This window comes from Osmerus eperlanus, chromosome 4 (genome assembly GCF_963692335.1).
Source record: "Osmerus eperlanus chromosome 4, fOsmEpe2.1, whole genome shotgun sequence".
NCBI lineage: Eukaryota > Metazoa > Chordata > Actinopteri > Osmeriformes > Osmeridae > Osmerus > Osmerus eperlanus.
Window position 1 is genome coordinate 5,769,091 of NC_085021.1, and position 62,846 is coordinate 5,831,936.

Sequence of the window (62,846 nt, forward strand, 5' to 3'; positions counted from 1 at the left end):
GGAGCTGGAAACCTACAGGTAGGTGGCTGGGAAAATAATGTGTACGCCTATCAACTCGCTACGACGCTGCCCACTGTCCGATTAGTTTCAATTGAGCTGTGAGGCTGGGGAAAAGTGGACATCATTCGTGTCAATAGAGCAATAAACCTAGGTTGCTGGGAAACAGTGCACACAGTGTACGCCTATCAACTCGCCATGATGTTGCCCGCCAGAACCGTGGCATGGGTTGTCCCAACTGTGCGACCGCACAAGGCCTCGCGTCACTGGTGGCCTCGCGCCTGCCTGGTTTGCAACCACAAAGGTTTTTTTCTTTTTTCTACTTTCAATATTTTTGTATTCCCGTTTTTTAACAACAACAAATAATTACACTCAAGGACGTTACATCAATACACGTATTTACATGAGCTTTTACGCAAGAGCAAAATACACAAAAAACCTGACTATAACCTTTCTCGTTGGCCCTACTATGGAATTATTTGAAGATAGCTTGCGCGTGAACACGAATCTAACTACAAATGCCAACGCCTTGATGTCCAGTACAGTCTAAATCAAATTCGTCCAGACATAAAACGGTTTGCAGACACAGCTGCCAGAATCTATGTTTAGATTTAGGTGTCTTATTTAAATCATGGATCATTTTATTTAGGTTTGAAATAAAACATATAGGCTAACCCTTGTTTCATAGTGGGAGCCAATTCTCCTTGAACAATGCATTCCCCAAGGGCCTCACTGGGATTATAATAAAGTCCTTAATGTAATCCCAGAAAGCTTGATACAATTCAAATATATATATTCTTTTTTTTGAGAAAGCAAAATAACCCTTTCCAGATCCAGAGCGAAATGGCTTGAATTTGTCAACAACAAAAAATTATGTGGGTGGAGGAGGACAATAGGCCACCTGCAATCTCTAGGATCGATGGTTTATATTCAAATTAATCTTAAGTTTTTAAATAAATGAATAGACAATCGCACATTTGCTGCGCTAATGACCCGTCGGAGGGTAGGCCTGGGTAGGCACAGGCCTACCCACTTTGTTCTAAGGCCTACCCGAAAACGAAAATATCTCCGAAAACTTATGCACCGGGTGCACATCGCAAAGTAAATAAGTAAAACAAAATGAAAAGATGCCTATCCATATTTTTCTAGGCCTAGACAAAAATATTTTTCTGGCTACGCCCCTGACATGAACCACATTTAAAACACATGAATTGCTGTTGAAGAAATGTCATTATCAAGTAAAAGCGTCTGCTAAATGAACTAGAGAGGGTACAATTTCTGGGGAAATTGTAGGGTGTGCTTGCTTGCATCGGTTGCACAGGGGTCCGTTTTTGAATGTCATTTTTACAACTGATATTTCTGTATATTTTATATAAAAATGCATACTTATTATTTATAAAGATTACATAGATTTAAAAGCATATATTTGTTGCTGCTCATTTACAACTCAAAATACGAGTGAAGTGTAGAATGAAATAGATGTCTTCTCATTTCCCCTGCAAGAGGCAGCCTCATCGTTGAATCAAAACGAATACATTTGGCAGACCGGTGTAAAAATTGACCTAATCTCTATGACTTAAACGTCATTTTAAGTTTTTCCCTTCTCGTGATATTTTCAGGCATGTAGCCTACTCATTGCATTCATTCATGAATAAAGAACCCCCTTTGAAGATTATTCTACGACGTTACCCGGCAGTAGAAGATGGAATCGCGATTCAAACAGTACCATCTGCTAACTGAATATGCCCCCAAAATAAGCTTGACATTTATTTAGTGGAAAATCGCTCATTCATAAAAAGCTCACTGGTAGCGATCATTGTCAGTAACAACGCAAAATGCGATATAGCCCTGTGTGGAGAAGCTGCCCCGGTAAATTCTACTACTACGGTACAGTACTAGACTACTGCTGTGTTCGTCTTGGTAGCGATTGCGTTGGTTGAATTCGATTTAACGTTCTCGCCGAAGTCTTGAGCACACCCAATAAAGGTAATGCACAGAGTCGATGAAGTCAAGGAAGCTTTATTACTTGCTGGCGGCTGCAAGGAGACAAATAGCAATGGAGGTCCAAAGTTGTCTCAAAGCCAGTCTCCTTGCAAACCATTTACAGAGCACAGTTTTCAATTGTCATTGGTCCTCATGAAGACATACAGTCATCATAAAGACATGCAGTTGTCCTATGTCTCCTCTCATTGGCTAACTCCCTTGCATAGATATTGCGCGTATGTGTGTGCGTCTTTACGACATCAAGCCTGGTTGAAACACAATAGCAGCTGAATCTCTAGTCCTGGTGTCATAAAAGCTCCTATTTCCTTTACAAAAACAAACCCCCCAACATCCTGTAGTCTTGGGCAACACAGTCACAAATGCTCACCCTTCCCCCCACACAAGGTTTGTACGTTTACGTAAGCCTAGAGTTAACTTAGGGGTAGTTCCTCTCTGCACAAAAGGAATGTTGAACACAATATCATTTTATACAGAATGAAGGGTGACATTTTCACCTTTTCTGACAATTGTACATGCATCCTAAAATTCAATTACATTGACCAATTACATTGGTCACCATAGGAGTGGTCACCTAAAGTACAAGTGGTCATCTGAAAGGTCATCTGTGGCTCTCTCTACCTCTCTCTCTTTTTCTCACCCTGTCTCTGTAGCTCTGTTTGATGACAATAATGTCCTATTCTCAAGTGTGAATTTTGTGAGCAGATCACGTTTTGTGAAGATTCCAAAAAAGGTCAAGTGGTTCCGGTTTATTTTCTGTGCTATGTGCCAGTCTGTGCGTGCGTGTGCAATAAAACTTACTGCAACTGGATCAACTGCTCCAAAAATACAAGTTATCAAACAGAGTGGCTCACACACCATAAATCAAGAGAGGGTTGTCTCTTAATCGCAAGGTTGGCGGTTCGATCCCCGACTCCTCCTCGGTCATGTGCCGAAGTATCCTTGAGCAAGACTCTGAACCCCATGTTGCTCGCGATGAGCTGGCCGGCGCCATGCATGGTAGCTCGCTGCCGTAGGTATGTGCGAGTATGAATATGAATGGGTGAATGAGGCAAACATTGTAAAGCGCTTTGAGTGCCGCTAAGGTAGAAAAGTGCTATATAAATGCAGTCCATTTACCAATCTAATTCAGTCAAGACACTCAAGTGATTGATTTCACCATTTATTCATACACATGACAAATGGTTTAACATTGGCGGAATGGATGTACATGGGGAAGCACTCCCTGCCTTCACTGCAGCATGCATGACATGAGGCAGGGAGCAACGAGTTAAATCCCCCACGGGGAGAACAGATAGACCACAAGGGGGAGAAGGGGATGGTGGTGGGTGGCAGCAGCGCAGAACACAAGGGTAATCGAGGACGCGTGTGCGTGCATGTGTGCGACTTTATAGCGCCGCCTATCAAGCTTAGCCTATGGGCTGAGAACACGGCGATGGGTGATGTGGCGCGCGCTGCATGAGTTCCATGCCTAAACTAGCTACGCCCATTAATTACAAAAGAAGGCTCTTTTTAAATTGGGGAACAATAACAACTATTCTGAAAAAACTCAAGTAGCATTTTCAAAATAAACAGTTTGGTCATGTGTATGTAAAAGTTTTACATACACATGCCTGATATTGTTTAAGGTAACTTTTACACTGATGTAAGGTGGTTGTGTACAATTACTCTAACAAATGCTAATCAGCCTCTCTGTGTGGCTGCAGTCCTGACATGGTGATGTCACAACCTTTTACACAAACAGCTTAACGATTACAAAGGAGATATAAACGAAATTCCAGAATTTTTTATTGGAATATACAAAAAAATTGCAGAAGAGGGAAGTAGCTACAGTTGTTGTTGTAGTGACAGGTTCTCTTTCTCTGCCAGCCAGTTGAGTAAGCAGGTGGCGCCCTCTACTGGTGAATATCCTTCACGCAGCCGAAGCAGAAAGCCTTGGAGAGAACTGCAGAGATCCCCCTGAAGAAGGCTTTGATGGACTTCTTCTTCTTCTTCTCCTGTCCTCTGGCAATGGAGGACTCGCCAAGGTCTGGACCTGGACAGGAAACACCATCACACAATAGGGTATGACATCACACAGAACTTCAGCACTGTGACCTCTCACTTAAAAATAGTGTGTGTGTGTGTGCGTATCTGTATGCAGTGTGTGTTTGTGAGTGTGTGTGTGCAAGTATGTGTGTGTGTGAAATGGTGGGAGAGCCAACTAAAGTGGGAAAGCCTAAATGAGCAAATGTGCAGTCAGGATCTTACGTTCAGCGCTAAGGGGAGACACTTTGTTTGTCTTGAATATTCTGCTTGTCTTTTTTCCCTTGGCAGCCACATGCTGTCCATCCTTAAGGAAAGTCTTCTCTTTCTTCTGGGTTTGGAAGTGAGAGCAAAGACACACAGATTCATTGAGATTGTCACATGTCGTCCCTTCTTATCGCTGACTCAGCACAGGTCAGTTCTACCTAGTGCCAGTGTGTGGTGTTGTTTTCAGCTTACCAGTGTGAACCATCTCTGGAGGATGGGGGTGTCGGTCTTTCCGAATGGCCCCAAATGATGTCCCTCTGGACTAGGGGCCCGAGCCATGGAGCCCATGGAGGTGAAGGAACTGGTTGAAGATTTGGTGGACGAAGAAGAGGAGAAAACAGAGGTGGAGGAAGAGGACGAGTAGCAGGACCTGGAAGTGGAGGAGGACGAGAGGCAGGAGGCGAGTCTGCTGGCCTTTTCCAAGCCAACAGACTCCATCTCAAGTCCTTCATCCAAGCTTGTGTTGCTTAAGAAGGGGCTGGAATTTCCACCGGCCTTTTCTAAGCCAGCAGAGTCCATCTCAAGTCCTTCATCCAAGCTTGTGTTTGTGATGAAGGTGGTGGAATTTCTACCGGCCTTTTCCAAGCCAGCAGAGTCCTCTGCGCTCTCCTTCTCCTCACAACCTGTTTCCAAATCATGACTCTCACCCGACACGGCAGAAGGCCGCCAAACCTCGGCGTGATGGCAGATCACCTTGGCGACGTTCTCGGCCATGCAGACGATGCCTGCCCCTCCCTGGAGGGCGGAGTGGACCTGGGCCCTGTTTCTATCGGAACAGAGCATCAGCTCAGCGTAGGTCGCCTCAAAAATGGCGTCCAGGGCATCGGCGCCACCGAAGAACGGGTTCTGGGGTTCATGCTCCAGGACGAGGCCAATCCTAGCCTGGTTCCAGAGAAACCGGCTCACGTCTTGGAGGAGGACAGCCTCTATCTCCGAGTTGGTGGGGGTGAAGCAGGAACGAAGGGGCCCCTGGAGGGCCAGGCGTCCCACCAACCTGTGCAGCAGGTCATGCAGGGTCTGGTGGTGCAGGGCGCTGGGCCGGGGGGGTATCAGGACCTTCTCCTGGATCAGAACTTCCCCAGGCTGTAGGGAGGGTATCTCAGAGTGGCTCGCAGGTAGGGAGGGATGATCCTGGACCTCCTCAGGGAGGCCTGGAGCTCCATCATCTTCATCCTTCTCTTCTTCCTTGATAAATGCACCCTTGGCAATTGTCTGGCAATCTGACCCTTCTTCCTCTTCGTGGAAATCATCAGGGTAGTCAGCATTTTCGTTGTCATCCATCTCAGGCTGGCCTACTTCCTGGTTGATGAGACCTGACTCTGGGTCGAGACTTCCTGTTGTCACTTCCTGGCTTATGTCTTCAGAGGAGGAGCTGGCTAGGATACCGACCTTGGCCATGGCCTCAGCATCAAGGCCTGGCACAAGAAAACACACTTTTAACTGCACTATTACAGCTATTAACTATACTTTTCTCATAACATATTTTGGCTATTAACTACAATATTATTATTATAGTTATTTACTTGACCTACACTGTCATTCAGCAGAACTCAATACTTACAAATCTGTCTTACAATAGCATGTCTTAAAATAGTATAGTTACCATTTTTTTTATCTAAAAGGTAAAAAAATGTATCTACCTTTGCTAACAACGACCATGTTTTCTTGTGGGTCGTTGCAGGTCTTGTAGAGGTCACTTCCCGCCTGGGTAGTCAACACCTCACAAATGGCCTCCAGCGCCCACCTCTGGTCCTGGCTGCAGGAGGGCTTTAACCTGCTCTGCGATCTCCTACTACCCACAACCCCATGCCTGGGGCCCGGCGTCATCCCACGGGACCAGTCCAGGGAGGGACAGTCACTGCTGTCACTGCTGCTGTCACTGCTGCTGTCACTGCCGTCCGAGGATGCATCGCTGCAGGAGTCGGCCCGGTGGTCGTGCGTGAGGTCTTCTTCGCCCAGCAGGTTCCCCATCAGGCTCTTGAAGGCCGTCTGGAAGAAATTGTACAGCAGAGGGGTGAAGAGCTCCTGGTCCAGGCGCTCCTTGTCCTCCAGGTTCTGGAAGTTGGGCTCGGAGCGGCAGTGGGGTGTCGAGGGGAGTCGTCCCATCCGGGTGTCCAGGAGAAGCTGATAAATGCGTCCAATCAACTGCTCGGAGAAGTGGTGGATCCTCACCTGGAACATCCTGGTGCACATGGTGTGGGATGCCAGCAGGCGGCCCAGGTCGTACTCCGCCTGGTCGAACGATTTGACGGAGGAGCCTCCGTCGCATTTGTCGTCCTGATTGTCGGGGGAGGATCTGGAGGCCGAGTGGGCCATCCGCACGATGGCGTCCAGCATGTTTTCAGCGGTGAGGCTGAGGTCTTGGCAGCTGGCAGCACTGCTAGCCTCGCTCCAGGCGCTAGTGCTCCTGGAGGAGGGAGGGGCGGTCTCCTCCTTCTTCTGAGGATCCTCCTCCTCCTGCTCTTCCTTGCTAGCAGAGCTGCACTCCACTGGTCGCTCCTGCTGCGTGTCAAGAGGGACGCATTCCTGATTCCTGCTGCTCCTCCCACTGCTGATGCTGGCCCCCGTGCTCCTCCTCAGGGCATCCAGCTCCATGGCAACGTCTCCTAGCAGGCTCTGGCTAACACACTTCACCACCATGGTGAAGGTCTTACTTCCAGGCTGCAGGAAGTCTGCCACCTCCACTTGCCCAGTCAGCTGCTGGGCTGCGTGGAAGTTCTTCAGGACGTTGTGGATTACGTTGCAGGCTGTGGCCACGCTCTGGAGCAGGGAGGCCTCGTAGGCCTCTTGGGGCTGGTCCAGGGAAGAGCCTCCTTCTGTGGGCTCCATCTCCTGGAGGAAGCCCCCCACCATCCTCACCAGGTCCAGCTTCTCCTCCGTGGGGACCACGCCCGGGCTCTGGAACAGGGCGTGGCAGGCCAGGATTCCAGAGAGGCTCTCCTTCAGGGAGCAGAGGGTCGGTGACGTCACGCGGCTGGGCGGAGCCATCGCCTTCTCCATCTCTTCCGCCTCCGCCACGCTACCAATGAGGAAGGAGGCCATCTCCATCCTCTCCCTCGTGTCGGCAGACAACGGGGACCGTGGGGACACCAGCTCGTTGATGGCGTCAGTGTGGCTGTTGGCGAGGACCTGAATCTTCTCCTTGGCGTCCTGCCAGGCGTTGCATATCAGGTCCTCGGAGATGCTGGTCACACGGCAGTCCGACAGCAAGCAGCAGGGGCGGTGGAGTGCAAACTTCTCCAGCACCTCTCCCATGACAGACTCGTAGAGCTCCTCCGCACAGGCTGACAGCTTGTCCTCTGCATCGTGCTCTTGTTTATCCCTCACCGCCTGCACCTTCAGCAGGATCTCTGCCACAGTGAGGGATGCCGTGGCGAGGACGTCCTTCTCCGTGGGCCTATCAGAGTCCAACATCGGAGGCCTGCCACCCAGCATCCTGCTCTGGGACCTGGATCCCTGCCCTCCTAGCAGCAGATGGTGCAACCTCTCTGAGATAATTCTCAGAACGCCCTGGGGAACGTAGGGCTGGGCGGAGCCCGGAGAAGAGGCCTGGTCCTGGGGAGAATCAGCAGGGTTGAAACATACCATCCCAGTCAGAGAGCCAGTGACAACAGGCCTGGCGGTGGACAGCAGCCCTGCAGAAGAGGACCTGTCACTCTGGGAGTCACAGCTGCTGTAGGAGATGGTGGCGGACAGCGGGCGGCCATCTTGGTCTTTGCGGATGTGGAGGACCTGGTAAAGGGCCATGGCGGGCAGGACCACCTCGTTGGTCACCTTGAGAACCCACTCCATGACCTCCTCCGAGCGCTCCTGCAGCTCAGCTACGCTCTTGTTCTGAGAGGGAGGGAGGGAGAATATGGCAATACAGATACATGTGGTGATTGTCAGACTGAGTAAAGGGAATTAACGTAAACATTTTATTTACCTTCCTCAACAGGACCCTGTTGATGATTTTCCAATGACTGTAACGACAACAAGAACTGACATTTGACATCACTTCACAGTACAATGACAACTGACGACGCATCGTAACATTATGCTGAACAGGACACTAGTCTAAAGGGGACGTTTGGAGGAGCACTGACGGGTGTGACATCATGGCCTCCAACACAGAACGCTCGTCCTCGGTCTCCTCCGATGACAGAAGACTGGGCATGGTCTCCCAGGTCACGGGGTCATTCAAGGTTGGAGGTGGAGAAGAACCTGGAGACTGCGCCTCAGGTCGGCATGGAGACGGAGGTGGAGACGGAGGTGGAGACAGAGGTGGAGACGCAGGTGGAGACGCAGGTGGAGATGCAGGTGGAGAGGAGTACGCACTCTCCCTTCCATCTGGTGTGGCTCTGCAGCCCAGGGGCCCGGGTGTTTCAGAGGCCGATGCTCTGATTGGTTCCACTGGGCGAGAGTAACTTTTGATTGCTGGAAGAACACCTACAGGAAGAGGAGAGTGACAATGTGATTGGTGGATCCCTTCTCTTGACAGCAAGGGATCATTTCATCAGGAATAGTCTACATTTGATACATTAATGAACAAAGACTCACAGTAGCTGGTCTGGGGGACGGGAAGCATCTTCGCACATGCACCACCAGTCACCTGCAGGCAAGAAAAATACTTAGCAAGGCACAGTAACAGAGCCAGTATCAGAGATACAGGAAAGGTGGAGGAAGATAGAGAGGAGAAGAGGAGCCTGGCTGGAGTCTGTAGTACCCAGGGAGGTGGATTAGGGCCTTCTACTCACCACCCTGCCTAGTCCTGCCAGCTCGTCATCCAGGGCTGAAGGATAAGCCGCTCCAGCGTCCTCCACAACCCTCCAGGACTCTGCCAGAGGCCCCTTGTTGCCCCCTGTGTCCTTCTCAGCTCCTGCAGCCTTCCTGGCAGCCTTGCTCTTGCGGCTGGGCTCTGGGCATCGAGGAGGCTTTGGCACCAAGTTCTGACATGATTATATTGTTATTATTACACTTCGACATTAACATACTGTATTTGGGATTATGCTGATATTAAATAGTAAAATACAGACCTTGGCTCTACCCACTGAAATACTGTTAGACTTATGCACTTCTGAACCTTTGTTATCTACTGTTCTTACTAAATGCAAAACTATTTGTATGTTGCTTTTGATCAGTGTGTCAGACATGAACATAGTGTCCAATGTGTTGAGTCTCTACAGGTATGTGTTCCTACCTGGAGGGGGTTCTGATCTTCTGAGAACAGCAGCTTCCTGTCTGAGAACAGCAGCTTCCTGTCTGAGAACAGCAGGGCAGGAAGCTTCAGTCCCAGCTCTGGCCAGCAGGGCGCAAGGGGCAACTGGAGGGTAGCGAGACGAGCAGGCTAGACACGCACACACACACACACACACACACACAAACACACGCAGACGTATGAAAACATACATACACGCACACACAAGAGTGAGAAGGGTTAGGGTTAGCGGGAAAATACAGCGAGTGTCTTGAACAGAGATTATTTTATTTTTCGAAAAAGAAACATGACTTTTACATATGAAATGGATATACATATGATGACTATGAAAAAGGTCTACAGTATTAATCACGTTAGGTAGGCTATGTGTGAAACACAACTGTCAAACGCAAAAGTACCTTACTGATACAATAACTAAGTATTTTTGTCGATGTTTATCGACAGTGTAAATTGTTTTATTTACTTTAGGTTTACCAGACTTACCTTCTGTTTAGGCCGCCGAAGTTTTTTATGTTTCGGGATGTCATCCATGTTCTTTAAAGATGACAATCTAGGAAATACTCAAATACATTTCTACAATAAATATAAATTTCCATTACACTTTCCAACGAGGAAAAAGTAGATGCGGTTCGCTCCTTGCTTGCATCAATGACTGATTTGATTTAGTAACGTTCTTATAATTTTGTAAAGCGCGTCACAATCCATGTCTGCCCGATGACGTCATAATGTCTATACACCATGGAGAGACCATGTGCTGTCTCTCCCGAAACAATGCCTTTTAAACATAAAGGTGACATTTCTATTTGAACAATAAACCCAGTTGTCTTGCCATCTATGTTTCGTGCCGCAATGGCGCCACCTAGAGTCTGTATGAATAAATGAACCTGTGAGAGTATGTCCAGGGCCCAATAGACAGAAATTAACAACCATTCCTAGTCATTTTAAGTACTGGTTAAGTTATTATCAGCATTAGGCCTACTGTGTATATAGACAGACTTCAGCCCCCACCCCACACATAACAGATATGCCAAAGCAGTGCTATACGTACAATACCATAGTCATACTCAAATACTGATTAAAAATACTGCTTGAAACCAACAACAAGCAACTGAATAGAGTTGTAACAGTAATACTGATTGACATTCAATAGTTTGAGACGTGCTCGACAGATTGGTTGGTTATACAGGAAATGTGCAAGGATATTTACTTTGCGTTTTACCTTGTCTTACTACTGCATCTGAGGATTATCTGGAACTATAAAGTCCACTCGATACGATTAACGATACTGAACACTGCATTCACCTGAAACAAATTTTTTTAAATGACAGAACTAAGTATTTTCGTCGATGTTTCTCAACAGTTTAAATTGTTTCATTTACTTCAGGTTTACCAGACTTACCTTCTGTTTAGGCCGACAAAGTTTCTTTAAAGATGACAAACGATGACAAACGAGGAAGGAAATAGGAAATACTCAAATAAAATGTACAATTCCAGTACACTTACCAACGAGGAAAAAGTAGAATCAAAAGCTTTTCGCTACTTGTCTACAGAGCATCAATGACTGATTTGATTGTGTAACAAGTTCTTATAATTTGGTAAAGCACGTCACAATCCCTGTCTGCCCCATGACGTCATGATATGTCTATACACCATGGAGACCATACGTCGTCTCTCCCGAAACAATGCGTTTTAGACAAAAAGGTGACATTTCTATTTGATCAATAAATTAAGTTTTCTTACCATCTATGTTTCATGAGGCACATAGATGTGCCATAGACCTAGAGGCTGTATGAATAATGCTCTTAAAACTAGCAGCGTTATTGTACTTGAAGCACTTCAAAGAATATCAAAAGCATGTTTTGTGTATTATTGCTAATTCATATTAAGTATTTTGTGCAGAAACTTTCATCTCAAGTAGTGGGGTTGGAAAAAACACGTTTCTCAACAGGGGGTGTAGACCATAAATGTATAACATATGTTATTCATTTGAAAGAATATTGTGTGTGGTGCTATAACCATGTCATCAATACAAAGTGGATAAACCAGCTACATTTTCCCAATATAGGGAGCTTCGCAGTCGAAGGTAATCAGCCAGACAACCTCCTTAGCCCTCCAATCACTGTCCTGTAAAACCTATAGCGACAAAGCAGTACCACAACTAGGAGCGCGTCACGGACCACGGTAGTGTTTGTAGTCCTTCTTGTAATGATAACCTTCTACAGGCTGTCAGTCTCTCTGGTCACAGAGCAGGGCTGTGCTTCTCTGGCCTCAAACATGAAGTTAAACTCCTCCCTGAGAAAACTGGTAACAGCTGAGTAACAATGACGTGCAGGACATTGGCATGAAGCTGCTCTCTGCTGACACCACCCTAATTGGGATCATCTCTGGCGGGGATGAGTCTGATTACAGGTTATCTGCACACCTTTCACATCACATTCGCTGAGCCCCTCTGTCCAGGGTTTGGGGTTAACCTTGATTTCACAGTGTCCCTGTGCCAGGTAGAATAGCCTCCTTAAATCCATCACAGACCCTCTACTGGACCCCCTGCAGTTTGCCTACAGAGCCAACAGGTCTGTGGACGACGCAGTTAACATGGCCCTCCACTTCACCCTACAGCACCTGGACTCCCCAGCATCCTACACCAGGATCCTGTTTGTGGACTTCAGCTCTGCCTTCAATACCATCATCCCAGCCCTGCTTCAGGACAAGCTCTCCCAGCTGAACGTGACTGATTCCACCTGCAGGTGGATCACAGACTTCCTGTCTGACAGGAAGCAGTGTGTTAAGCTGGGAACACAAGTCTCTGACTCCCGGTCCATCAGCACCGGATCTCCTCAGGGCTGCGTCCTTTCCCCTCTGCTCTTCTCCCTGTACACCAAAAGCTGCACCTCCAGTCATCCGTCTGTCAAACTTCTGAAGTTTGCGGACGACACCACCCTCATTGGGCTCATCTCTGATGGGGACGAGTCTGATTACAGGTGGGAAGCTGACAACCTGGTGACCTGGTGTAGCCAGAACAACTTTGAGCTCAATGCTCTTAACACAGTGGAGATGGTTGTGGACTTCAGGAAAAATACAGCCCCACTCACCCCCATCACCCTGTGTGACTCCCCAGTCAACACTGTGGAGTCCTTCCGCTTCCTGGGCACCATCCTATCCCAGGACCTCAAGTGGGAACTGAACATCAACTCCCTCACCAAAAAAGCACAACAGAGGATGTACTTCCGACGGCAGCTGAAGAAATTCAACCTGCCAAAGACACTGCCAAGGACAAGAGCAGACTGCAGCGTATCATCCGCACTGCTGAGAAGGTGATCAGCTGCAATCTGCCTACCCTCGAGGACCTGCACACCTCAAGGACCTTGAGGCGAGCGAGGAAGATTGTGGCCGACCCCTCCCACCCTGGACACTCCCTGTTCCAGCTACCCCCCTCTGGCAGAAGGCTGCGGTCGAACCTCACGCCATAAGAACAGTTTCTTTCCATCCGCTGTTGGCCTCTTCAACAAGGCCAAGGGCTCACACTGACTTTAATGACTTTAATCACAACCTGCACAATGACACCTTGCCACATTGCAATTTGCCCTATTTGTATCTTTTGTAGTATTTGTATCTGTATTTTTAAATTATGGCTACTTTATATTTTATTCTAAACCCTTTCGTATTAGCTAGACTCCGCTTAGTGGAGTCAGGTGGCTGAGCTGTTAGGGAATGGGCTAGTAATCCAAAGGTTGCTGGTTCGATTCCAGGCTGTGAAAAATGACTGTGTGTCCTTGGGCAAGGCACTTCACCCTACTTGCCTCGGGTGAATGTCCCTGTACTTACTGTAAGTCGCTCTGTATAAGAGCGTCATGTAAATGTAGTATCAGCGAGACTTTGTTCCTTTTGAATAGTTAGATCACATATGTAAGTTTTAATATTCCTATATGTTTAATGTATGCACCATCCTGCCAAAGTACATTTCTTGTCTATGCAAACTTTCATGGCGATTAAAACCCCTTTCTGATTCTGATTCTGTGTCCAGGAAGAACACCTGACTTCAGGGAAGTCACACTCCTGTTCGAACACACCTGGGGGCTTGATTGTGTGTTTCATTTGGATCATGACTGCACACACACCAACACACACACACACTCACATTCTCTCAGACAAAAGCCAATCACAAGCAGGTGTAGCCGCTATTATAATTGCTTTCTCATAATATTTTTTAAATATTGTTGTTGAATGTTTATCTTGTTTAATTGTTAACAAAACAACAACTGTCTCTATGGTCAACTGAATGTAATTTACAACTAGAGTCTCGTTACTGACAAAATTAGAACAATTTAAATGTTGTATCCAGTATGATACAAGACATGCTGCATCTAATTATGTACATAGAAATGATTACTCTTGAAATTATATTAATGTCTTCATCATAAACATATCACACTTCAATAACGTCTTGTAGCTTACGAAACACTTTATTTACAAGAACCTTCACTGTGAAAAGCAACAACACATTACATGTTGTAATATCACATTACAAACACAACTTGAGCATTACAAAATAATGCATTTTAGGTCAAGCTGACAAAATATTTTCAGTCTCAACTCTACTTTAGTTTATGGTTTAAACTGTAAAACCTGCTTTGGTAAATTGTAAGTACAATACAGGGCAGTACATGGTGAATGCTTAACAACATGAATCAAGACAACCTAATCAGGAAAATAAAATAACTTTATAGAACATTTTAGTATCTTAGCATGACAGCTTTTTTTTCAAATGTAATACTGGTGGCATTGGTACAATAGGCCTAAAGCAACAGACTATTGTCAATCCATAGTAACCCGACAGATAAAACTGTCATTTTCAAGATAGCAACTCAGACATCTAAGAGAAAAAAGAATTAACAGTTAAAGTTCTCTAAAATCAAATGTCAAAAGTACAATCATGGTTGAATAGAAACCCGACAATGAAATCCATTTTTGTCCTGTCATTTTCACCTACTGTTTAGCAAACAATTGCCACTTATCAATTAGACCGTGTTACTTCAGTAGCCAGTATGAACGGGTGTCAAAAAGACAACTATTCTTGTTAAAAAAAGTAATCTCTCATTGCTTTGCTTGTGTCAAAATTATACGGAGCCCAGCTACTTTATAGCATACTTAAGGCACATTCCATACACATCACAGACATGGTTAATAATGGCTGTTGGAACTCATCTCCCTTTGTTCTCTTCACTCACATGCACACGCACGTCATCTGACAGTCAATCAAAAAAACCATCACACACACACACACACTTACCCAAACACAGTGTGGCAATCAATAACAGTCATATGGACACATACACACACACGGTCCTTCAGGTTAGTCCATTGTCTTGGTCCCCTCGTTGGACTTGTTCAGGATGGTGAGCAGGTTCTCGGACATGAAGTAGGGCCTCTCTGCAGTTCCATCATTACGCTCCAAATCCTCCACTGTCACACAGGGAGAAAGTAGAAGACACTCATCATCACCCCCCCAAAACACCAATGCATCATAAAACTACAATATTTAGGAATACGAAATGCATAAAACATGGAAGAACAGTAGCCGATCTATCTGAGGTTTCAAATTATTTCACCTTGTTTGGTAAGGTCCCCATATTTCTTATTACATGCCAGCTTATCTCCTTTATGTTTAACAGTACACATACAAAAAATAACTTACCTTATTGTCTCTCTCCCGACACCAGATTATAGAAGGTTCTTACATGTACACAATAACTACTATTTCATCAATACAAGAAACTTTAATCAACAGCTGTATCCAACAGAAGCAAAATGAATAGGCATGTTTCATCCATGAAAGACTCATCGAGCTACAACATTCACTTAGTGACACAGGAACTAATTTCACACGTATATAATGTACTTGGAAGCAAAACATGGAATTGACTTTACAGGATCTTTAAAGAACCTTGTTAGACATAAGTCATCTAGTTGCCTGAAATCATTTCCAATGAGATAGTCAGCAAAAAAATGAATCAGCGTTCTTCTAGACGTCCAAAAGCTTCCTTATGTAGGAGATATACACCAACATGCAATGCTCTACAACCACTTCAGTCCCGCCGAGACCATCTACTCTATCCACGTCTGCAGAGACAGGGTTTTATTTTATAACCCACCATTAAAGCCTCATCTATTGTACTCAAAGTAAACATTCTTCTCCAACCAGTTAACTGTACCTGACTAACTCAGGCGCTCTCTCGTCAGGGTTTGGAGCCACAGGCACTGAATGATGTGAGGACAGATAAACATGTAGTTTAATGTTGATTGATGATGATTAGAATTCTCAGGAACCTCTGGCCTGGTTTTTGTTGAGCAAGGTAGAAATGAAAGAGGGATCAGAACAGATATTGTATATTAACATACAATATATGTTCTAATCATATCTGATACTATGTTCATATCGGAGGAATGTTGACTTGCTTACTAGAAGACATAGAGCCCTTCAGCAGTCAACGGTAACATCTACAAGTATATACTAGAATGACTAATAATTTTCAACATTGGTAGAATGTTCTGCCATGTTCTACCTTAAACTTCCTGTATAATGCCACAGCCCCAACCATAACCACAGCCACAGCCACCAGGAGTCCAGGAACCAGGATATCCCAAGGGTGATTGCAAAAGTTGGTGTTAGTAGGAAGACCTGAAGAAACACATACACACAACCAAGGAATTTTACTAGTGTTTCCTGGTTCTGTGGTCAAAAGTGAATAGTAGATGGTTATCTTTAAGTCTTCTCAAAAGGCATGACATGGAGAGAAACAGCACACTGAATCATCTCCTCTCTGGGTTTTCTTTATCGGACGGAATTCTATAGAAACACAGCCCAGGCTTGTCTACTCTTCGATTAATGAATCCAATAGCACAACAACTATCTGGCATTTTGGCAACACAAAAGCAACAGACTCAGAGTAAATGTAGGCTATAACTTTCTTATGGTTGGCGGGCAGCGGAAAATCTTTTGTGCCCTCGGGCGTGCCCCTTGGAACGTGATGTCATGTGAAATCTATGAATATTCATACTCACTATAAATATTCATATTAATAGATAGCTGCATATCAATAGTGTTTGGTGCCTGCTGAAGATTACCCCCCCTCCCCTCCCTCCATATTTTGAGACTTTAAACTCTGAATCATTCTGGTAGCTCATGTTGACCAGTAGACTGTGCTACAAAATTATTTGTTATAAATAAAGTGCTTGAAGTCATCCTGCGGCATTGCCTTAACAATGGAAAGATCATTTACTCTGGTATCAAACAATAATCCCACACACGTGTGGGACAAGTATTCAGGTAATAAAGAACCTATACTCAATGCCGCAGCTACTGTATAATTCAGACCGGTGTAAAACAATTAAACCAAGCTAACCATAAACAGATAGAGTAAAGGTTTGATAAGCCACTTTGTCTCCTCTGATGGTTCGTAACTGATACACTCCGGCGTCGTGGAGTGAGATGTCTCTCACGGTGAGAGATCCGGTCTGTCCAGATACACCTGTGTACAGAGTGATAGTCTCTCCCTTTTGCGACCTCACTGTCAGTTGACTCTGGGCTACACCAGCAAACATTCTTAGAGACAGAAATTTCGAGTTTTAATTAAAGATTATCAGACACACTTTCTGTTTCAGAATTATCAACGATAAACAATTTTGTACAGTGTAATATCTTTTACCACTCATAATCCAAGAGTAGATCACCCAGATAGTAGTGTCCATGTTGATGGATAAGTGAATTGGATATTGTGCCGGTGTGTGTGTGGCACACAGAGAGCAAGGATAGGGAGGGAGGGGCACACTTCCTTCTACAATGTGAAACATTCAGTGATATCAGAAATGGTTACTGGAACAAATTCCACTCTGTAATCTCAGATTTCAACGGTCTTAGTGACCTTCAAAGGTAAAAAAAACTCCTAGGAGAAGGAGACAGGGCATAACTTGCTGCCCAGTATGTATCAGTATGCCACAACCTGAGACAGTGAGTGACCTAGACACACAAACAAAATATACTGTGTGTGTGACTGACATGTGTATGTGTGTATATATATATATATATTGCACGTGTGCATTTGGGTGTGTTTGTGTGAGAGAGAGAATTTGACAGTTCAAATGATTTCCCATTCAGGTATTCAGGCGTGTGTGTGAGAGAGAGATCCCAATAATTACCGTGGGATATGTGTCAACAGCAGACTGGGTAAAATCCTCTGTAGTATTATTAATAACAGACTCCTGCACTTTCTCAGCGAAAACAATATACTGAGCAAATGTCAAATTGGCTTTCTACCAAATTTCCGTACATCGGATCATATATTCACTCTAGAAACAATTGTCGACCAACAAATTAACCAAAACAAGAATACAATCTTCTCTTGATTTGTTGATTTCCAAAAAGCATTTGACTCAATCTGGCATGAAGGCCTTTTATATAAACTGATAGAGAGCGGAGTCGAGGGTAAAACATATGACCTCATAAAATCAATGTATACAAATAACAAGTGTGCAGTCAAAATTGGACAAAGGCATACAGACTTCTTTGTCCAAGGTCGAGGAGGAAGACAGAGATGCAATCTGAGTCCCACCCTCTTTAATATTTACATAAATGGTCTGGCGAGGGAACTAGTCTGCAGCACCTGGAATCCCTCTCCTGGACACAGAGGTCAAATCCGGTCTGTCTGTCCAGTTGAAGTCTGTCTTTAAACCGCTCATCTAACAGAGTTCTTAGGAATTACCCCCGGACCCGGTTCACCTGCAGTAATCTCCATTCATTGTATATCCACAGTATTTCATCGGTAGTCTGGAGTCCAGCTACATGCGTGTCCAGAGTGACAGTCTTTCTCTTTTGCATACTGAGTTGAGTCAGTTGAGCCTGGCCTATCCAAACCAACATACCTGAAGATAGATATGCATACATCGCATAACGTCACCTCAAACAATCAACTGAATAATGTGTATGCAAGGGCGTAGGTTTGGTCTCAGCTTTGGTAGGGACACTTTGATCAGAAATATTTTATTTAATATGTAGGTAATTGGTTCAGGTTTTATGGAGCTGTACTAAGCCTACATCATCTGTACTGGACTTCTGAGCAATGAAATCATATAAGATGCATACATTTGGGCATACCAATTTATAGCACATTTTTACTATCTACAAGTATAAGTGTGAATGATAACATTCATGGGTAACATTGTCTAAACATCCCTTAAAAAAATTAATTTAATGCAATCTTTACCAAAATGGACAATTCAACTTCTCACCTGAACCCCTGATGCTGATTCATCACCAACCTGCTCTCCATCTGTATCTTTAGGGTGCTTTTTTTTCCTGCACAGTAATTCATTAATTTAATACAGACACTAACCATGCTTAGTTGACTGCTGACATTGGTCGAAATTACAGGGATAGGCATATTACCAGAGCCTCGTTATCGCCCTCACATGGAACTGCAACCAGTTAAGAACCCGGAAGTTTCCCGAGAGTGGCAGTTCTCCTTATATTAGATATTCTCTGATATTACTATCCAAGGGATCATATAGGCCTACTTATTATCAGTTAACATCACTTTTGAGTTGCTAGCCTGATGGTACTAGGCTAAACTAGCACGGTCCCATTATGTGGGTAGGTTAGCTTTATCATTCTGGCTTCAACAAGAACACACTGGTCGAAAGATTGCAGACGCTAGGGATAGATTTAATACAAACAAAAGTTACATGCTCTACTACACTAACAACTTTCAAAACATGTTTCCATTGTACAATGGGTGGCGGTGTAAGGCTAGCAGGTTTGCACTGTGTGTGTAGTTTTCCTACTAGCGAGCTAACAACGACCTTCTTGATAGCTTACTCTCTGGGTGGTGAAAAAACTTCCGATATCTCTCTTCTTTTTGGGTGACATTTTCCTATCTATAAAGCACAAAAGGGTCAAAAATATCAATGCTGAGACCAAACGAATATGAGGCTTTATAATTTCCTGGCGTACTGCCAGCTCTCTTTCTGCAAGTCACGATTCACGAAGTGTTTCTGACTCTGCCACTTCAGCCAATTAACTTAAATGACATCATCTTGTGTCGCAGGCTCGAGGGCGCATTGGTTAACTTGGAAATGTATTTTTCACTTTTCTCAGCGACGAACATAGTATAGATAATAATACGAATGAGATAGAAACAAATAGATATTTTTTTCGAAAATTAACAAAATATTGGTGGGGACGATTGTGTCTTTCCCAAACTTTGGTCGTGACTAGTCCCTATGGTCCTTATGCAAACCTACGCCCTAGTGTATGTACGAGTTATTGGTACAGGAGAGATGTCCACGCAAGCACAATTTCTCTTTTAGAAGATTTTCGATTGTTCATTTCAATAGGCAGTAGAATAGGCTGTGTGTTACGCAGTGTTTCTAAGTAAGTAAGTAAGTAAGACTTTATTTATATAGCACATTTCATACAAGAATTGTAGCTCAAGGTGCTTTACATAAAATCAATAAAAACAATAATACAAGTGATAAACAATTCAAACAAAAATAAAAATCCCAATAAGATCTCTGTTCAAGAGAGAAAACAACTTTAAAAAGTAGGAAAACCCTTTTGAGATAACATTACTTAAATGCTTCGGTAAAAAGATAGGTTTTAAGCTGTCTTTTAAAAATGTTTAGAGTGTTTGCTTCCCTAATATTTATGGGTAATTTGTTCCATAGTTTTGGGGCGTAATTGACAAAGGCCGAATCACCAATCTTCTTATGACTGCTTCTGGTGACCTCTAATAGGCCTGCATTTGATGATCGCAGTGTTCTAGCTGGTGTGTAGTTTATAAAGGAGTTAGCAATGTAGCTAGGTCCTTGTCCGTGTAGAGCTTTGTGAGGAAAAGGACCTTAAAGTCAATTCTGAAGGTAACAGGGAGCCAGTGTAAAGTAGCTAGGACAGGACTAATGTGTTCTCTCCTTTTAGTTTTGGTTAATTATCTAGCTGCAGAATTTTGAATGAGCTGTAGTCTTTCAGTGGTTTTCTTGGGAAGACCAGTGAAAAGTGCGTTACAGTAGTCCAGCAGGCTGGATATAAAAGCATGAATTAACTTCTCTGCATCATTTTGGTTTATGAATGGTCGTACCTTTGCTATATTCCTCAGGTGAAAGAAAGCTGTTTTGGTCACTTTATTAATGTGAGAGTTGAAATTCAAATCTGAGTCCAGGATTACACAGAGACTCGTCACCTCTGGTTTAAGACAGGGGGTTAAGCCTCCAAGATTCTTAATAAGCATCTCTCTTTTGGATTTGGGGCCACATAGTAGGACTTCGGTTTTGTCTTCATTTAATTTAAGAAAGTTATCATTCATCCATTTGTTTATTGCCAACAGGCAGTTGGTAATGGAATTGATGGCCGTTGCATCGTTGGGTTCAGTGGATATATATAGTTGTGTGTCATCCGCATAGCTATGGAAATCTATGTTATGTTCTCTGATTATGTCGCCGAGTGGTAACATATAAAGAGAAAAAAGTAATGGACCTAAGCAGCTTCCTTGAGCAACCCCATAGCAGTTCTCATGTTTCTTGGACCTATGGTCACCTAAACTAACATAAAACTTCCTTCCTGTGATATATGATTTCAGCCAGTTCAATACTCTAAGCGAAAGTTCAGGTCCTCTCTCCTCGGTGTTAAGCTCTAGACTTTTTAATTGTATTTATATATTCAACTTTTTAAAATTAAAGTGTGTATGTTGATTGTATGCACCTTCCTGCCACAGTAAATTCCGTGTTTGTGTAAACTTAAATGGCAATAAAAACAAATTCTGATTGGAATGAGCGGAATGAGGCACGGCGCAGAGAGCGCGTTGTGAGAGTACAGACTTGTTGTGGAAGCCGGTGAGGTGAGCGCTCTGTCTCTTCCTGGTACAGAAGACACCTCCCCGATCTGTTTCTCTCTAACGAAAATCGTTTCTGACATCACAGACACAATTCAGTCAAGACACTTGCTTAATTATTTGACAATTTATTGATGACCAAAAAATTGCAATGTCCGTGTTGTGAGACGCCTAAGACAGCACTACAGGGAGACAGGAAGGACAGCTGACCGTCCTCGCAGTGGCAGACCACATCAGACATCTGTATTGGTCATCATGAGGTACACGTGTAACACCTACACAGGATCAGTACATCTGAATATCCCACCTGCGATACAGGTAGGTCCACAGGATGGCAACAGCGTGTGCCTGAGTTAATTAATTAATCTTTCATCAATCAGAATAAATGAGAGACTGAAGGTATGTCTCTGTTGAAGCCTAATACAGCAGGAGAGACCAGCCTCACCTGTACCCAGCTGTGTGTCCATGAAGAGTGATAGGTCTATGGATCAACCTATTGCCTTCAGAGACAAAGACATTACGACTGACCAAAGGTAAAAATGTGATCTATTAATAACAATACAGTCTCTAATGACACAATTTAGAAAAACATGCTATTCCTTATTGAGAAGAGTCTTGAGGGACCTCCTGGTAAAGCCTAGCCTGTGAGTGTGTTTGGTAGTTGGAACTCCACTCTCCACCTGAAAGACCGATTCTACAAGTAGGGACGTTTTGTAAAATGCCTTTATGTAAAAAGGAGAGAACAATGCAGAACTAATGACTGTTTGAACTAATGACCCCCCCCCCCCCCCCACACACACACACACACACACACACACACACACACACATACACACACACAGTGAAAGTCAGTCTCAAGTCCCTGCAGGAACCCAGGCCCAAAGTTACCCGAAAGTTTAACTGGTTGAGGCCAGAAGGTCTCAAGCAGGGTGGTATCAAACATGCAACCTTGTGTGAGGTGGACCCTGATGTCATTGTGGTTGAAATCCACCAAACCTGTTTACCTGGCAATGATTGCGTTTTTTTGCTGTAGCTCACCTGTTGTTGAAGTATTCTATTAAAGAAACAGTGCCATCTAGTGGCATGGGATGTTGTGTATTTTCTGTCACCCACAGTGTGTGCATGAGTGGGGACAGTTGAGTACATTAGCCTTCGAGTCTCATCTCAGCCTTTGTGCATGTGGTTCATCTCATTGGGTATTGTAATCGTTTGTCCACAGAGCACAGACTAAGAGTCAGACCAGAGTTGTCCTGTAGACTTGTCCTCCATATTAATGGTATGTGGTTTATGTCAAATGTTTCTCTCAATAAGAAACAATATGATCTCCTTTTATATTGAAATATATTGTTATTGGGTAGAAAATGTGTATATTATTTTATGTGTATGTATATTCCATGTTCATCTGATATCTTCCCTCTCTGTTTCAGTTGCTTGAAGAGAACATCAGCATTTTTGGTGAAGAATGAGCTGAAGAGGTTCATAAAGATTCTGAGTTCAGATTTCCCAGAAGCCTTAGAGAGTCAGAGGGAGGACCAGGAAGTGGTGGATCCTGAACATCAGAAGCAGGAGAGCAGTGGCAGAGAGGGAGCTCCGAAGATCACACTGCACGTCCTGAGGAACATGAACAGAAGGAACTCGCTGACACTGAGAAAAGTAAGATCATTCATATTCAGTCTCTGTTGACCTATTTATGGTTGTATGTGGAAGGTTATTTGAGGAATGTTGTAAGAATAGGGGTAACCCATGATTGGGAATGTCACAAAATAATGTGTTATCATAAACAATTCAATGTTGGGATCATTTGTAGAGTTTTGTTTAACCAATAAAGTATTGTTGTATACACTTTCATCTAGCACTGTGTGTGCAACAACTAAAGACTCATTGTAATCAATATCATCTGTTTTTTTTTATCAGATCAGCGTGCTGTGATGTGTCAACATAAACACAAATCTGCACTGAAGAAAATGTGTCAAACTGTGTTTGAGGGCATTGCTAAGCAAGGACTCCCAACACGTCTTGAAAACATCTACACAGATCTCTACATTACAGAGGGTGAGAGTGGACAAAACAGTACATTCTGTCATTTTTAGACATGTAAGAATCTCTTTTAAAGCCTGCAAATCCTCAGATTACTGTAGTCAGGATGGCACACTCAACCCTGGTCCTGTAGCTCCAGTGCCCCGTATGTTTTAGATGTTTCCTTGTTCCAACACATTTTATTCAAATGAATGCTATCAGAAGCCTGCTAACAAGCCCATTCATTTTGAATCAGGTGTGTTGGAAGAGCTAAACTTATCAAACATGTGACAGGGTCCCCAGGACCAGGGTTGATAATGGATACCTAGAAAAAAAAGCATAAATTCAGTCTTGATATTCTGGAATGTGTTTTGATCGTACAATCAAGAGGTACATGTTATTCTCAGGCAAAATTCTCACCAGAAGTCCCACCGCCTAAACACTTTCTCGCAATAAGTCCCACCCTCTAAACACTTTCTCGCAAGAAGTCCCACCCTCTAAACACTTTCTCGCAAGAATTCCCACCCCCCAAATGCTTTCTCACAACAAGTCCTTCTCCCAAAACATTTTCTCGCGAGAAAATCCCCACAAATTCAGTCTTCATATTCTGCAACGTGTTTGATCATACAATCAAGAGGTACATGTTATTTTCAGAAATAATTCTCACACTCACTCAAAATTAAACTGGACACTGTATACTATGTGTTTGTACAGGTAATGAAGCACTATTGTCTCTTGCCTGTGCTCTTATTACAGATATTTTTAATATCTGGGTGAAATTTACCAGGAACACTATCTATACAAAAAAGTTTCATTATCAAAACGTCCAATTTAGTAACTATTTTCAGACATTAGCGATTTTCTATCATTTTTTAAAAACATTATTGAAAAAGTAAAGGCTGTGGAAGTAGGCCAGACATTATTAGAATAATCTGGTGTGTATTTGAGATTTTTTTAAACAAGTTTGAAAAAGATATTGAGATTAGTGAGGATTTCATGCTATTTTCAGAGATTAGCAATTTTCTATCGTTTTTTTAAAGTTTTATTGAAAAAGTAAAGGGTGTGGAAGTAGGCCAGACATTATTAGAATAATCTGGTGTGTATTTAAGATTTTTTGAAACAAGTTGGAAAAAGATATTGAGATTAGTGAGGATTTCATGCTATTTTCATAGATTAGTGATAAAATGGAATTTTATTCAAAACGTTATTGGAAAAGTAAGGGGTGTGGAAGTAGGCCAGACATTATTAGAATAATATGGTGTATATTTGAGATTTTTTTTAACAAATTTGAAAAAGATATTGATATTAGCAAGGATTTCATGCTATTTTCAGAGATTAGCGATTTTCTATCATTCTTTTAAAAACATTATTGAAAAAGTAAAGGCTGTGGAAGTAGGCCAGACATTAGTAGAATAATATGGTGTATATTTGAGATTTATTTTAACAAATTTGAAAAAGATATTGATATTAGCAAGGATTTCATGCTATTTTCAGAGATTAGCGATTTTATATCATTTTTTAAAAACAATATTGAAAAAGTAAAGGGTGTGTAAGTAGGCCAGACATTATTAGAATAATATGGTGTGTATTTGAGATTTTTTGAAACAAGTTTGAAAAATATATTGAGATTAGCGAGGATTTCATGCTATTTTCATAGATTAGTGATTAATTGGAATTTTATTCAAAACGTTATTGGAAAAGTAAAGGGTGTGGAAGCAGGCCAGACATTATTAGAATAATCTGGTGACAGTTTGGTTATTATATCCATAAAAATATTATAAAAGTCATCATTTTTCAAGATGCGTTTAAATCTATGTAATCTTTATACATAATAAGTAGGCCCTATGCATTTTTATATAAAATATACAGACCCCTGTGCAACCGACGCAAGCAAGCACACCCTACAATTTCCCCAGAAATTGTACCCTCTCTAGTTATTATACAAATTTGACAGGTGGGCATGTGCTATGTCCTTTTACTTTTTAAGATCTGAAGGTGGTTCATTATTATTAGTTTATGTTTTCAACCTTTCACTTGAACCAGAACATTTACATATTGGTTGAACTTGGTTTCTTTAACTGTTTTTATACACATTGTATAGGTTAGTAAAGTGCAAATCTGCTTCAGTGTTGCATGCAGGCCCATGGTATAATTTATAGATATTTATTATTACAATTTGTTAAACTGGGTTGACTGCAATACCACATGTAGTGGGCTGCACTGTTAATTTATTGCATATACACCATATATTAACTAAAATGAAAATGCTTTTTGAAGTAGGCCTACGCAAGGCTACATCAGTGACAACTTTTGTCCCAACCATCCCTGAAAGACTAGGCTTTAGTCACTTGCCAAATCTCAGGATTCTGAAGATACCTTTCTCAGCTATATTGTCACAGGATATACTAGGCTTAGTTATTTTACCTATGAATTGTAGTTACAGTTTGAGCTCCTTGAAAATAGATTTCAATGTTGAAATGCTGAGGGTAGCCTTGCTCGCCTATGCTCCGGCAGAGGTAAATGGAATTGTAACCTAGTATCTTCCAGCGTTTTGATTAAGGACATCATTCACGCTCACAAGTATGCGCCTCCAGACCACCGTCAATTCTATTTATAATTCATTCAGTCTTCAAAGAACTCTTCATAAATTATGTGATGTGTAAAATTGTTTATCTCTTCCCCGAGATATCTATAGAGATGCTCTGCACGACACACCTGTTGGTGTTAATACCATGAGTCAGAGCGTCATCTAGTGGCGATGGATACGAATACCAGCTTTTCATGTGCTATATTGCATGTCATCATATCGGCCAAAACATGCGTCGGATGGATAGTTATTTGCGGAATACTTTCGTGTTCAAGGAGTCTGTTGAACACATATTGGTGTGTTCCTGTGGCAACACTGCCTCACCTTTCAGAAGATGGCAGTGTTTCACAACTGTTTAAAGATAACCAAATACTAGACTACTTTGTAATTGGGTGTGCTTGACTTCGGCAAGAGCACAACCTTTGTTCTCTCACATATATATTATTTGTATTCTTTCTTTTCCCACCCCTAAGGATCCCTCAATAATTGGACTAGGTATAGACAACGCCGTTGTCAAAAGGTTCGTCTTGGTAGCGATTGCGTTGCTTGTATTTTGATTTACAATTAAATGTATTTATTGTGTATTGAAGAGGTATTTCCTTAACCACTGATTAGTTAACAATAATTAAAGATAATGATTATTTTATTACTTTTATACTGTTTGGAATATAATGAACAATGTCTGATCTATACCTAAGCTCATTAGAACATAACCCTTGGTTATGTATATATATATATATATAATATACCCATCTATGAATTATGTTGCTTGTATCATTGATAAACTGACATTTTGCTGTTTGCTTATGCCTGCATATCCATAAGTTAGTTCTTTGCAAGGTGTGACTAGGAAATGCCTGTGACACTGGTGTCACAGACAGTGGTCACAATATTACCAAAGTGCCATACAACTTCTAGGAGCCCTATATCTAAAGACCTAAACAAAAGCTATCTAGCATGCAGCGTCCTCTTTCTGTGCTTGCAAAGGCTATGTTGATTATCACCCCCTGACGTTTCATGTGAGAGTAAAACCCCCCATGTTGTCATACTATTTAACTGCCCTGATTCCTTTATTCTTTGTCCAGTCTTCTGAGATGCTCAACTTGAGTGCATCAGACACCTGCACTTTATAGATCTATAATAAATACATTGATTTTGTCTTGAACTTGTACTTGGTGATTCACTTCATTGACTTGGTACTTTCACAGCAATTGGGTACCATCTAATATGTCTTCAGTATTAACCCTGTAAGTTTGTCTGCAGTTGTGAATGTAATGGTATAGAATCATGTGTTAAAGCTTAATATTATGAGCAATATCAATAAGCTAGTGACAAATAAACGTTTGTATCATGTTATAACAGTCTGCTGGTTTCTGTTAGTGTAGCGTCCGTCCACACAAAAAATTGAAACCTTCACTGATGGTCTGAAGATGTTTAATTTGCTGTCTTGCACTTCTACACAGTAGTCTGCAGTCAGAAGTCAACATTTTAAATTAAAACTCCATTAGCAATAGGCTACATTCATTGGTAACTCATTAGCACCACCAAGTTAGCAAACACATCAAATAAACTAAATACAATTAAACTACACTGTTGCCACATGTTGGGAAATAACCAAATACAAGCAATATTACAAATGTAATGAATGCAAACTTTACAAGCATGAAACACACTATTGTGGTCACCTAGACTATTCTAGGTCGTGGTTCAGTGAAAGCACGGTTTCTTCAGTAGGCTATAATTGTTCAATCCTACTTGAGAATGGATACAGTTCACAGCTGTATGAGTCAATAGGACATAACCATCACCTGAATGACTTGTAGTGATCGGGAGGTTATGCCTGTTCTGATGATGGCATAAACCATGTTAGATTGTCGGCTCTATGTGCATTGTTTGGGTCTCCTCTCCCTGTCTTCTGTTTCGGTGTCTTTGGTTCTGTTGCAGGATGGCAGGCAGGTAGAGGAGCTGTGATTGCTGCAGGGGCACACCTGTGATGTGTGCCTTGGTCCTTAATAAGCTGTGCCCTAACAAGCTGGGTCTCTCCATTACTAGCAGGAACATCATCACTAATGCCATATCATGACCACACACTCCTGATGACAATCAGACCATCAGCCAATCAAGTCAATCATTCACCTTCGACCTCTCACTTAACCCAGTCAGAAACAACACCCAGTCTTCCGCCTGAGGCCTGTTCCTTAAAGCGAGGTTACCGAATATGCCAGGCTTATGTCAGTTAGTCAGACTCATTTCTAGTTTATTCTGTTCCATAAAGCCAGCTCACCGTAGTTCAAATTCAGTAACGATGGCAACTTATGCTGGCTAAAACATATAGCCAAATGCATTAATTAAACAATGATGAACAATGATTTCAGAATGATACAAACCTACATAGCTTAGGCTATTTCAAAAGTAGTTTGTGATTTCAAATGTTCAGGCATCAGACATAGGCCTATATCTCAATCTAAATTCTTAGCTAGTTAGTTCATGTGGTTAAAGTATTGCTAGAAAGTATTTTCTGCATATATTACAGTAGTGTTACTGTAGTGTACTGTAGTGTTACTAGTAGTAAATTCAATATCATTTACATTTACATTTAGTCATTTAGCAGACGCTCTTATCCAGAGCGACTTACAGTAAGTACAGGGACATTCCCCCCGAGACAAGTAGGGTGAAGTGCCTTGCCCAAGGACACAACGTCATTTTGCACGGCCGGGAATCAAACTGGCAACCTTCAGATTACAAGCCCGATTCCCTAACCGCTCAACCACCTGACTGAATATTATACTATCATACTGAACACAACAAGCTGAACATTAAACATTTTATTAATGACTCATCTTGGAAACTTGATGGATTGTATATGTGTGTGGGTGTGAGTATGTGTGTGTGTGTGTGTGTGTGTGTGCTTACATACAATGTGTTTGTGTATATACAGTATGTTTGTGTACATACAGGGGTCCAGAGCAACAAAAAATTGCACTTGGAACACCAAAACTGTGAGTCGCATACTGCATTATGACATCATCACCCAGACCATGATTGCCTTGTGATGTCACAGTGGCTCGGAAGGGCTATATAAACAGGTGCGCACAGCCGCGCAGCACAGTAGAAGATTGACACCGGAGAGTGAAGATTATCTACTACACTTCAACCAAAGAGTATGGAAGAACATAAGTTCTTTGACTACTACACTTGAAGAGAGACAACCAGGACCAATAGTAAGACGCAGCTAGGTGAGCGAGAGGAGCTCTCTGACGGGGAGTCGTATAGGGGTCTGCAGGCTGAAGCCCCTTCCTCCCACCTGCCTTGGCTGAAGACTTGCAGTTTGGTCAAACTTAAACATGGGTCAGGTCCAAAGTCACCCAGTGGTCTCTCAGGAGAAGAGACCCAAAAAAGGGAAGGGGAAAAAGAAGAAAGGATTCTTTCATTTCTTATCCCTGCTGACCTGTGTGGGAATGGAAGAGAGAAGGAATGATGCCTCCTCAATTCCCACAAACAATGACACAGATTCTGGTAAGTGTTTGAAGGAGCCTTTGGACAACTAAGTTGTTGGATAACAAACCCAATTCATGATACAGTGCTAACTGCATGCCCTTTTTCTGTTTAAACTTTCAGAAAGTTCATTGTCAGCTGATGGATGTGTTAGGCACCATCTGACAAAGAGCCTCCAGGAACTGGATTGGAGCCCCATCGAAAAGGACAAAGACTGTACAGTTAAGCAACAAAACCTACTAGATCACATCCTATTACTGGTTTTGATGCCCATTTGATTTATGTAACGCTCTTATAGGCTTAAGCATTTCTACTTAAAATGCCAAAATATTTGATCTTGTGTGTGTGTAGTTTGACACAAGGGGGAAGTACATATCTGGTGGGGGAAATGTTTACATATGTTTGCTAGTTTCATATTAGACTGTCATTAAAAACCTCCTCTACTGTCCTCTTCCTCCTCAGGTCACGGAGGAGGAAGAGGAGCTGCTGCTGCCTCTGTTCAGCCCTCTGTCTGGACCTCTGCTGCTGTACATGCCGGTGTGGCGTCCTGTAAGTTCTCCTCTGTCTCGGAGCTAAGAGTTTGAGAGGGCGCATAAAGTTTTCACTGAGAACATGGGCAAATAACAATAGCTTAGTAATGTCTTTTTAAAACATTGACAATGTAAGCCTACTCTGAAAATTACGATTTATTCATAACAATCCCTAAGATTCTCTACATTTTCTCTCTGCCATGAAGGCTCCGTCATCCATGCCTGCTGTTGTTCAGCTGACACGTGCTGGGAAGCTGTTAATGACAGAGTTAACATCTCTGGACACTCTGGTAACCATTCACCTTCTCTCATTCCACCTTCTATGTTCTTAGTCCAAATTCTGCAGTCTTCAGGTTGAGAAACCACTGTCTTAAATGCACAGTATCAGTCACCATTGGACAAAGATGGTGAAGTTAAAGTCTCCTGTTGTTCACTGTCACAGACCTTCTTCACGGCCCCAGTTTGGCTGCATCACATTCCTAAGATCTACCTCACCCAGGCTGGGAAGATGGCATTGGAGGAACTAGCACTCAGAGGACAGGTAACATCATTCAGAACAAATTCAAAGAGTCAACATTATGGAAGACTCACACTGCTTACACCATTTATACATGTATCTATGAGCCAAAACAATAAAATACATATCAAAGGGTCACAGGGGTGCAGGTCAGTCAAGCACCTAATGTTCACAAGCCGACATAAAGGCCAGCTTCAGGGTCTTCAGCATTTCCACTCAGACTGTATGTACTAGTAACTAAACTAGCTAACTTATTGTTTTAGCTTAGAGATACATTTATAAATGGTGTAAGCAGTGTGAGTGGCCCTGTGGTCAAGTGATGGGCTCTGTTTAGTTACTAGGTAGACAAATGGGTTTAAATGGGTTTCTGTGTGTCATGTGTTTCAGATGACCAGCGGACCCTTGCTGCCCTGGGAGTTCAGCCCCCTCTACTGTGGCCCTGTGGTCATTTGGACTGGGGTAAGAGCCATCTTACCTTTACCTTTACACAAACACACACACACAAACACACAAATACTCACACTTACACAGTCATTATCTCAGTTGTTTTTCTGCAAATTTGTTGCAACGTTCTGGAATGTTGAGATGATGATGTCATAATGAGTGGTTCAGTCCTGGGTTATTTGGTCCCTATGGAAACATAGTGGGACATGGATGGAGTGGCTAGTTCCATTCAGGGGGAGGTAGTTCTCTTGACCCCCTCTCTCCTGTTATGAATGTGACAGCCTGGCTGCCTAATGTGTGTATTCCTCTCCCCCTGTGAGACTGGAGGAATAGACACCTCAGGAAGTCATCATTTGAGTGTGTCAATTCAACTACACGAACAAAAGTATTTATGTCAGAGATACTATGTTTCTCAGTGTAAGACGACGGACACAAGCTCTGAGTTACAGTATGGTAAGGGTCTGTGGGTCCTACAGCAGTTTCAGAACATCCCACCTCACCCTCTTCTTCTCTGCTCATGTTTCTGTAGAGGAGCTTGTGTTCTGCTCTGGTGAGCTCTGAGAGGAACCATGCCTCCTCCTTCTCATGGACCAGAGGATCTGGATCTAAGGTACAATGAGTCAGCCTTCGCAAACACACCTGCGCACCTACCCAGACAAACAGGCCTATTGTTGTTATTTGTAACAGCTCCTCCCTCCTTCCCACTCCCTCAGAAGGTGCACGTACAGATGTGCAGAGTGTGCATGGTGAGGGGGGCTGACGCCAGACTGTGGTGGGCCATGTCTGAGGAGAGATCCAGGCTCGGCCCAAATGTAAGTGCAAACACAATCACACACGCACAAGCCACACACAGGGTGCGTGTCTGACCCAGGTCCCTCTTCCTCTGTTTGCTGTTGCAGGGATTCCCCCACATGGCTGCCATGGTGATGGCGGTGACCGGAGTTCAGGTAAGATTTCCGAAGTGCGACAGATGCCAACAGTGTGACTTTCCTGTTCAGGCTTGTATCTGAAGCCTGTACTCAGGCTCAGTTACGTAGCACTCTGTCACTCATCCCCTTCCTTGTATCTCCTTTCCCCTACAGCTCATTGGAGGACAGGTGAGACAGTATCAGTCTCATGTATGTTCTAAGACTGACTTCTACTCCCCGGTTCTGGCTGACGAAGGGGTGAGAACTGCAACATTAGGATAGATAGAACCTCCCCACCACACTTGATCCCAGCAAGCTGAATCATCCCTTTAGGACTCAATGTTAAAGGTGTGTGTGTCTCCTTTCTGTCCACTAGCAAACTGATGTTTCCATCATGGAGGCCAGCATGGTCGTGGGTCCAGATGGGATTCTGCGCACCACAGCCAGAACCTCCTGGGGGTCCAGAAACACCTCGACCTGCGAGGAGGAGTCTTTCTCCCAGGATCAGGACTCATTTGAGGAGGAGGATGAGGGCTGGACCAAGGACCAGGGCCAGGACGGGGACCCCTCTGAGGAGAGGGATGAGGGCTGGACCAAGGACCAGGGCCAGGACTGGGACCCCTCTGAGGAGGAGAAGGATGAGGGCTGGACCAAGGACCAGGGCCAGGACTGGGACCCCTCTGAGGAGGAGAAGGATGAGGGCTGGACCAAGGACCAGGGCCAGGACTGGGACCCCTCTGAGAAGGATGAGGGCTGGACCAAGGACCAGGTCCAGGACTGGGACCCCTCTGAGAAGGATGAGGGCTGGACCAAGGACCAGGGCCAGGACTGGGACCCCTCTGAGGAGGAGAAGGATGAGGGCTGGACCAAGGACCAGGGCCAGGACTGGGACCCCTCTGAGAAGGATGAGGGCTGGACCAAGGACCAGGTCCAGGACTGGGACCCCTCTGAGAAGGATGAGGGCTGGACCAAGGACCAGGGCCAGGACTGGGACCCCTCTGAGAAGGATGAGGGCTGGACCAAAAACCAGGGCCAGGACTTGGACCCCTCTGAGAAGGATGAGGGCTGGACCAAGGACCAAGGCCAGGACTGGGACCCTTCTGAGTCATTGGTCATTTGGACTGGGGTAAGAGCCATCTTACCTTTACCTTTACACAAACACACACAAACACACACTTACACAGTCATTATCTCAGTTGTTTTTCTGCAAATTTGCTGCAATGTTCTGGAATGTTGAGATCATAATGTCATAATGAGTGGTTCAGTCCTGGGTTATTTGGTCCCTATGGAAACATAGTGGGACATGGATGGAGTGGCTAGTTCCATTCAGGGGGAGGTAGTTCTCTTGACCCCCTCTCTCCTGTTATGAATGTGACAGCCTGGGTGCCTAATGTGTGTATTCCTCTCCCCCTGTGAGACTGGAGGAATAGACACCTCAGGAAGTCATCATTTGAGTGTGTCAATTCAACTACACGAACAAAAGTATTTATGTCAGAGATACTATGTTTCTCAGTGTAAGACGACGGATACAAGCTCTGAGTTACAGTATGGTAAGGGTCTGTGGGTCCTACAGAAGTTTCAGAACATTCCATCTCACCCTCTTCTTCTCTGCTCATGTTTCTGTAGAGGAGCTTGTGTTCTGCTCTGGTGAGCTCTGAGAGGAACCATGCCTCCTCCTTCTCATGGACCAGAGGATCTGGATCTAAGGTACAATGAGTCAGCCTTCGCAAACACACCTGCGCACCTACCCAAACAAACAGGCCTATTGTTGTTATTTGTAACAGCTTCTCCCTCCTTCACACTCCCTCAGAAGGTGCACGTACTGATGTGCAGAGTGTGCATGGTGAGGGGGGCTGACGCCAGACTGTGGTGGGCCATGTCTGAGGAGAGATCCAGGCTCGGCCCAAATGTAAGTGCAAACACAATCACACACGCACAAGCCACACACCGGGTGCGTGTCTGACCCAGGTCCCTCTTCCTCTGTTTGCTGTTGCAGGGATTCCCCCACATGGCTGCCATGGTGATGGCGGTGACCGGAGTTCAGGTAAGATTTCCGAAGTGCGACAGATGCCAACAGTGTGACTTTCCTGTTCAGGCTTGTATCTGAAGCCTGTACTCAGGCTCAGTTACGTAGCACTCTGTCACTCATCCCCTTCCTTGTATCTCCTTTCCCCTACAGCTCATTGGAGGACAGGTGAGACAGTATCAGTCTCATGTATGTTCTAAGACTGACTTCTACTCCCCGGTTCTGGCTGACGAAGGGGTGAGAACTGCAACATTAGGATAGATAGAACCTCCCCACCACACTTGATCCCAGCAAGCTGAATTATCCCTTTAGGACTCAATGTTAAAGGTGTGTGTGTCTCCTTTCTGTCCACTAGCAAACTGATGTTTCCATCATGGAGGCCAGCATGGTCGTGGGTCCAGATGGGATTCTGCGCACCACAGCCAGAACCTCCTGGGGGTCCAGAAACACCTCGACCTGCGAGGAGGAGTCTTTCTCCCAGGATCAGGACTCATTTGAGGAGGAGGATGAGGGCTGGACCAAGGACCAGGGCCAGGACGGGGACCCCTCTGAGGAGAGGGATGAGGGCTGGACCAAGGACCAGGGCCAGGACTGGGACCCCTCTGAGGAGGAGAAGGATGAGGGCTGGACCAAGGACCAGGGCCAGGACTGGGACCCCTCTGAGGAGGAGAAGGATGAGGGCTGGACCAAGGACCAGGGCCAGGACTGGGACCCCTCTGAGAAGGATGAGGGCTGGACCAAGGACCAGGTCCAGGACTGGGACCCCTCTGAGAAGGATGAGGGCTGGACCAAGGACCAGGGCCAGGACTGGGACCCCTCTGAGGAGGAGAAGGATGAGGGCTGGACCAAGGACCAGGGCCAGGACTGGGACCCCTCTGAGAAGGATGAGGGCTGGACCAAGGACCAGGTCCAGGACTGGGACCCCTCTGAGAAGGATGAGGGCTGGACCAAGGACCAGGGCCAGGACTGGGACCCCTCTGAGAAGGATGAGGGCTGGACCAAAAACCAGGGCCAGGACTTGGACCCCTCTGAGAAGGATGAGGGCTGGACCAAGGACCAAGGCCAGGACTGGGACCCTTCTGAGTCATTGGTCATTTGGACTGGGGTAAGAGCCATCTTACCTTTACCTTTACACAAACACACACAAACACACACTTACACAGTCATTATCTCAGTTGTTTTTCTGCAAATTTGCTGCAATGTTCTGGAATGTTGAGATCATAATGTCATAATGAGTGGTTCAGTCCTGGGTTATTTGGTCCCTATGGAAACATAGTGGGACATGGATGGAGTGGCTAGTTCCATTCAGGGGGAGGTAGTTCTCTTGACCCCCTCTCTCCTGTTATGAATGTGACAGCCTGGGTGCCTAATGTGTGTATTCCTCTCCCCCTGTGAGACTGGAGGAATAGACACCTCAGGAAGTCATCATTTGAGTGTGTCAATTCAACTACACGAACAAAAGTATTTATGTCAGAGATACTATGTTTCTCAGTGTAAGACGACGGATACAAGCTCTGAGTTACAGTATGGTAAGGGTCTGTGGGTCCTACAGAAGTTTCAGAACATTCCATCTCACCCTCTTCTTCTCTGCTCATGTTTCTGTAGAGGAGCTTGTGTTCTGCTCTGGTGAGCTCTGAGAGGAACCATGCCTCCTCCTTCTCATGGACCAGAGGATCTGGATCTAAGGTACAATGAGTCAGCCTTCGCAAACACACCTGCGCACCTACCCAAACAAACAGGCCTATTGTTGTTATTTGTAACAGCTTCTCCCTCCTTCACACTCCCTCAGAAGGTGCACGTACTGATGTGCAGAGTGTGCATGGTGAGGGGGGCTGACGCCAGACTGTGGTGGGCCATGTCTGAGGAGAGATCCAGGCTCGGCCCAAATGTAAGTGCAAACACAATCACACACGCACAAGCCACACACCGGGTGCGTGTCTGACCCAGGTCCCTCTTCCTCTGTTTGCTGTTGCAGGGATTCCCCCACATGGCTGCCATGGTGATGGCGGTGACCGGAGTTCAGGTAAGATTTCCGAAGTGCGACAGATGCCAACAGTGTGACTTTCCTGTTCAGGCTTGTATCTGAAGCCTGTACTCAGGCTCAGTTACGTAGCACTCTGTCACTCATCCCCTTCCTTGTATCTCCTTTCCCCTACAGCTCATTGGAGGACAGGTGAGACAGTATCAGTCTCATGTATGTTCTAAGACTGACTTCTACTCCCCGCTTCTGGCTGACGAAGGGGTGAGAACTGCAACATTAGGATAGATAGAACCTCCCCACCACACTTGATCCCAGCAAGCTGAATCATCCCTTTAGGACTCAATGTTAAAGGTGTGTGTGTCTCCTTTCTGTCCACTAGCAAACTGATGTTTCCATCATGGAGGCCAGCATGGTCGTGGGTCCAGATGGGATTCTGCGCACCACAGCCAGAACCTCCTGGGGGTCCAGAAACACCTCGACCTGCGAGGAGGAGTCTTTCTCCCAGGATCAGGACTCATTTGAGGAGGAGGATGAGGGCTGGACCAAGGACCAGGGCCAGGACTGGGACCCCTCTGAGGAGGAGAAGGATGAGGGCTGGACCAAGGACCAGGGCCAGGACTGGGACCCCTCTGAGAAGGATGAGGGCTGGACCAAGGACCAGGGCCAGGAGTCCTCCTCTGAGGAGGAGAAGGATGAGGGCTGGACCAAGGACCAGGGCCAGGACTGGGACTCCTCTGAGGAGGAGAAGGATGAGGGCTGGACCAAGGACCAGGGCCAGGACCGGGACTCCTCTGAGGAGGAGAAGGATGAGGGCTGGACCAAGGACCAGGACTGGGATCATGAGACCGATTTCCCTGCGAAATGGGAAAATGAAATGGAATTCCTCAAGTTAGTACAATTCCTTAACAGGCATATATTAATTGTTACATTTGACAACACGCCATACACATGGTTCTTCTAGATAGATGATATAAATACTACTGTATGCACAGGAATGCATTTTATCAAGGTTTCCCTCATTGCTCTGTAGTTAGCTTGTCCAGGTTAACTTGACTGATGTATATCTCCATAGGTACTACTTGAGAGACAGAACCGTTGACCAACTGTCCTACAAGGTGGCAGCTCTCAGGCAGGCCTTCACTGTGAGTAGTCTACTATCTAGCTAGCTCCTGTGTGTTGATGTTCTATAAAATGCTAGGTAGTTAACTCCTGTGTGCTGTTAGTAATGATTATTTTAGCTAGTTATCCTGATCATCCATGTTTGTCCCCAGACGCTGTTTACTGACAGCAGAGAGTTCATGTTGGCAGCAACTCACTGGCTTTTAGAAAGGCTGGCAACCGAAGCACAAAAGGTATCTGACATATTATCCCTCCCCACCAACAGTGACTTTGGGTGACCTTGATATATGTCACCCTGGTAGGGTGTCACCACTTGAACAGTCTACACACATGCTAACTTGGAGATAAATCTAACACGCCTTCGAAAACATGGGGTCTGTGTGTGACTATGTCTGTGTTCTCCAGGATGAAGAGCAGCTGTTTCAGCTATACACCAGGCTGAGGGAGTACGCCTCAGACCACGCCCACCTAGACTCCATCATGCAGGAGCTGGCAGCGGAGTCGGTGAGGAGAGGGGGACGAGGGGGGGGGGAAGGGGAGGCAAGGGAGGGGAGAGGAGGTAAAGGAGATGATGGATGGTGGGGGAGAGGAGGGCAGGAAAGGAGGAAGAGAGGAGGAAATATTTTTCCCTTTCTGACCTCAGCCCCCCTTATGGTCAGTTCATGCTCATAAAAAAGTGCCAAGCTCACAACATCTTTATTGAGCAAGGCAGTCTCAATGTTTACATTTGGGCATGGGGTCTGTGACATTACACAGTCTAGAAGGGGCGAGACACTTGTCTGTGGCAGCAAACTTGTCTGACTGACATTGTTTTTCAAGCACAAATTGGCCTCAAAGCCCAGGCAATATGCACAGTTTAATGACCTGGACACCTCACATCTCCTCTCATCTCATCTAACTTCATCAGAATCAGAGATGTGAGAGTCTAAGAGCTAGCTAATAACTTGTGGGAACTATTTTCAGATTCATCACTTGAGCATCATAGATGTGGTGATTGAGCTGGTTATGCTGCGCCTGATCGTGTTTGGCTATCGCCAGTCGTGTTTCAAAGTAAGTGCCCCGCCTCCCCAGTCCTGCATCACAGGGGTGCAGTGACCTCACCATGTCTAGATAGCCATGGAAGTCATTTCCATCTACTCCACGATGCGGGCCAAAGTTTACAAGTGGTTGACTAGTCAGTCACAGTTTTGGTGTTTGACCCAGCCCCCCTCCTTCTCTTGCTCTCTTCCTCCCCCCCTCCCCCCTCCTCCCCCCCTCCCCCTTCCCCCCCTCTTCCTCCCCCACCCCCAACCCCTCCTCCCCATCCCCAGGGTCCAGATTGCTTCATGCTCCAGCTATATGCCCTGGTGGAAGCCTTCCTCCCCCAGGACACAGAGGGAGCCCCAGGGAAAACATACCTGAAGAAACTGAAGGTGTTCTCTCTCTCCTTCTCTCTCTCTTTATCTCTCTCTCTCCCCCTCTCTCTCTCCCACCTCCCCTCTCTCTCTCTTTCTCTCTCACACTTTCTCTCTCGTTCAAGATTCCCACAGTGTTTGTATGGCACCTTGACCTTTGTGTACTCCTCTTCTCTACAGAACATTTTCTTGGACTTCCTGGACAAAATCTTGGGTTTCCCAGAAGCCCTCTACTCCTGCCAGAACGACTTGGTGCCCAAACTAATGCACCATCTTGGGGCCATGTTTTCCAAACTGCTCAGGGTGGATGAGGACTTGACTGAGGACCAGGACCAGGACTCCTCTAAGGAGGAGGAGGACATGACTGTGGACCATGACTGGGACAAGGACTGGGACTGGGACCAGGGTCAAGATGGATGCCCAAACCCAGACCTGGACGAGGAGCAGGACTCTGATGATCCTGCTGGTCATCAGCACCGTGACGCAGGAACACAGGATGGTTATGATGACCGTGAAGGACTTGAGATGGAGTCTGCTGGCTTGGAAAAGGCCGGTGGGACCCAATCCTCTTCTTCATCCTCCTACTCCTCCTCCAGCTCCTCCACCTCCAGGGGCTCCATGGCTCGGGACCCCAGCCCAGTGGGAGATCATCTGGGGCCGCTCGGAAAGACCGACCCCCCCATCCTCCGGAGATGGTTCACACTGGTAAGCTGAAAACAACACCACACACTGGCACTAGGTAGAACTGACCTGAGCTGAGTCAGCGATAAGAAGGGACTACATGTGACAATCTCAATGATTCTGTGTGTCTTTGCTCTCGCTTCCAAACACAGAAGAAAAAGAGGACGTCCATCAAGGATGAACAGACTGCGGCTGCCAAGGGCAGAAAGAGAAGCAGGATATTTAAGTCCAACAAAGTGTCTCCCCTCAGCTCTGAATGTAAGATCCTGACTGCACATTGGCTCCTTTAGGCTTTCCCACTTTAGTTGGCCCTCCCACCATTTCACACACATGGACGTGCACACACACACAGACACACAGACACGCACACACAATTTTTTAAGTGAGAGGTCACAGTGCTGAAGTTCTGTGTAATGTCATATCCTGTTGTGGGATGGTGTTTCCTGTCCAGGTCCAGACCTTGGCAAGTCCTCCATTGCCAGAGGAGAGGAGAAGAAGAAGAAAAAGACAAAGTCCATCAAAGCTTTTCTCCGGGGGATCTCGGTAGCTCTCTCCAGGGCTTTCTGATTTGGCTGCATGAAGGACAGTCACCAATAGAGGGGGCCACCTGCTCACTCAACTGGCTGCAGCGACAGAGGGAGAGAACCTGTCCCACCATTTCACACACACGGACGCGCGCACACACACACACAGACACGCACACACACACACTATTTTTAAGTGAGAGGTCACAGTGCTGAAGTTCCATGTGTCCACGCCCTCCTAGACTCCATCATGCAGGAGCTGGCAGCAGAGTCAGTGAGGAGAGGGGGACGAGAGGGGGAAGGGGAAGAAAGGGAGGGGAGAGGAGGTAAGGGAGATGATGGATGGTGGGGGAAAGGAGGGCAGGAAAGGAGGAAGAGAGGAGGAAATATGTTTCCCCTTCTGACCTCAGCCCCCCTTATGGTCAGTTCATGCTCATAAAAATGTGCCAAGCTCACAACATCTTTATTGAGCAAGGCAGTCTCAATGTTTACATTTGGGCATGGGGTCTGTGACATTACACAGTCTAGAAGGTGCGAGACACTTGTCTGTGGCAGCAAACTTGTCTGACTGACATTGTTTGTCAAACACAAATTGGCCTCGAAGCCCAGGCAATATGGACAGTTTAATGACCTGGACACCTCACATCTCCTCTCATCTCATCTAACTTCATCAGAATCAGAGATGTGAGAGTCTAAGAGCTAGCTAATAACTTGTGGGAACTATTTTCAGATTCCTCACTTGAGCATCATAGATGTGGTGATTGAGCTGGTTCTGCTGCGCCTGATCGTGTTTGGCTATCGCCAGTCGTGTTTCAAAGTAAGTGCCCTGCCTCCCCAGTCCTGCATCACAGAGGTGCAGTGACCTCACCATGTCTAGATAGCCACGGAAGTCATTTTCATCTACTCCACGATGCGAGCCAAATTTTACAAGTGGTTGACTGATCAGTCAGTCACAGTTTTGGTGTTTGACCCAGCCCCCCTCCTTCTCTTGCTCTCTCCCTCCATCCCCCCTCCCCTCCTCTCCCTCCCCCACCCCCTCCTCCCCATCCCCAGGGTCCAGATTGCTTCATGCTCCAGCTATATGCCCTGGTGGAAGCCTTCCTCCCCCAGGACACAGAGGGAGCCCCAGGGAAAACATACCTGAAGAAACTGAAGGTGTTCTCTCTCTCCTTATCTCTCTCTCCACCCTCCCCCCCCCTCTCTCCCCCCCCCCCCCCCTCTCTCTCTCTCTCTCTCTCTCTCTCTCTCTCTCTCTCTCTCTCTCACACACTTTCTCTCTCATTCAAGATTCCCACAGTGTTTGTATGGCGCCTCGACCTTTGTGCACTCCTCTTCTCTACAGAACATTTTCTTGGACTTCCTGGACAAAATCTTGGGTTTCCCAGAAGCCCTCTACTCCTGCCAGAACGACTTGGTGCCCAAACTAATGCACCATCTTGGGGCCATGTTTTCCAAACTGCTCAGGGTGGATGAAGACTTGACTGAGGGCCAGGACCAGGACTCCTCTAAGGAGGAGGAGGACATGACTGTGGACCATGACTGGGACAAGGACTGGGACCAGGGTCAAGATGGATGCCCAAACACAGACCTGGACGAGGAGCAGGACTCTGATGATCCTGCTGGTCATCAGCACCGTGACGCAGGAACGCGGGATGGTTATGATGACCATGAAGGACTTGAGATGGAGTCTGCTGGCTTGGAAAAGGCCGGTGGAATTTACAGCTCCTTCATCACAAACACAAGCTTGGATGAAGGACTTGAGATGGAGTTTGCTGGCTTGGAAAAGGCCAGTGGGACCCAATCCTCTTCTTCATCCTTCTACTCCTCCTCCAGCTCCTCCACCTCCAGGGGCTCCATGGCTCGGGCCCCCAGCCCAGTGGGAGATCATCTGGGGCCGCTCGGAAAGACCGACCCCCCCATCCTCCGGAGATGGTTCACACTGGTAAGTTGAAAACAACACCACACACTGGCACTAGGTAGAACTGACCTGAGCTGAGTCAGCGATAAGAAGGGACGACATGTGACAATCTCAATGATTCTGTGTGTCTTTACTCTCACTTCCAAACCCAGAAGAAAGAGAGGACGTCCATCAAGGATCGACAGACTGCGGCTGCCAAGGGCAGAAAGAGAAGCAGGATATTTAAGACCAACAAAGTGTCTCCCCTCAGCTCTGAACGTAAGATCCTGACTGCACATTGGCTCATTTAGGCTTTCCCACTTTAGTTGGCCCTCCCACCAGTTCACACACATGAATGTGCACACACAGACACACAGACACACGCACACACACACACTTTTTTTTAAGTGAGAGGTCACAGTGCTGAAGTTCTGTGTGATGTCATATCCTGTTTTGTGATGGTGTTTCCTGTCCAGGTCCAGACCTTGGTGAGTCCTCCATTGCCGGAGGAGAGGAGAAGAAGAAAAAGACAAAGTCCATCAAAGCTTTCTTCCGGGGGATCTCTGTAGCTCTCTCCAGGGCTTTCTGCTTGCCTGCATGATGGACATTCACCAGTAGAGGGGGCCACCTGCTCACTCAACTGGCTGCAGCGGCAGAGAGAGAGTCAGCATCTGCCTGGTCGTGGGTCTGCCAACGCTGGACCTGGTCGCCAGTGGACGTCGATCTGTGACAGTCTGCCAAAGCTGGATCTAGTCGCCAACCGGAAACCAGACTCCATGACAGACGACAGCGAGTTCCCGGTCCCTTTCCTCACCCCCCGGCCTGTGATGCAGCGCCGATCACATCCCCAGCCCTGTGGCTACCTCTGAGTATACTGACATTTACCAACTGACCCAAGTTGAACACTGGATGTTGGTGTTTCAACACCCATTGACACTTCCCTGCTGTATGAGAATGCTAAGTTCTGCACCTCTCTTTCACCAACCATATCTGGAGTTTCTGACATTGCTTGTAAAAAGGGCTATACAAATACATTTTGATTTGATTTGGGGGGGATATGCTCTATTTTGTAGTTCAGAATTCCAATAAAAACTACTGGCATCTCCTTTGTAATTGTTGAGCTGTTTGTGTACAAGGTTGTAACATCACCATGTCAGGACTGCAGCCACATAGAGAGGCTGATTAACATGTTTTAAAGTAATTGTACACAGACACTTTACATCAGTGTAAAGGTTACCTTAAACACTAGCTTTTCTACAGATTTTACACACACATGACCTATGTATTTTGAGAATGCTACTTGAGTTATTTCAGAATAGTTAGGTGTGCTTGGCTTTGGCAGCACAACTTATTGTAATCTCACATATATATTATTAGGTGTGCTTGCCTTTGGCAATGTTTTTAAACTCAAGCTTGTGTGGTGCGTCGCTGTACACAATCGTTGCACGGTCTAGGACCAACACAATGTAGGTGCCAAACATGTAGCTAGTTATGTTTCCAGGCTGTGATAGCAACACTGTATTTTTGTACGCCCTTCGACTGGTTAGCTCCTGCGATTCCCACACAGCAGTAGTCTAGTATTTAGCCAGCTCATAGTAGGCCTACAATTTACCGGGGTCAGGTCTGAATGTAGGAGAAAAACAGAGCACAGCTGACCTTTCGCAGTGCTCAAGACTGCAACCAAATTGTCGCATTTTGCGTTCTAATCTTACTGACAATGAACACTTACAGTAAACTTGTTTTTAATTAGCCATTTTCCCCTAAATACATGTCAAGAATAATTATTTACGTTTTGGAGGGCATATTTTCCGTTAGCAGATGATACTGTTTAAGTTGCGAATCCATCTGAGATACAGCGTTGTTAGAATCAGCTTGGTTCAAAGGGGGTTCTTTATTAAGGAATGAATGCAATATGAGCAGGCTACATGCATGAAAATATCACTACAAGCGGAAAACTTAAGGGACGGGTAAGTCATAGAGGTTAGGGCCATTATTAAACAGGATTGCCCAATTTCTTTGTTTTGATGGAACTTTTCAACTATGTGAGGCTGCTAATTGTAAATGATGTATGCTTTTAAATCTATGCAAATGTTCATAAATAATAAGTATGCATTTTTATATAAAATCTACAGTTATATCAGTTGTAAAATGTCAGTAAAAAAAAAACGACCCATCTGCAACCGACACAAGCACACCCCACAATTTCCCCAGAAATGGTACCCTCTCTAGTTATAATTATACTAGATAACTTTTCCAGAGGTATCTCTGCTATAATTAATGCAAACCGCTAACTTGATATTAGGCTGCTCGGTGTAGAATGATGGTATTTTGGTGAAATGGTAGCTAATGTGCTAGAAGTAGTTGGAGAGCTCACTGTCTGCTGTCTCTACTGTAAATGTTTACTCCTGTGTTACAGCTCAGGGGAATATTTCATTTATATGCATATGTATGTTTCACTCATTGAACAAATACTGTTTTGTTCGGCTTGACGTAGCGTCCATTATCTGGGTCGTAGGTTGCTTACTTCAGAGAGGCGGCGCCTTCCAGCGAGGGGGCCGAGCTTCAGTTCCTTCAGGCGACACGCCCCCCCAGTCTCGAACAGAGAAGACTGCTAATTTTCTTACGATTTCAAAGCCTAATTTAACATACTTGTCGGTGTTTTTTTTCATTCGAATTTGGATGGGTAGTTAATAACACATTATTCGGTGGTGTGGTGAACTTGAAACTCGTTTTTAATTCCACTTTACAGGATCTTTAATGCTAGTGAAAACTAAATGTCATAGTGTCCCTCATAACGCTATTGTACCGGTATATCATCCAATTCATTGACCAGATGGAAGAACATTCTTTAGGAGAGGTGGCAGCTTCGCCCAGTCAGATGAGAGAGAGAAGCAGGAGGTTGACAGGGCTGAAGGAGCCGGTGTGATGGATGTTAGTGGTCTACAGGTCTAGAAGGACGAGTGGAGTTTTTTTATTTTCTTCTACTGTGGTAGAAATGTATAGGCATTTGTTGTCAGGCCTAGGCTACTCCAAGGCATAGCCTAAACTAGATTATTACATGATATTTTTATGTCAAGTCATAAAATTGGCTTCTGGATTTCGATCAGTTAATGTTTCAATGTTTGAACTTATCTTAAAGGGTCATGCAGAAGGAGAGGCTGAGGCAGAAAAGGGAAGCTGTTCAAGTCAGAGAGAGGAAGAGACAGACCAAGCAGCTGCAGCAACTAATGATTTAAGTGAAAAAGACACAGGGCCCAGACACGTTAAGCTGAAGAGCTACCCACAGGACAGCTTTGGTGCTCAGAACAGGTCATTTCACCACAGCTGGTTTGAGAAGCACAGTTGGTTGGAATATTCAGTCAACCATAATGCAGCTTTCTGCTTTCCATGTAGATTGTTTGGCAAAAACATCAAACATGATGCTTTGGTCAGTAGTGGTTGCAATAACTTGAAGAAAGCATTGTTTATCTTTGGCAAGCACGAGATGGCACAGACACATAGGGACCGTGTTGTTGCATGGCAAAGCTACCAGGCAACTACCCGACAGGGAAACGTTGCACAGATGATAGCATCTGCACATGCAAGTGAGATAGTAGAGAGAAGGGAGTATCTTAGGGTAATTGTTGCAGTCGCCTCCATGTTAGGGTGACAGGGACTCCCTTTTTGTGGCAGTGATAAAGGCCAAGACAGCACAACAGAGGCAACTTTCTTGCTTGCATGGTACTTTTAAAGGAGTTTGATCCTTTTCTTCAGAATCATAACCCTCCCTCAAATGCTACCTACAGTCAGGTCTATAAATATTTGGACATTGACACAATTTTCATCATTTTGGGTCCGTGTACCTTGTGGCCATTGGTTTTTCTATTTTGCAACCCGTGTTGACAAACGCAATATAGGGCCGTAATATCGTTTTGTCACTTTAGTAAGTCGAACACACATTTAAGTATAACGGCTTGTTTTTGGTTGTTTCGGGTTTTTTTTAAATAATGAAATAACCATATAACACAAATGGTATAACGAGCCATTAATCGTTGTTTTGATTATTCCATATCCTTTATGCTGATATCTGCAAAAGATGAAAAATAGTAATATCGTAATATCGATTTGTCCATTTCGGAAGTCAGAACCAGATGATGGGGAAATGCGTGGTATCCGTTGTTTTATTTTGGAATAACGGAATAACCATATAACACAAATGGTATTACGAGCCATTTACTCGTTTGTTTGATTATTCCATATCCTTTATGATGGTATCTGCAAAAAATGAAAAATAGCCTCGTAATATCGTTTTGTCCATTTTGGATGTCAGAACCAGATTATGGGGAAAGGCTTGGTTTCCGTTGTTTTGTTTCATTTTGGAATTACGGAATATCCATATAACACAAACGGTATAACGAGCCATTTACTCATTTGTTTGATCGGCCGTATTATGCATACTGGCACAAGTGAAAAAGAGAGAGAGGGGGAAAAATGTGAAACTATTGGGGGTGTTATTACTTGCGAACACCAGAGGGCAGCAACGACTAGCTTTAAAAAAATTTTTTCCTGTGATCTGCAGGCCTACAATCTTGACGACATGTCGTCGACTTTGGGGAGTTGTCCAGCTCTTTCCACGTTCCAGTAGTAGAAGACACACACACCAAACTGAAGGCACATGTTGACCGCGTTTGCTAGTTGCTACTTAGTTAATAAATCTTTGATGAACCCAAGTTTCTTTAATATATATTAAGTTTCTTTAATATATATTAGAAACATTACAAGACGGGGCTCCAGTGTGTGTTCAAACAAGGCCAAAAGTGCCAGACGGTATCAATCACACCCGTGCAAGTAACACCACGCCCCAACCCTCCCTCCCCCCACCTAAATGACGCTTTCAGTTCTGTTGTACGTCTTAATTAGGTGCATTGAGGCAATCATAGTAAGAAAGTTTAGGTCATGTGGGCTACCTTTGCAGTTTATATAGACACACAACTGACAGAGGCACTGTTGTGGATCCTTTTTTTTTAAAGTTCTGATCATATTCCAAATTCAACTTCTTCAAAGTCCAAAAAAAGCACGGAGCAGCAACGAGAGGGTTCCCAGGAAAATCTGATTTCCCTTTTGTCTGTGCTTCACCTTTTATATCCAACAAATTACACCCCTGAACTTTTAAAACAGATCTATTGGCCTACTACAATTGTAAATATCCTATGACTTCTGCTCCAATTGGGCCTTGATGCAATGCCATCAAATAGTTTCTGCTGTTTCTGCCACGTTTTTGGGGACTAACCAGGGACCAAACCAGTAACTTGTGCCCAGTTCCTCTATTCTGCCCTACTACATGTGTTTTCCCACACCAGTTGCAATCAACCCTGGGTTATAGCCCTTCACCATTGCATGGTGCCATTCATTCTTCACAGGTCACACCCATCAAGTCAAAGTGAAAAGTAACCTGTCTCTGTGTGGTGTGTGTGTCCTGCAGGCTGTGTCTGGCATACGGTGGTTCGGACATTACACGCTGTTTCTTCTGGCTTCTGCAGAGGGCAGGCTTTCCATACAGGGACTGTCAGCTCTCCAGCAGGCTAGACTGTCAGCTACTACAGCAACTCAAGGAGGTCTTCTGTCACCTGGACCAGGTACCAACCAGGGCCATGCCCAGATCAGCACCTACTACTCCTATACCCCACCATCAAGCTTTACACCCTACACACTAACCCTACATGGTACACACTACTCCTATACTTTGCCATAATTTCTTATTCCTTAAACATACAGTACACAGTAGACACACATTTACATTTATTCATTTAGCTGCTGCTTGTATCCAAAGCGACTTCCAAGAGAGAGCTTTACAAAAGTGCATAGGTCACTGATCATAACAACGAGATAGCCCCAAACATTGCGGGCAGCCAAAACATGAAGCACACATTGTGAAAAAACAGTGTTTCCCCTACCATTATATTAGGGGGGCGCCCCGCCCCCCTAACGGTATACTTTTTTTTTAAATCGATTTTTATATATATATATAGCGCCCGATCACAAAATAAGTCATTTAAGGTTACCTTTCCCTATAAAACAGGTCTATAGCTTGCTCTTTTATTAAACAAACTAAATCGCCGTATGTTATTTATCTTATTTACACAACGGCGTGTCATTTACATTTAGTCATTTAGCAGACGCTCTTATCCAGAGCGACTTACAGTAGGTACAGGGACATTCCCCCCAAGGCAAGTAGGGTGAAGTGTCTTGCCCAAGGACACAACGTCATTTGGCACGGCCGGCAATCGAACTGGCAACCTTCAGATTACTAGCCCGATTCCCTAACCGCTCAGCCACCTGACTCCCATTTCTGCCTCTACATGGTCGGGCAACCATGTCTCTTTTCAGGACATCTCAGGACTACAAGACCATGAGTTCCGCACACGTTTCCCAGAGGCCCCAGCTCTTCTCTACCAGATTCGACTAGGAGACGAAAAGCTCCAAGTACCCACTGCTCCTCCTCCACGGCCTCCCAGTCACTCACCTTCTTTAACCACACATGGTCCTCTTTCCTTACCGATACTTAGCATATCGAATGTGTGTGCCCGTGTGTTCCCAGGCCTCCATGGCTCTGTTCTACCCCAGCATGTTTGGGATAGTAGGCCAGAAGATGACGTCATTACAGTACCGTTCCCAAGGCGACTCGGAAGACCCTCACGATGAGCACTACCTGCTTGGAACCCAGAGCAAACAGGACCAGGTAGCATATGCGTCGAGCAGTGTGTCCTTTAGGATTTTTTTTTTTTTAGCAGTGGGGGCAGGTCTGTCCGAACAACAACCACCCCCCTCCCCTCAGCCGAAACGAAGTTCACTATATTTCGGAGCAGGCTAATGTAATAGTCTACTGTCTAACAGCTTATGTAATATTGCACATATTTTTGTCCTATTTCCCCTAAAGCAATAAGGTTAGGCAACTTAAAGACACCCCTTCCCCTCATAAAGTATGTTCTAAATGGCATAAATGCTGCCAATTAATAATTGACGTAACAACTTATTGTAAATGGTCAGTAGCCTATTCTAACGATTAAGTTAGGCCACTCTAAAGCACGTGTACACTGTCTGCTTGCAAGAACTATAGACTAATACAATAACAGGCTTGAATGAACTGACATAAGTTATAGGACTTACTGTTCTCAAGAACGCACAGTGAAGCGCGTGTCCGTGCTATTCTCCGACATGCACTCTAACAATCACTGCTGATAGACGGCCTTTTGTACAGCCCTATTTCTGATACCGTAGCGGCAGAAATGTAGCCATTTAGGGCTAAATCAACATAGAGGAAACACTGCGTCTAGACACGCCTTAGGAGACACACACACACAAACCGCTGTGTACACAGCGGAAACGAACCGTCTCTCCTCTGTCCCTCCCAGTCAGCTAAAGGATCAGCAGACCGCAAGTCCCTTCCCAAAGCAGGGGGTCTGGAGGGGGAGCTGGGCGTCCAGGGCGGGGGGGACCCCTCTGACCCCCGTGGGGGTGGGGGCCACAGCCAGGAGGTAGAGCTGGGCCCCTCCCAGAGTGAATGTCTGCTGGGAGGGGCCGAGCTGGAGGAGTCCCCCTCCGCCTTGCTGTCCAGGAAGACGGCCATGTCCCAGTTTGAGGGCAAGGCCCTGGGCCTGGATAAAGCCATCCTCCACAGCATCGACTGCTGCGGTGAGTCCCCTCCACAGTCCCCTCCCCTCACATAGTTGGAGGAGCCTTTAAACAGTACTTAATTCAGTGCTCTATTACCTGTTGTTAATGTTATATTAATATGTTGTGTTGCTGTTTGTCATGTTATGTAATTTACATTCATGTATTTACAGTTAGGTCCATAAATATTTGGACATTGACACAATTTTCATCATTTTGGCTCTGTATACCACCACAATGGATTTGAAATGAAACAATCAAGATGTGCTTTAAGTGCAGACTTTCAGCTTTAATTTCAGGGTATTTACATCCAAATCAGGTGAACGGTGTAGGAATTACAACACATTTGATATGTGGCCCCCCCCTTTTTAAGGGACCAAAAGTAATTGGACAATTGGCTGCTCAGCTGTTCCATGGCCAGGTGTATGTTATTCCCTCATGGGAGTTCGTTATTTTATTGACAAGGAGCAGATAAAAGGTCTAGAGTTAATTTCAAGTATGGTATTTGTGTTTGGAATCTGTTGCTGTCAACTCTCAATATGAAGTCCAAAGAGCTGTCACCATCAGTGAAGCAAGCCATCGTTAGGCTGAAAAATCAAAACAAACCTATCAGAGAGATAGCAAAAACATTAGGTGTGGCCAAATCAACTGTTTGGTACATTTTTAAGAAGAAAGAACGCACTGGTGAGCTTAGCAACACCAAAAGACCCGGAAGACCACGGAAAACAACTGTGGTGGATGACAGAACAATTCTTTCCCTGGTGAAGAAAAACCCCTTCACAACAGTTGGCCAGATCAAGAACACTCTCCAGGAGGTAGGCGTATCTGTGTCAAAGTCAAAAATTAAGAGAAGACTTCACCAGAGTAAATACAGAGGGTTCACCACAAGATGTAAACCATTGGTGAGTCTCAAAAACAGGAAGACAAGATTAGAGTTTGCCAAAAAACATCTAAAAGACCCTGTACAGTTCTGGAACAACATCCTATGGACAGATGAGACCAAGATCAACTTGTACCAGATTGATGGGAAGAGAAGAGTATGGAGAAGGGAAGGAACTGCTCATGATCCAAAGCATACCACCTCATCAGTGAAGCATGGTGGAGGTAGTGTTATGGCGTGGGCATGTATGGCTGCCAATGTAACTGGTTCCCTTGTATTTATCGATGATGTGACTGCTGACAAAAGCAGTAGGATGAATTGTGTTTCTGGCAATATTATCTGCTCAGATTCAGCCAAATGCTTCAGAACTCATAGGACGGCGCTTCACAGTGCGGATGGACAATGACCCGAAGCATACTGCGAAAGCAACCAAAGAGTTTTTTAAGGCAAAGAAGTGGAATGTTCTGCAATGGACAAGTCAATCACCTGACCTAAATCCAATTGAGCATGCATTTCACTTGCTAAAGACAAAACTGAAGGGAAAATGCCCCAAGAACAAGCAGGAACTGAAGACAGTTGCAGTAGAGGCCTGGCAGAGCATCAGCAGGGACGAAACCCAGCGTCTGGTGATGTCTATGGGTTCCAGACTTCAGGCTGTCATTGACTGCAAAGGATTTGCAACCAAGTATTAAAAGTGACAATTAGATTTATGATTATGTTAGTTTGTCCAATTATTTTTGGTCCCTTAAAAAGGGGGGGGCCACATATAAAATGTGTTGTAATTCCTACACCGTTCACCTGATTTGGATGTAAATACCCTGAAATTAAAGCTGAAAGTCTGAAGCACATCTTGATTGTTTCATTTCAAATCCATTGTGGTGGTATACAGAGCCAAAATGATGAAAATTGTGTCAATGTCCAAATATTTATGGACCTAACTGTATGTATTATTGTTATGAATTTATTGTAACATGTATTTATTTAGCAGACCTGTTTATCCATAGCGACAGAAACAGTGAACATAGTACAGCAGATAATTAAAGTAATTACTTATCTGCCTGTATGAAATGTGTGTGTGTGTATATATTTTTATTTTTAATTTCCGTTTAGCGTCAGACGAGACGAAGCGTAAGATGTACAGCTCCATCCTGGTGGTGGGCGGCGGCCTGATGTTCCACCGTGCCCAGGACTTCCTGTTACACCGCATCATCAACAAGATGCCGCCTTCCTTCCGACGGCTGGCTGAAAACGTGGAGGTCATCACCCGCCCCAAGGCAAGTTGGGAACGCCCTGAGACTGGTTCCATCTACTGGGTTCCTCCTTTTACCCCTAATTTTAATTAATTCAAAATTATTAATATAATATAGTTTTAAAATTTATTTTAAGAAGGGGGGTGGCATTTCTGCCTTTTTATTATTTTATGATAGTGTATTTGGAGAGGACAGGAAATATGGGGAGAGAGAGACAGGCGGTAAAGGGCCTGGGCCGGATTCGAACCCAGGCCACTAAGAGGACAGCCTACATGGTGCCCCACCCCTTTCATCTCTGGCCTACTTGGGGAAGAACGTGGAATCCCAAACTGATTTGATCACACACACGTCTGGACCTCGTGGCTTCTCTGCATTCCATTCAAATGCAGGCTTTCCGGATCTGACGGGGCTGTTTGTTTTATGTCCCGGTGCAGGACATGGACCCACGCCTGATCTCGTGGAAGGGTGGTGCCGTGCTGGCGTGTCTGGACACCACCCAGGAGATGTGGATCCACCAGAGGGAGTGGCAGCGCTTCGGGGTGCGTATGCTCCGAGAGAGGGCCGCCTTCGTCTGGTGACCCCTGACCCCGCCCAGCGGACTCTGCTGGAGTTGGGGTCTCGAGGCCAACCACCTCCACAGCAGGACACACTGGACCCACCCTGACTGAGGGGATGAGGACTTCAAGATCACTGTACAGTAACTATGGCCTTGTCAGGTCATATAAACCTGTGTGTACTTGACTCATGGAGTCTTGAACTGTAATAGTATCTATGGTCACAGCTGTTAGGATGTACCATTTCAGGTTGCAGTTCTGACATTCATCGTAGAGATTGTTTGGATATATTTTTGGCTACATGGAGACTAATCTTCCAAATGTCGTATTCCTAATGAATACATGTTGTTTGTCTTTGTGGAATAAAGTGAATGTTTTTTCCAACTGTCATATATATTTTAGTACCCAGAAACCTATGCATGGCATATCCCTGATCAAACCTCCCCCATAACCAATCATTAACCAGTTTCCCACTGTGTGGAACAGTTAAATCAGGTCCAGAGTTAGATATTAACATTTGCCTTTCCTTCCTCATAAAAGTCAACTGTAAAACTACAGCACTGAATTGACAGCGTACCCGGAGGTGATATTTCAACATGACTACACTTTATTTAGCAGGGGATACAAAAAAAACAGATGAATGACTAGAGTGACATTGAGTGTGACAGGAACAGGAAGCTGCTGTGTCAGCCCCCCCGGTTCCTACGCTGAGGAATTCCCAGGGTGGTGTCAAGAGTCTGCCAGAGGCAGAAGCAGCCAATGAGGAGGGGGTCTGGCACGATGACATCGTTGATCAGGCTCATGGCCGGAGACTGCCACCGTGCACTAGCCCACGCCTACACAGCAGGTGTAGGCGTTTACCTGTAGGGGAGAGGAGACACAGTACAGGCTTAAATCCTGCATGTAGTGGTAGAAGTGTGTTGTACAATGATACTAATTATTAAAAATAATTATATTTGTAATGCGCCTTTCTTTCACTCAAAGCGCTAAATAACACAGTGCTCTTAAAACAGAGGCAATGACAGTGTATACATTGAGAGATGCTTTGGATATTTCCTTCTCCACTTGTGTAGTCTTCCTCACCTTCCTCATCCTCCTCCTCCCATGGGGGGGGCGCTGGGCCCTCCTCCGTGGTTTATCCTGCCCATTCGCCTGCGGCCTCCCGGGGGCCCTGGGGGTCTGTACAGACGACAGCATTCAGACAGCCAGCAAGCTAACACGGACGCTGATGTATTGTGGCTAAGCGGGGGGGGAGTATTATGATGACAAAAAGCCCACATCCTTCATTCAAACTGCTGGAAAGATGCACAACAATGAAACTAACAAATGTTCTGCTTTCTCAAACAAAAACTCTGCCTATCACTTGGTAATATGAACGATTGTATTCAAATATGATAAACAGCACGCCCAATTCTTGTCTGAACTTTGGTGCTTTCTTCCAGCTCAAGTTTGATTGACAGTGGCTTCCCAAAATAACCCAAGGAGGAAGGCCTGCCTTGCCAAAGGCGATTGGCTGGAACAGGATTTCTGGAACATAACTAGACGCTAGTGGACGGCTCCAAAAATAGGAAATTGGCATTCCACTAGCACTGAGCTATCTATGTTGCTCCACAACTCTCAGGGCCTCAGTAGCTTACACAGCATGTTTACCGAAACATCATCTCGGTTGTTTACAAAAATACCTCAACAGCGCCCCTATGTACAGTCATAGTATCAAGAGGCCATATTAGATAAATGGCTGTGGTTGTGTGGAAATCTGTTTGAATGGGAGGGTGGCCAAAGCAAATAAACCATGAGCTTGCATACTGCTTGACAGTTGGTTCCTAGGCTATACTCTTAACCATTGTGCTGCTTTCGGGTCACATGATCCAAACGAACCATCGTTGTGTCTACCCAATTTTACCCAATACAAAAACAAATAAAAATCTGGTCTGAGACAGCCCAACGGTTAAAAGAAAATGCTTCACTTTGTTTTTGTATGCGGTAAAGTTGTCGCAATACGACGGTGGGTCACAACGACTGATGGGTCAGAATGACCCGAAGATAACGCAAGGGTTAAGAACAACACGAAAGTTAGGAATGATAGTCAGACAGGAGAGTTAGGTATGATGTAGTCAGACAGGAAGGTTATGTATGATGTAGTCAGACAGGAAGGTTATGTATGATGTAGTCAGACAGGGAAGTTATGTATGATGTAGTCAGACAGGAGAGTTAGGTATGATGTAGTCAGACAGGAAGGTTATGTATGATGTAGTCAGACAGGAGAGTTATGTATGATGTAGTCAGACAGGAAGGTTATGTATGATGTAGTCAGACAGGAGAGTTATGTATGATGTAGTCAGACAGGAGAGTTAGGTATGATGTAGTCAGACAGGAAGGTTATGTATGATGTAGTCAGACAGGAGAGTTAGGTATGATGTACGTAGGTACATCTGGTACCGTGGTAGCCGCCACGGTACCAGAAATAGGGCTGTACAAAATATTAGGCCTCTATCAGCAGTAATTGTTAGAGTGCATTTCGGAGAATTGCACGGACACGCGCTTCACACCGCAGTTGAGATTGCGTGTGTGCGTCCTTGAGAACTGTAAGTCGTATCACTTATGTTGTCAGTTCATTTAAGCCTGTTATTGTATTAGTCTATAGTTCTTGCTAATTTAAATAAAGTTAACTGGTGATTTTCGTTGTTTGTATTCTTCCCCGGGCTAGCTAAATTGCACGTCTGTTGATTCTATAGCGATTGATGCCTTTGCTCACTTTAGTATTTTAAGTGCATTATTATGCTGAAGTAGTTTTAATTAATAGTGGGTTTATTGTTATTATTTGCTACAGAATGCTTAGCCTATCAAGATCAAATGAAGCAGACAGTGTACATGCTTTTGAGTAGGCTACCATAATTTACAATACGTTGTTATGTCAATTATTAATTGTCAGCATTTATGCCATTTAGAACATACTTTGTGAGTGGAAGGTCTCTTTAAGTAGCCTAACCTTATTGCTTTATGGGAAATAGAAAGAAAATATGTGCAATATTACATTAGCTATTACATTAACTAATAATAATTAATTGCTGCACTTGATACAGGAACAATGATACCAAGCAATGCACGAGTATAGGCTTTCTTACAGCATGCCATTGTGTAACACACTTCGAAAACGAAAGTAAGTAAGTGCGTAATGTATGTATTCTATTGCCCGGGAATTAGCATTCACAAAAAGTGTTTCTACTGTTGTTTTGTTATAAAAACGTGCTATAAGCCACTTCAAAATATAAACCACACCACCACAAGAAAAATGAGGAGTTAGATATGATGTAGTCAGACAGGAGAGTTAGATATGATGTAGTCAGACAGTAGAGTTAGGTATGATGTAGTCAGACAGGAACACAGGAGAGTTAGGTATGATGTAGTCAGACAGTAGAGTTAGGTATGATGTAGTCAGACAGGAACACAGGAGAGTTAGGTATGATGTAGTCAGACAGGAAGGTTAGGTATGATGTAGTCAGACAGCAAGGTTAGGTATGATGTAGTCAGACAGTAGTTATATGTAATGTAGTCAGACAGGAGTTAGGTATGATATAGTCAGACAGGAAGGTTAGGTATGATGTAGTCAGACAGGAACACAGGAGAGTTAGGTATGATGTAGTCAGACAGGAACACAGGAGAGTTAGGTATGATGTAGTCAGACAGGAAGGTTAGGTATGATATAGTCAGACAGGAACACAGGAGAGTTAGGTATGATGTAGTCAGACAGGAAGGTTAGGTATGATGTAGTCAGACAGGAACACAGGAGAGTTAGGTATGATGTAGTCAGACAGGAATGTTAGGTATGATGTAGTCAGACAGGAAGGTTAGGTATGATGTAGTCAGACAGGAACATGGCTGCTCACCCTCTGCCATCAGTTAAGCGAGAGGTGGAGCCAGCTTTGCCATCCTTCGTCAGGTCTGGCTGAACCAGCGTCTGAAAACTAACACAGAACACATATATATTGGGGTTTAGTGAACACAGTTCACTAGTGATCCTTTAGGGTTGTTTACCTGTAGGCTGAAACCATAGGTAGGGTTGTGCAATCCTATCCTATCCACAAAGTCTATACTTACAACAGGCCGATAAACTCCACAGCCCCCCAAAACAAGTCACTGAAAAAGGATAATCGCCACGGTGACTGGGTCCTGTTGTCCAGAACCTGACCTGAGGAAAAAAGAAAAAATGGCTTCACCAACGAGCTTGAGGAGATCAGTTTAGCTTGCTAAGACTCGGCACGTTGGGTCAGCTTATTACTGAACATCAGATTGTAGCGTTAAAAGACACGACACTGTAAACATTACTTACAAACAGTTGTGAAAAAAGAGCTAGACGCCTGTTTGTGTATGGGGTACTAGCAAAATTCGTGCTAATCTAGCACGCGAGCTAGCATTATATCAAAGTGGTCAGTTAGGTCTGCCAGTAGGTTAGAGACTACATATTATTGTGTGGGTTGATAAGGACGTTGCAACGACGTTGCAACTATAAAAATATATATTTTACCGTGTTTAGAAACTCACCGTTGGACACGTACACCATCTCTGCGACACAGACCTGATGTTTACGTCCGGTTGGAGCCACTTCCGCATCCGCTAAATTTACCGAAAACTGCAGTTTTAGTTCTGTCCAGCAGATGGCAATCCCTACACAACCCATTGAAAAAGGTGTCTAGCTGTTCAATGGATACAAAACCCCGCCAATTAAACATTTGGACGAAACCTAACTACACAACTGTCTGTAATGCACTGCTTGCTTGTTGACCAAAAGGGGCCAAAGGAATTGTCAAACACACTCTGCCATTCTTCTTTGGTCCCCCCAGGGTGGTGATAATGTTCTAATGTTCCTCCTGGCCTCTGACTCTGCTGAGCTCACAGTGTTGTGGGTGTTTGTGAGGTAATGGCTAAGCCTGGACAATGGATGATGACTGTCTGTATGCGAGTGTTTGTGTGAAGCCCATGTGTAGGGGGAAGTTCATGGCGCTCCTCTGTCTTGGTAATGCTGTGTGTGGGCTGGGGAGCGTTGGGGAGCGGGAAAGGAACCAACGGGTGTTTTCTAACAGAGGAGCACAAAGAGCCATTGAGGTGGGCTAGGTCTGGTTCTTCCCCTCTCTCTGGCCTCACACAGACCCACCAGGGCCGGAGGTTCTCCCGTGGACCCTCTTGTGGCCTGGTTCGGGCCTCGTTTCCGGTGCTTACCATCTATATCCTATTGCTATGCTGTACCCCCAGTTCCCCTACATGAAGAAGTCATGGATACCTCCGACAATACCCTCTGCCCTCCCTCCCCCCTAACATCTAACCCCTACCCTGGACTTGCCCTCCCCTGGTTGTGTGCCGGAATTCAAGGACAGAGGCTGAAAGCAAGAGGACATGACGTAGATGCGTTTGACTGTTTGTGTGTGTGTCAGCACCATTACTACTGTCTATTTCAGGGAGAGTGAATGGGATATGGTGTTGTTTGTGCGTGGGCGGGGGCTTCCCTGTGTCCATAAGGCCTGGTGGTTTAAACCTCAGCATCCTGCCTGTTGTCCCCCCACTCCATCTCTTCCTGTCTCTCATTCTATCCCTCCCATGTTTTCTTTGTCTCTTCTTTTCTACGAAAGAGCATTCTGTGTACACAGTGGTGCTCGCCAGCCTATGAACACAGGCCTGGCAGCCTAGGCCATTTTAGCAGCTCCCTTTTGATTCATTCTTTTACTTTTAAAGGCTGTTTGAACAGGAGGCCTTCATGTGAAGACTGACTGGCCTCTTATGTCAGCTCTCTGGGGGCTCTGACCTTTCCTCTGGTGCTGCTCTCTCTCCCTCTCCCGCTCTCTCTCTCTCTCTCTCTCTCTCTCTCTCTCTCTCTCTCTCTCTCTCTCTCTCTCTCTCTCTCTCTCTCTCTCTCTCTCTCTCTCTCTCTCTCTCTCTCTCTCTCTCTCTCTCTCTCTCACACTCTCTCTCTCTCTCTCTCTCTCTCTCTCTCTCTTTCTCTTTCCCCCTGTCTCTATCTGAAGGTTGATTCTAGAACCCTGTATGAGACTGTGCAAGGACTGACTTTCTTCTCTTTGTCAGAACAGGTGGCCCCATTGTCACTGTGGTGAGGTGACATTGTAGAGGCAAGGTAGAGGCAAGGATGTCTCACTCACAGCCTCAGAGAAGGACGAAGGAGTTTATATTTGTGCTTGTTTTATTACTGGGGATCGAGCAGAGCATGGGAATTATCTTTATCGCTGTAGTCCCCTCTCAGTGGTTTCTTCCCCCTCCCACGTCCTACAGAAACCCAGCTAGCCTGATCTGTCTTCCTCCCCCTTGCCTCTTCTCAGCATTGGCATGGTTCCATCTTTGTCAAGCCATCCCTCCATCCTCAAGACCTCATAGCCTGTGTGTGTGTGTGTGTGTCTCCATGTCGTCTCCACCTCTCGTACCAGAGAGGCTAGTGCCTTGCCCCCCCCCCCCCCCCACCCTGCAGGAAACCAGATTGACAATGTTGTTTACCTCTACTTGTTACTGTGTTGTTCCTGGTTGCCATGACGCTCCTCTCAGGTAGAGAATTAAACAGACGTTGATTGGGGGGTGTTACAGAGATCAATGATCAATGGCAAACTGCTGTTTGTTTAGGCAACATTCCTCCTTTAACAACTTTAGCTGTACATGAGGGCATGTGGACCAGGACCGGAAGGTCAATGGTTCAAATCTATACTGGTGTTGTGATCCCACATGCAAATTGTGGCTGCTATGCCCTTGAGAGACACTTGACTGTGAACATTTTGTCTGGTCTCACCCAGACAGACAGGACAGCCGTCGGTCTCAGGAGAAGGGTGACATAGGGCAAATGGGCACTTCTGTACCAGAACTTATCTTCACCATTGACTAAAGGCTGATAGTGGATGGAAAACAGGAGGCCAAAGATTCTAGTGCATTTTATGTACTCCAGAGAGGAGAGGAGAAAATAGGAGTGGATTGCTTTACCTGAAAGGTCCATTGTTCAGCTCTGCTGTAGTGTTAATGTGTAACTCCAGGCGTGAGTGTGTGTGTTTGTGTGTGTGTTACTCTTTGGTACAGGTATATTTGTGTCAGTTCGTTTTTTTTCAGAAATTCCTTTTCTTCTTCATCATCAAAGGAATAATTCACCAGACGCATTTCTGGTTTCCATAGCGACCAACAACTATTTGTACAGTGTTAAGTGATGCACTGATCTAGGTTGTGATAGGTGAGTTGACCTCAGTGAACATGGAAACAGATCAGGTTTTAGCCTGAAACTCTGATCTCCTGTCCTTTATCTCTGTCTTTATGTACATGGTTGTGTGAAGTGTGTGTGCATGTGTGTGTGAACGTGCTATATGGGAGGAAGTGTTTTCTACATGTGTTGTATAATTCCTTGATGAGAAACAGATAAATCTCTTTCATTAACTCAGCCAATCGCAGAAGTGATCCATGATCCTCTCCCAACCCTACTCTCAGTTTCACAGATGATGAATTGGTTGTGCGTGCGTGCGTCCAGGGGTGCATTTGTGTGAGTGTGTGATTGATGTACAGTACTCTTTGTCATCACGTCCCTAAACCTTCTCTGTATGATTAAAAAGAACCATTTGAAATCACACTTTTACAACGCTCATGAATATGATATGGTGTATGAAGTGATTAGAACACAAACGGGGTTCCATCGATGCCTCAGTCTAAGGCAGCCCCTCCTTGTCACTCTGTCTAGAACACATCCATTGTGTGGGCTGGGAAGAGATGAACCTGACACTGTGTCTACAACTCTCTTCGACCTCTCTGGACTTCTTGTACTCCTTCCATGTTGGGGTCATTAGGGACATAGTGTGTGTGTGTGTGTGTCTGGGAGTGTGTGTGGGTAGGGTGTGGACAGCGAGGGTGTGTGAGGATGTGCTTGTGTGTCTTTCATAAAAGCAGGATTGCCCTGGTGCCCTGTTCAGCCCAAAGACAAATACACAGGAGCTGAGCTGCACTTAATGAACAAATTGTGTGTGTGTGTGTGTGTGAAGTTGTGCATGCGTGTTTGTGTGCTGCCTGCCTGCATCACAGCTCATCAGCACATTTATTTCACAAGAGTTCTCCGCTTATGCTGGGGTGTTCTGGATGGTGTAGCAATGTGTGTGTTTGTGTGAAAGCGTGTGTGTTTATGGATGCGGTGGCTGCAGAATGTATAAACGATCTTATGTGTATTCATGAGGTGTAGGAGCCGCGTGCGCTCTGATCTCTCGAACATTCGAAACTGCTGAGCCATCAAAACACTGAGACCTCCTCTCCTCCTCCGTGCCTCCTCTCCTCCTCCACCTCCTCTATCGTCCTTCTTTCGCCATTGTTCTGTCTCTACTTTATTCTGGGGGGAAATCCACTCCCATCCCTTTTCCCTCCTTCCTCTTCATCTTTGCTGTAGTTCAGTCCCTCCATTCATGAGAGCCTGGTCCTGGTTCAAGTTCGTTCATCAGGCAGACCGCGAGACACAAAACCCACAACAAACCTCTTGACCCCACCCGCCCGGGTTAAGAAGTGACTCAAATCCAACAGACCCAACTGCCAATAAGGCCTGTTACAGTTCTTATTATCAACATGCTGTACCACCCTTCCCTCCCTCTATATTTATCACTACTCCCTCCTCCCTCCACCCCTCCCTCCATCCCTCCCACTCTCTCCTCATCAGTAGCCTGTCCGTGTAATCTGGTGTTTGGGCCCTGGAGGCTTGGTGGAGTTGCACAGAGAGGGAGAGGTTGCCCTGTAAGCAAACCTGGGAGACGAGAGAGGAATGGAGCACGGGGAGAAGTGAGGAAAGTTGAGGGAGGGAGGTAGGGAGGGAGGGAGGGAGGGGAAGGTGTAATGAATGAGAGACTGCAGAACTATCTGACCTCCTTTCTTTCCCTGTCCTCCCTTCAACAACCAACATTCTGGAACCATGGTGCACTTGAGGTCTGTGTACTTGAGACTGTGTGCGTGTGCGTGTGTGTATGTGTGAGTGAGTGAGTGTGTGTGTCTGTGTGTGGCCTAAGTGACAGAGTGGCAGGGTGATGGATAGGGTACTTTAGGGCAGGGCTACAAGCTCCTCTGAGCTAATTGGTTTTCCTGATTGAGCTTGATTGAATGAGAATGGCATGCGAAGAGGGTAGTCGTCTGGTGTGTGTGTGTATGTGTGCGTGAGGGCGTGTGTGTGTTTGGAGGGTTTACAGGGGGTCAGAACTTTAGATTCAGACGTGCTACAGATCAAATTTCTGCTGCTGTGACAACCTCAGTCCATGGTGTGTCACAAGGGTGTGTGTAAATGTGTGTGTGTTGATTGGGTTTCCCCTATTAGTCTGCATATCTCATATTTCCCCGGTGTTTACACCACAAAGCAGCAACAGAGTTAGACCTTAGACCTTTGCTTCCACATGCTACTACGAGACAGCGAGCAGCATCAAGTACATAGACTGGTCCAACCAGTATAGTCCAGTTATATAAAGGAACATTCCAAATAATAAGTAAAAGTATCTACACTACAATAAAGCTGAGGAGAAGGTGTGTGTGGGAGGAGAGTTTGGTAGAGAGAGTAAGATGTCAGCAGAATGAAACTTTACCTGAGTTCACACCAGTCCTCCTGGGGAGCTGATAGATGGCCCACAGTGCCCTGGAGGTCACCCATCGCCCCTGGCAGCTGGCCTGGGAGGACTTGTACCATCAGTCACGGCAGCAGTAGTAAAGGTGCCCGTCAGGGTTGGCAGGCACATGTACACACACACACCAGCACACACACCCACACACACACACGCACACACAAGCACGCACACACACAAACAAGCACGCACGCACGAACGCACACACACGCACACCTATCAGGTGTCGTAATACCTGAAGTCAATGTGATCAGGTTTTATGATCATGTGTATTCCAGATGGAGAGGACCTTTCTCTCTCTCCCCCGATGACCCGCAGAAAAACACAAGCACCTCCTCTCCTCTCTGCTCAGGCCTGCTGGGCCATGGACCTCTACCTCTGCCAATGTCCAGTCAGCAATCACAAGATGCTGAGAAAATAGAAACCATCCATCCCCCTTACACACACATGCACACACACACACATGCACACGCACACCATATGGAAAGCAGCCAACGTTTCCGGGACCTTGAGCAAGCAGCTCAGGACTGATACAGTTCCAGATGTCTGCTGGTGTCATCTCCCAGGAAAACAACATAGCCCGAATTCCACCTCACTGCTCCAGTCCTCCTCGATACCCTGGAGTCACATTCCCCTCAACGCTGAACTCTTGTTGTGAGCTCCACCTTCCGTTCCCTCTCTCCCTCCATCCCATCACTCTTTCCATCCATCCATCCATCCATCCAACCATCCATCCATCCCTTCCCTCTTTCCATCCATCCATCCATCCATCTAGCCGCTCCCCTCTGTTCTATGTGTGTTCTATATCGGTTCTGGTCATTCTGTTCTGTGCTCTCTCTCCTTTCCTCTCTCTGCCCCTGCCCCTGGTGGGGTTGGCAGGTTCACAGCACAACAGCTGCTTTCTGCAGGACCTTCTGACTTGTTTTCTCTGGGTCTGAGTTCTAGAGCCGTGTGTTGTTAGATAACACAGCTGCTGTGTGTGTGTGTGTGTGTGTCTGCCAATGTGTGGCAGAGAGAGAGAGAGAGAGAGACAGAGCAGAAAGGTTTGTGTTTGGTAATTAGAACTTGGTATGTGTGTGTGAACCATAAACAAGTCTTTAATGGTTCCATTGTAACAGGCCAGTGGGATCAAGCTCCCCTGAGGTATTTGCCAGAGAGTGAGCAGTATTTGGAGGTGGTTCTGATGGAGAGCCGAGGTCTGCCCAGACCTGTCCCCTCGCTGCCCCAGGGAGGGTGACCAGAGGCAGGCAGGAGGAGGAGGGCCGCGGAGGGTGCCCCCTGGAGCAGGGGGAGAGAGCACAGCCGCTGAGGAGGAAGCCGTGCTCCGTGTGTGGACAGATTAAGTGAAGGGTAACTGCACAAGGAATGTCCTCCGTCTTCATTTTCCTCGTTTCTTTTTCCTCTCCTCAGTCCACCGCC

At 45.3% G+C, this 62,846-nt stretch overlaps 4 protein-coding genes across 4 annotated transcripts; 3 read left to right on the forward strand and 1 right to left on the reverse strand.

The window, feature by feature from the left end:
* The first annotated feature begins 30,251 nt into the window (after positions 1-30,251).
* On the forward strand, positions 30,252-39,773 carry LOC134019526 (uncharacterized). The gene is made up of 26 exons (XM_062460487.1): positions 30,252-30,281; positions 30,434-30,532; positions 30,896-30,967; positions 31,482-31,562; positions 31,852-31,899; positions 32,035-32,118; positions 32,237-32,447; positions 32,943-32,986; positions 33,487-33,567; positions 33,671-33,769; positions 33,857-33,904; positions 34,040-34,123; positions 34,242-34,991; positions 35,492-35,572; positions 35,676-35,774; positions 35,862-35,909; positions 36,045-36,128; positions 36,247-36,755; positions 36,940-37,009; positions 37,139-37,219; positions 37,392-37,490; positions 37,950-38,036; positions 38,297-38,398; positions 38,561-39,085; positions 39,214-39,319; positions 39,513-39,773. The coding sequence occupies exons 1-26, from the start codon at positions 30,252-30,254 to the stop codon at positions 39,626-39,628; spliced, it is 3,738 nt and encodes a 1,245-aa protein (XP_062316471.1). The 3' UTR covers positions 39,629-39,773.
* Positions 39,774-39,956: 183 nt separating this feature from the next.
* Positions 39,957-42,531, forward strand: LOC134018207 (uncharacterized). Its single transcript, XM_062458089.1, has 5 exons — positions 39,957-40,402; positions 40,639-40,740; positions 40,928-41,527; positions 41,656-41,761; positions 41,959-42,531. Exons 2-5 carry the CDS (start codon positions 40,654-40,656, stop codon positions 42,081-42,083), a joined length of 918 nt encoding a protein of 305 aa, XP_062314073.1. The 5' UTR covers positions 39,957-40,402; positions 40,639-40,653; the 3' UTR covers positions 42,084-42,531.
* A 2,367-nt stretch (positions 42,532-44,898) lies between these two features.
* LOC134019527 (actin-related protein 8-like) lies at positions 44,899-52,200 on the forward strand. The gene is made up of 7 exons (XM_062460488.1): positions 44,899-44,909; positions 46,944-47,097; positions 47,849-47,944; positions 48,060-48,200; positions 48,874-49,153; positions 51,123-51,286; positions 51,697-52,200. Exons 1-7 carry the CDS (start codon positions 44,899-44,901, stop codon positions 51,838-51,840), a joined length of 990 nt encoding a protein of 329 aa, XP_062316472.1. The 3' UTR covers positions 51,841-52,200.
* Positions 52,201-52,895: 695 nt separating this feature from the next.
* On the reverse strand, positions 52,896-56,457 carry selenok (selenoprotein K). The gene is made up of 4 exons (XM_062458330.1): positions 56,359-56,457; positions 55,915-56,005; positions 55,704-55,781; positions 52,896-52,995 (listed from the first exon to the last, which is right to left on the reverse strand). Exons 1-4 carry the CDS (start codon positions 56,375-56,377, stop codon positions 52,896-52,898), a joined length of 288 nt encoding a protein of 95 aa, XP_062314314.1. The 5' UTR covers positions 56,378-56,457.
* Between the last annotated feature and the right edge of the window lie 6,389 nt (positions 56,458-62,846).

Bases quoted from the DNA above. Each gene is read 5' to 3' on its own strand.
- LOC134019526 (XM_062460487.1), top strand. From the start codon at position 30,252: ATGACAGAGTTAACATCTCTGGACACTCTG. The intron at 33,770-33,856 runs GTAAGTGCAAAC...TTGCTGTTGCAG, and splicing joins GATCCAGGCTCGGCCCAAAT to GGATTCCCCCACATGGCTGC. The intron at 39,086-39,213 runs GTAAGCTGAAAA...TTCCAAACACAG, and splicing joins TCCGGAGATGGTTCACACTG to AAGAAAAAGAGGACGTCCAT.
- LOC134018207 (XM_062458089.1), top strand. From the start codon at position 40,654: ATGCTCCAGCTATATGCCCTGGTGGAAGCCTTCCTCCCCCAGGACACA. The intron at 40,741-40,927 runs GTGTTCTCTCTC...TCTTCTCTACAG, and splicing joins CATACCTGAAGAAACTGAAG to AACATTTTCTTGGACTTCCT. The intron at 41,528-41,655 runs GTAAGTTGAAAA...TTCCAAACCCAG, and splicing joins TCCGGAGATGGTTCACACTG to AAGAAAGAGAGGACGTCCAT.
- LOC134019527 (XM_062460488.1), top strand. The intron at 47,098-47,848 runs GTACCAACCAGG...GTCTCTTTTCAG, and splicing joins TCTTCTGTCACCTGGACCAG to GACATCTCAGGACTACAAGA. The intron at 51,287-51,696 runs GCAAGTTGGGAA...GTCCCGGTGCAG, and splicing joins AGGTCATCACCCGCCCCAAG to GACATGGACCCACGCCTGAT.